The 60,948-nt window shown below is 45.6% G+C and overlaps 1 protein-coding gene across 1 annotated transcript; it reads left to right on the forward strand.

Moving 5' to 3' along the window:
* The first annotated feature begins 24,801 nt into the window (after positions 1–24,801).
* Positions 24,802–58,601, forward strand: TMC3 (transmembrane channel like 3). Its single transcript, XM_077918863.1, has 23 exons — positions 24,802–25,072; positions 27,187–27,728; positions 32,078–32,221; positions 33,617–33,692; positions 37,749–37,830; positions 38,656–38,762; positions 40,070–40,168; positions 40,281–40,423; positions 40,828–40,975; positions 41,977–42,020; positions 42,156–42,303; positions 43,474–43,583; positions 45,648–45,726; positions 46,304–46,567; positions 46,992–47,120; positions 47,833–47,900; positions 48,404–48,532; positions 51,020–51,130; positions 51,841–51,966; positions 52,894–52,972; positions 53,178–53,220; positions 54,268–54,613; positions 56,841–58,601. Exons 2-23 carry the CDS (start codon positions 27,631–27,633, stop codon positions 57,700–57,702), a joined length of 3,435 nt encoding a protein of 1,144 aa, XP_077774989.1. The 5' UTR covers positions 24,802–25,072; positions 27,187–27,630; the 3' UTR covers positions 57,703–58,601.
* Positions 58,602–60,948: the final 2,347 nt, after the last annotated feature.

Consider the following 60,948-nt stretch of genomic DNA (forward strand, 5'->3'; position numbering starts at 1 on the left):
GCTTAGTCATGCTGGCCACATGACCCAGAAGCTGTGTGCTGGCTCCCTCGGCCAGTAAAGTGAGATGAGCGCTGCAACCCCCGAGTCGTCCACAACTGGACCTAACGGTCAGGGATCCCTTTACCTTTACCTTAGTCTCATGCTTAATTTTGCATTTACTTAATCTCCAATGTGTCTCTGACCTTATCTTGAATAGAATAGTATAGAATGCTATTGTTTAGTCATTTTGTTGTTGTTGTTTAGTCGTGTCCGACTCTTCGTGACCCCATGGACCAGAGCACACCAGGCACTCCTGTCTTCCACTGCCTCCTGCAGTTTGGTCAAACTCATGCTGGTAGCTTCGAGAACACTGTCCAACCATCTCGTCCTCTGTCGTCCCCTTCTCCTTGTGCCCTCCATCTTTCCCAACATCAGGGTCTTTTCCAGGGAGTCTTCTCTTCTCATGAGGTGGCCAAAGTATTGGGGCCTCAGCTTCAGGGTCTGTCCTTCCAGTGAGCAGTATAGAATAGTATAGAATAATTAATCAATGGTTGTTTGATTACACAGAAAGCACAGAGCGTACAAACTCAGATTACAAGACATAGGAGTGACGTAGATTAATCGGGACGGAAAGGGGTGTGATCCTTAATTGGGAGCACCACCATTTCTAGGAGATGTGTTCTTTGTTCTCTCGCTGTGATTATTAAAGTTTCTAACTGGTAAGAAGACTCCTTTTCCTTTCTTCTGCTTATCTACTGCCACGGGGAGAGGAAACTGATTCCCTGAAGCTTGACAGCCACGTTGCTGCTCAGTCTCTGCTGCTAACTGCAGACAGGCAACTTTGATGTATCCCCTTGTGGTTCTTTGCTTTTAATCTGAACATGGACCAAGCAGACCATGAACTAGAGAATACAGTGGACGCTCGGGTTGTGAACGTGATCCGTGCAGGAGGCACGTTCACAACCCACAGCATTCACAACCCGCAGCCCCATGTCTGCACACACGCGGGTTGCAATTTGGCGCTTCTGCGCATGCGCAAAGTGCGATTTAGCATTTGTGCGCATGCGCGAGTGCTGAGACCTGGAAGTAACCTGTTCCAGTACTTCCGGGTTTTGGTGCATCCGTAACCCGAAAACGCACAACCTGAAGCGTCTGTAACCCGAGGTATGGCTGTATCTCCAAACAGAGGAGTGTCTTCTGCGACACATGACTCTTGGGAATCCTGCTGTGATGTTCGGATCAGGGTGGCCCATTCATGTTGCCTTCAGTAAGCAAGGAACATACTTGTGTGTCAGCCAACCCCGTTGAGGACTTGCGGGTGGATGTGTGAGCAACTGTGCACGTTGTGTGAAACAGCACAAAATCCAGGAAATTATTTTGGTGGCCTCCTTCTCCAAAAACCTCTTAAGAAATCCATGTCATAACCGTGATCCCGCTAACCCCACCGGACAAAGAAGGGATCTGATTTTCTGTCACCAGGGTTAAATATGTGGACAGCTGAGATGTAAGCCTCCAGGATACGCTGTTTTATCTGATTGGTCTTGGTCTCGATCTGGCACTTGAAAGGGAGATTTTTCAAACAGAGGTCACTGTCTGAGCCCAAAGATTAGGGTGAGGTCAAGTTCACTTATGCTATCACTGTATCTTGTTACAGACGTAAAACAAAGTGGCATCTTATGAGGGTTATTTCAGTGAAGTTGCAGCATTTGGGAGGTTTTCACTGAAAGCATTTTCTCTTTATTTATTTTTGAAACAGGGAAAAGTTCTACCTCCAGGAAGAACCAGTTGCAGGCCAAAAAAAAAATAAAAAAATAAAAACATCTCTGTGTGCTTTCCTGCTGAAGGAACAAAGGAAGACAGGACTTTTGTCCCTAAGCTCCAAGGTGCAATTTTGTGCATATTTTCAAAGCGCACGCTCAATCATAGTTTGTAAAACAATAACTCAGGCTTCTTCACATCAGCAAATTTGTTTGCCGGGGGGGGGGGGGCGGGACACAGCAGAATCCTCTTTTCGCATTGTACCGGTGGAGTGGAAACACCTACAGTATTCTTTGTACGAACTCCATGTTCCTCTTCTGAAGAAAAGGTGCATTTTGGAGCACAAAAAAAGGATTTGTTTCTGTGGGTTTCAGGGGGGCTTTCCCGATTTACTGCTTTGGTTTTAAGGTCTGTGGTTTAAGTAGTGAAGGCCACTTGGCAGCCTTCCCAAATTCTACTTAACTTGTTTAATTTTATTTAAACAGGACATTTATATCTTACTGTTCTAGAGCACGGGGTGGTTAAGAGCAGAGATAAGTACAAAGAGCATAAAGCAAGCATAAAGCGTCCTTTGAAAACACAGAATCATAATCCAGCTACAATACAGTGGTGCCTCGCAAGACGAAATTAATTCGTTCCGCGAGTTTTGTCGTCTTGCGATTTTTTTCGTCTTGCGAAGCACGGTGCCGGGAAAGTTTTGGAAAAGCTTCAAAAACCTCAAAAAGCTTTAAAAACCTCAAAAAAGGCTACCACACCGCGTTCTATGAGTTGCTCCTCGAAGTCAAGTCGCAACTGTATTAACGGTGTTAAGAAAAAGGAAACAAACTTGCAAGACGTTTCCGTCTTGCAAAGCAAGCCCATAGGGGAAATCGTCTTGCGAAGCAACTCAAAAAACAAAAAACCCTTTCGTCTAGCGAGTTTTTTGTCTTGCGAGGCATTCGTCTTGCGAGGTACCACTGTAAAATCAACAGCAATAGCATCTGTAATATAACACCTCAAAAGTAATTCATCTGATGGACCAACACCTTAGCCAAATAAAAAGCTATTTCGTCTCCTCTGAAATATTTATACTGAAGATGGTGACAGAATGTCACTTGGAAGGTGCCACCACTGAGAATCCCCTGTCTGGTCTCACCACCTCTGTTGCCTCTGTTGCGGGTGGGACAATGAGCAAGACCTGCCCTGCTTATCAAAATGCACATAGCACCAGTTACTTGAGTCCAACGTCATTTAAGGCAGTGTTACTCAAAATGGTAGCCGGCAAAGTGATGCCAGCCCACGAGCCACCATCTGCCAGTCCACAGCGAGTTTCTAGGAAAGAAAGAAACAACAGAATAAGTGAAAAATCACAATGGGATTCCAGCTGCAGGAAGGGAAGTGACAGCCAAGAGGGGTGGAGAGACCCAGAGTTTCTGTCACTGCTGCAGAGACTTTGAACTCAGTGGTGGCAAGAATACTCATGTCTTCGACACACTGAGCTGGGGTGAGGGAGAAACATTTTTTTCTGAACAGATGTGCTTATGTGCCTACGTATATGAATACAACAATAATATGGCACAAATATGGTCTTGGCCCCTGGCAGATTAGGGTGGTTGGACTTGCCTGTCCACCACATCAGATAGTTTGAGAAACACTGATTTAGGCCAGAAGTGGGAAATCTGTTTTTGGCTTAAGAGCCCTATTCAGCCCCAGACCTCTGGCATCATGCCACGCAGGCTGATATGCCAGTGGTGGGTGGAGCCAGTGGCAAAAGAAGCAGAGCCCTGACTATGAATTTTGCCTTGTACAATAGACTAGCGTAGAAACTAGGCAAGCAAGAAGTATTATCGGAGTTCGAGGGCACGTTCCAGTCAGGCAAAAACACTCAGAGAGGGTGCAAAGCAGGGATGGTGAGGAGTTTGGCCTGGGGCAAGATCAGGTGTGGCTGGCAAGTAGGTGTGGCTTAGAGAGAGTTTCTAAGGGCCAGACAGAGAGTCTTAGAGGGCCACATTTGCCTATCAGGCCTGAGGAGTGCTGGATTTATGTATAAGCTAAAGAAGCTATAGCTTAGGGACCCACTCTCTTGGGGCCCCCAAAAAAATTTTGAGGGAAAAAACTGGATGTACATTTCCAAAATATAATATAAAAAACAAATAAAATAAAGCCTACATACAGCAAAGATGTAGGGAAAGATAGAGGGCACAAGGAGAAGGGGACGACAGAGGACAAGATGGTTGGATAGTGTTCTCGAAGCTACCAGCATGAGTTTGACCAAACTGCGGGAGGCAGTGGAAGACAGGAGTGCTTGGCGTGCTCAGGTCCATGGGGTCACGAAGAGTCGGACACGACTAAATGACTAAACCACAACAACACATACAGCAAAAGTGTTTTGTGTTGTGTATGGACCTATTAGGTCCACAATTACCACATATCATATATTCAACACAGAAAACAGTGACAATTTGTTGTTGACAAAGGACAGCTGTACATATAAAGGGCCCCATTACCGCCAGTAGCTTAGGACCTCATCAAACCTAAATCTGGCCCTGGTCCTGAGGTTCTCAATCTTTGGTTTAGGGCTCTGTGTTCTAACAGCAAAACTTTGAATTGGGCTTGGTAGCTCACATCCTTATTGTGTAAGGATAATAATCTTCTGCTGAGGCCAATTATCAACAAGATCTTTATTGGAGTTGGGTATCTTCTGCAGCCTATTTGGACCTAACTTCCAACTATCAGTAACAGAAAGAAAAGTGAAAAGAAAGTTAATTGCTTTCTCCCTATAAGAGGTTTATTTATTGCCCCCCCATTCCAAGGAGGATTGCAAACAATCATGCATATGGGAGAAATCCACACAAAAATGCTGGTGAATATTCATGACGGCTTTTAAAAGAATAGTGAACTGATGTGGAAATGTGGAGAACCAAACTTAATATTTGAAAAATGAGAAGCTGCAATTGACAGGTCCTCCCTCCCACCATCTCTCCACACATCAGAATGCCCAAAGAAGATGGCAAATGGGCCAGGGTGATTAGGAAGGGGGTCCGCTGAAGGACATCTTACCCAAGGACCCCTAATATCTGAGGCTACCATTGCTTTCTATACATACTTTACTTCTGTGACTATATGTTGGAATGCATTTGTGGGTTTTTCCCCCATTCTCAGTTATCACTGTTGTTGTGTTAATGTTGTAGGGGGAAAGAACTGCTATATCTGTTGGTAGCAGAGTTCCAGAAGAGTAAGTCTATTATAGTCAAAGCACAGATTCATGTGGTATTTTATAGATAGCTGGGCTTTGGCCCATGGTTTCATTTTCAAGGTACTACAGCTCTCTTCTCTCTCTCTCTCTCTCTCTCTCTCTCGTGTGTGTGTGTGTGTGTGTGTGTGTGTTTGGGTGTGCTGTGTACTATCACTCAGTGATGTGGGGCAGAAAATTTTCTGGGAAACTTTCCAATGCCTTATTTTCCCATGGAAAAAACCTTCCATTTCATAAATTCATTTGTAACAATGAATTGATGCCAACTGCAAATACAATATTACACAAGCTTGGCAGTTTCAAAGTTTTTAGCTTTGTTAGCTAAATAAAAGTCAAATAAATGTGCTAAATGAGATCACTCTCTAGGGCAGGCTTCCTCCAACTCGGCCCTCCAGGTGTTTTTGGCCTACAACTCCCATGACCCCTAGCTAGCAGGACCAGTGGTCAGGGATGATGGGAACTGTAGTCTCAAAACATCTGGAGGGCCAAAGTTGAGGAAGCCTGCTCTAGGGCATCAGAAAATTGTCTGCAGAAAACTGACCTCCCCCAAGCAAAGTAACGTAATTTGCAAGGGAAACATGCCCCCCCCCAAACCCCACCCCATATCATTGCTGTCACTGCTAGTGGTAATAGATAGTTTTACAGAAAAATAGGAAACACCTTGAGAACAGAGAGAGGCCTACCTCATTTTGATAGTAGAGGAGACGACAGAGGGGGAGGATCAATAGCGTTTAATTACTGTATATTGCTATTATTATTCAGCATGAAACCAGTCACCAAAGATTTTCCTATGACATAAGGAAGTGTCCTTGGTTTCTCCCTGTAACATCACTACTTTGGATTTCACGGGTGCAAATGTGTTAGAACAAGGTGTGAGCAAATTTTAACAAGATAATCTCTCCTGATGAATTAACAGGGGTTATTTTTAGGAAGTTTGCCTAGCCTGCCAGGGAGATTTAATTGGCACGGCACACCTCGCCAGTATATTTTCTCAAGTGCTGCTCTTGGGGTGGCGCCCGCGAGCTTATTATGGTTGGCAGACCACTTGTGTTTAATAGGGAGGGTTCTTGTGCTTAAACGAAGGTTTTCTTTCCTCTTCCTGCTTTACGTTCTATGCACTGGAAATGTGACACATGTAGTAATTACATCTGCTGTGGGTTGAGAGGGAGTGGTTTCTTTAAAGCCACCTGCAGCAGTGGTGGGAATTTGAATGAGGGACACTTAACACACTGCAAAGTAGCGGATTGTCCAGCTGTGTGTGGTGCAAGCCACCCACTGATGGCTGGAAGTTGTTGCCTTAAGTTAGGCCTCTGGCACACCCCAGAACTGAATGCATACCCTCCAACATTCGTCAGATGAAAATAGGGACAATTCTCACTCTGCCCTCCAATTGACCCTATTCCTTGCCCCCTAGCAAAGCATTTCCACTCACACTACACCAACAGAATACAGTGGAACCTTCGTTCTCGAACGGCTTAGCTGGCGAACAAATTGGCTCCCGAACGCCGAAAACCTGGAAGTAAGTGTCCCGGTTTTCGAACGTTTTTCAGAAGCCAAACATCTGATGCGGCGTCCAATTGAGTGCAGGAAGCTCCTGCAGCCAATTGGAAACCACACCTTGGTTTTCAAACAGTTTCGGGAATCGAATGGACTTCTGAAACAGATTGTGTTCGAGAACCAAGGTACCACCGTACAGCACAAACACCCTCCACTGTCATAAGAAAACCCCTTAATTCCAATTTTGTTTTATCTTATTCTTTGGTAGATTTACAACAAGAAAAACTCACACCAATAAATAAATTTTAGAAAGGGGCAAGATTAGATGTGGACGGACAAAGCGTTTTTATTTTTAAAGCAGGAGTCCAAGCACTCCCAGTACACTTTTCATGGTTGTGTTCCAAACAGTCCCCAGTCTTGCAGAACCAAGAGTTGTGCAACTGAAAGTAGACCATCTTGACTGGCAAAATTCTTTGTTAACTTTTAGATTGGATTTGCTGGGGGACAGATGGGCAGATGAGCACAGAAGATTCGCCACCGTACTGTGAGATTTCTCACCACATTTAAACCGCAAAGATGAGAGAGAGAGAGAGATGGCTCACTGCTGCCATCACGAGGTTTATTTTCTGCACTGCAGAAACGGTTGGCGGGGATTTGTCAAGAGCAGTACTCAGCTTCCGGAAGAGGCAATGTGAAGAGACAGAGAGCCTATTGTGGTGGCAAGGTTAAGAGAAACAGAATCATGGAGGTTAATCAACATCCTGCGGCAGACAATGAAGGGCTCCAGAAGGGCTTCAGGCTGTATTGCAGAGAAACATGTGAGAGATGAGATTAAATTCATTCATGATGCCTGAGACCAGGATGAAAGGCTGGCAGCTCCTTGTACATGTTAATGAAGCTGGATACAACTTTCCTCGGGCAAAGAACACCCACGTGCCACTGGGAGCAGATCCCATTCCCCCCCCACACACACTGCCACAGGATGAATCCCAAACCATTAAGAAAAGAGAGACGAGAGTCAACTATTCATAAGAACTTGTTGTGTTGCATCTCACTATTGTGTTGCATCTCACTATTGTTCTACTTATGCTACTCCTATTTATTCATTATTTCACAATGTATGTGCCACTAGGGATGAGAGAGAAATTCAATTCAGTTTGCATTTAAAGGCGGATATACCTAATTCACACTTTGCAAAACCATATGCAAACTGAAACGCAGGCATCCTTCAAAATTCACACATCTCTGAATTTTGCAATGCAGTTCTCCAGCCAAGTGATGTGTACAAAAATGTGTGTGTGTGTGTGTGTGTTGACACACACACATAAAATGTACATAAATGCATATATTGGTGAAAAAATGCTTTGCAAAAAATGTATCTGCTAGGCAAAATTGCATGTATACGTGTACATTAGGAGAATTTTGCACTAAAATGCTGATTTATTTATTTTTTTAAAATGGAAGCTGATGTGGCAATGTGGAAAATGAAATTTAAGATTAGATAAATGAGAAACCAAAATGGATAAATTTGCCTATCCCTAATTTAACATGTAACACCGTAGTTTCTAAGCCGTGTACATTGAGGTTACAAAGAGACACCATACAGATAAAATTGGTTGAAATTAGCCATACCACTGGAAACACAGAAATTAGAAAGCCTTCACCAAGTGCCAGACATTCAACAGGGAGAAGACCTGGCTGATCTCAACCAGGAAGGAGTTCCATAGAACTGGACCCACTGTACTGAATGTACAGCTCCCAGAGCAGGGGTCAGCAACCTTTTTCAGCTGTGGGCCGGTCCACCATCCCTCAGACCATGTGGTGAGCCAGACTATATTGGGGGAGGGATGAACGAATTCCTATGCCCCACAAATAAGCCAGGGATGCATTTTAAATAAAAGGACACATTCCACTCATGTAAAAACACATTGATTCCCGGACCGTCTGCAGGCTGGATTTAGAAGGCGATTGGCCCCTGGGTCTTAGTTTGCCTACCCATGGCCTAGAGGATACGAACCCTGCATTTACGCCATGCAGCAACTCCCACAAGACATCAGCGACCAGGCAGGGATATAAAGATTCAGCCAGTCCTTACAATATGATACTCAACTCTTTCAGTCATTGGGTTGTATCCAGCATAGTGCTCAGTTAAAGTCACTTAGTGGTATACTTGCTCTGTGGGTGAAATGTTTGGCACCAGGAGAGCGTTTTTGCACTGGAGAATGCATAAGCAGGTTGGCGGTAACTCTGTTGTGCAGTAGATTGTGCAGTCTGTTGCCTGAGTTGCCACTAGCGCAGCTGTTGCATTGGATTCGTCTGTTGTGCCACATTAAAACCCATTTGCTAGTGCAACCGCCTCTGCAGCTATGGTGGCTGTGTGTTATCTACACTGTCAGAAGCAATATGTCTCTGAATGCCAACTGATGGGAATCACAAGGGTGCTGCGCCCTCAGGTCCCACTGTGGGGCTTCATACAAGCACCTGGTTGGCCACTGCGAGAACAGCATGGTCCTGATTGAGCAGGGCTCTTTTTATGCTATTATGTTAACCCTAAATAAATAAATGAATACAATAACCAGGAACCAGCTCTACTGACCTACCTTACAACAACGAAAAGCTTTGTGTGTGTGTGTGTGTGTAGGGATCAAAAGCACTCATTACTGAAGTACTTATTGCTGGGCCTAATTGCTACCTGCCCATCACCAAAGCAGAGAAGGGCAGGTTTTCATTCTTTGCTCTGGATTTAGGTTTGTACTCCCAGAGCAATCACTTTTTGTTCCTTTCCAAGAATGCACTCAGCAGTTGGGCTAAGGCGAAGGAGGGGTTCGGCGGTGGGGTGGGGGACATGCAGCAGTCCTACGGTATTAATTACGACCGAGGCTATTTGTTTTTCTTGGTTTACATTCCTCCCATAACTCTAAGCAGAAGTCCATATGGATACTATCATCAATCATATGTTTGCCGGGCAGGAGGATTTTGTGTAAATATTCGTTAGCACAGCATATAGCCAAAAGTACCAATATAAAACAGACTTGCTGATTCACCCCATTTTGCCATTAAACACCAACACCTGGGGCAAATTCCAGAGAGAGCGCTCTTGCCCTACAGCCAACTTCTCTCTCTCTCTCTCTCTCTCTCTCTCTCTCTCTCTCTCTCTCTCTCTCCATACAGCTGGCCAAACATCTGGGCGGTGAAGAGTTCACAGGCTCAGAACAGGCCCCACCCAGCCAGGCTGGCCATTGGGCAATCCTGGACAGGAAGAGTTGCAAAGGACTTCCTGTTTTGGTCAGGATGCTGTCCCAGCAATAAGGTATTCCAGGCCTTCTCCCTGATTCCCAGCTCCTTGCTCACTCAGGCAGTTGACTATTACAACTCAGTTTTGAAGTGCCAACCTTGGGTTAAGCCACCAGTGGGGAACCTCTGTCCCATGGGTCTAATTCAGCCCCCTCCATTTGACACAGGAGACTGTTTTGGTGTCATATTCACCCGCCCTATACCCAGGGCTTTTTCCAGTCGGAACTCACCAGAACTCAGGTGGGCACCATTGCCATTATAAGAGAACAAGGGAGTTTCAGCACCTCTTTTTCCAGAAAAATAGCACTGCCTACAGCTGACATCATAGACCAGGATTTCCCAAGCAGTGGGTTGTGCTCCATAAGTGGGTCACAAAGCCTGTGGGTTGTGGGCTTTATAAGTAAACCCCAGATAATTAATTTTTAGCTGGCGTGTGATCAAAACCTTTATAACTTCGTTTTTGCAATACTGCAAAATATTGCAATACTGTGTTGACACTTGTAAGCAAACACTGAAAGGATCAGGTCTTGCATTTTGATGTTAAAGAACCTCTCTTTGGGGTCTGGCAAAAGATTCAATGATGGACCCAACAAGATGCTCATAGGTGGTAAGTTAATTTTGGCTTGGATATCCCAAGAAATGCTTGTAGAATTTGTTAACCTGCAGTTAAAATGCAGAAAGACAATGGCTGCCAAAGACCCGAGGTCTAGCATTCCTGTGATAATATATCAACGGGTCACCATACCAAGTGAATCCGGAATTGTGAGTCACCATGCCAAAAATGTTGGGAACCACTGTAATCTATGATTTCAGCTGCAGCTAGGGTTGCCAAGTCATAAGCATCTCAGACCATGAAATGTATGGGCTGAAAGCTGTGATCTAGAGGCAGCACCCTGATGATGTCACGCTGGGTGACTCCTGCTAGTACCATGGTTCTGATGCTGGAAATGGAGGTTAATTGGGAGAAGGGAGCAGAGGTGGGCAGACCGCTCCCCAATACAGTAGTACCTCGGGTTAAGTACTTAATTCGTTCTGGAGGTCCGTTCTTAACCTGAAACTATTCTTAACATGAAGCACCACTTTAGCTAATGGGGCCTCCCGCTGCTGTGCCGCCAGAGCACAATTTCTGTTCTCATCCTGAAGCAAAGTTCTTAACCTGAGGTACTATTTCTGGATTAGCAGGGTCTGTAACCTGAAGCATATGTAACCTGAGGTACCACTGTATTGTGCTGGAGGGGCAGAAGGGAGGGATCCCCCTTCCCCCAATTTCCATGCCTGTAAAAAAAACCTTGGGCTTAATGCAATGTGTAGCGGGGCTCACATGTGTGCACCACTGTAGTCTATAGTATACTATAATTTGAAAGATATGTGTTAGGCTTCAGGTTAGGGGCGGTTTGTCTCTGCCCTAAGACAAAACAGAAACAGGCCACCATGCCATGCCACTGCCCCACCTTCCCATTGCCACCACCTCCCTTAGCTGGGTTGTGTTGTGGCACCCACAAAGATTGCAAAATCTCATCGGAAGCTGGCACCACTGCCGGTGGCAGGGTGAGCAGGGCAGGGCACCCACGGAGACACTGCCTCTTGGGCTTCCACTGCCCAAGGCAACTGCCTCACCCTACCTCATGGACAGGCCAGCCCTGCTTTGGGTCCCTGTTACCCAAGGAAAGAAGATTCCTTTGGGAAAAGGTCAAATCTTCAAGCAGTTTCCTAGCCCAGCAGGCCGGCTTCTGCATCCTATAATGGTCTCATTTGTTAGCCTGATCAATATGTGCATCTGCATCATTTGGTTGATTGAACACTTGTCATTTGTATCTATTAGCACGTTCTTGAAAGCCTATAATTTTGTTTTGTGCTTGGTGAACAATAATCATTCTTTCAGAGCCACATAGTGGATAGCTCAGTTGGTTAGAGCATGGTGCTGATAAAGCCAAGGTTGCAGGTTCGATCCCTGTATGGGAAGTGTGCATTATTCCTGCATTCCTGGGGGCTGGACCACTGGCGTAGGTGGTGCCTGGTGCAGAAAATTTCTTGTCACCCCTCTCCCCCACATTGAAATTATTAAAAGAAGAAACTTAAGAAAAAAATAAGTTGCAAGTGTTATTTTCTGGTTTATTTATTTAACATTGTGAGCATAAGCACTGAAAACCTTTTTTTCCTGACTTTGTCCTCTGCCCTTGAGCAGGGCTGAATCATGTTCAGCTTGTCATCTACTACAGTCCTGAGATCCTTTGCACATGTAGTAGTGCAAAGCCAAGTAAGGTAAAAGGTAAAGGACCTCTGGACTTTAAGTCCAGTCAAAGGCGACTATGGGGTTGCAGCGCTCATCTGGCTTCAGGCTGAGGGAGCCAGTGTTTGTCCACAGACAGCTTTCCAGGTCATGTGGCCAGCATGACTAAACTGCTTCTGGCACAATGGGACACTGTGACAAGTGCCAGAGCGCACAGAAACACCATTTACCTTCCCGCCACAGCGGTACTTATTTATCTACTTGCACTGGCGTGCTTTCGAACTGCTAGGTTGGCAGGAGCTGGGACAGAGCAATGGGAGCTCACCCCGTCATGGGGATTTGAACCGCCAACCTTTCGATCGGCAAGCCCAAGAGGCTCAGTAGTTTAGACCAGTGTTTTTCAACCTTTTTTGGGCAAAGCACACTTGTTTCATGAAAAAAATCATGAGGCACACCACCATTAGAAAATGTTAAAAAAAATAACTCTGTGCCTATATTGACTATACATAAAGTAATTCTCTTGAATAGGAATCAAATCAACACAAAGAAAGTATTTTATAATTACTTTATTATGAAATAGTAAGTAAACAGAAATATGAAAAATTATAAAATACTTTATTTTTAAATCTTTCGAATTTTTCAATTTTCCCCACGGCACACCAGGCAACATCTCGCGGCACACTAGTGTGCCGCGGAACAGTGGTTGAAAAACACTGGTTTAGACCACAGCGCCAAGTATCTACCATCCCATTTCTTGTGTGTATGTGTGGCTAAATGCAGAACTTTGCCCTTGTCTCTGCCGAATTACATTTGGCTGAGTTTTCCGCTCTGTAAGTAGTTGTACTTTTGCAGAGGAAACAGCTCAGGATATACGTAGATGACATATAGTATTGACACATCAATCAGATTCTGCACACTGAAAGGATCTGTTCAATCATTATTGTTGTCGCTGCACCCAAATGTGGCATTTCACTAAATAAAAGTATCCTGGCAGTTTAAATCCAGCACAGATGGGCAGGCTTCAATATCCTGAAATGAACCCTGTCAGCTGTGTGTCTCTCACAGGCCACCCTTGGCACCCTCTGTGTTAACTTACAGAGGTCCTGTGCCAATTTCCCCCTCCCTTATTGTACATCTGAATTCTAAATACAATCTGCAAGGCCCACACAGCTTTCTTTGTTCCTCACGTCCATCTGCATCAGCGGTCTCCAGTAGGCAATGTGCTCAAGCGCTCTTTGCTTTCAGATTGCGCGATCAAAGCGCACTGAAGTCAGTGGGGCCTTTTAATATGTGCTGTTCATTTCCAAATAAATGCGGTTTACCAGCTCATGACACGAGCCAAAACAACTCCAAGCAAATATTCAACACTAGTATTGCTATCTGCTACTTTGGTGGTTGTTTTTTTGTCCGTTCCCCCACCCTCAATCTTAAAAGTGGCATTTTTGTTTAGAAAGTAACATGTGAACTGTTCATGAGGCAATTTCATCTTTAATCTCAATTGTTTGAAGGCAAGGGTGGAGAACCTCAGGCCTTGGGGGCACATGATTCTCATTCGGGCCCTTGGAACACTCCCCAGGCCACAGACTCTCTCTCCAAGCTACATCACCCAATGGTCCCGCTTTGTATACTGGATGTTTTTTGCCGGGCTGGAATGTATCCTTGAACCTATGAACCTATGAAGCAATGCCTCTTGTTTCCCTGGATGAAGGCTCGCAAGATGTGTGTGAGGGTGTGTGGAACCTCACCTACTGTGCAAAGGTAATGTTTCCATTAAATGTGCTGCCCGCTTTTGATTCCGGCTGCACCCAGGACTCAGCTACATTAGTCAAAAAACAATATTTTGAATGTGTTATAAGCATGGAACACCAGGTGGAGCTGGAGAGCAAAAAAAAATTCCATGCAATTTTTCATAGTGCTTCCCCCACCCCACCCCCCATTTGTTATAGCGATTTAATTTCTGACTGATTTATAGCGTTTTCTTCCTGTGTGTAGATCCACCCCCTGGTGGCATGGGGGGCAGGAACCCTCTCTTGACACCATTCAGAAATCTGAGCTTGTGCACTGGAAACCAGTCTGTGATGGTAGTTGTATGCATGCTGATGCTAGCTGGGCACATCATCTTCCCCAGTTTGGCATCTGACTTCACTTTGCAAATGTCACGCCTGGAGCATTTGCTTTGGCTGGCAAAAATCAGCGTGAGCCAAATCCCTCATATGCTACCGCTGGCTTAAGTTTGCTTCTTTCAATTGTACATTATTTTATGGAGAAAATAAAACAGAAACACAACAAGAAACTCCTTTTAAATTCATGAAGCTACCTTCATGTTTTAGGAAGGAATTAATAGGGCCCCCTGCCATTGGAGAAACAGCAGCAGTGATGAAAGCTTGCACAGAGCTCTGCCAGGGCTTACGAGATCTCACTGGAACCTGCCACTGCTGCTGCCACCACTTCTCCTTGTTTCTCCTGCAGTGGCAGCAGTGGGCGGGAAAGCGTGGCCTCAGGCAGGTACAGTGGTGGTATCTGCCACCTCGGGATCCCAGTGGGATCCCACCGCCTGAGCCAATTACCTCAGTTTGCCTAATGGCGAGGCCGGCCCTATGTGCAGAGCCTAATTATCAGCATTTGCAAAGGCAGGAACAATCTGTGCTTATCAGCGACTTGCCTTCTCAGTTCCCCAAGAGCCAAGTGTCTGAAACAGAATAAACCTAAATCCTCTTCCCTCCTGGGCAAATTTCCGGCTCTAAACTGCAGCATGTGACGAAGTCTAAACGCTGGGGCTCTCCGTGAAGCATGATTATATACATAAGCGATAAAGCCGAAAGGAACTTTTGTAGCGAGCTTGTTTGCAAAGGACAATTTTTGATGAAGAGGGTGGTGAGTTGAAGGCGAGCTCTTGGCGCCTCCGACAGACCCGAGGCCATTCATTATGTGCTGTGCGCTGAGCAAATGAATGCCGGGGAAATCAGAGGCACGCCTTGAGCATAACTGGAAAACTGGTAGCGGCGAGATGCTAAAGAAGTAACTTATGCTGATGAAGTCGTTCCATGCAGCAAAAGGAGTGTTATTTATTTATCTAGAACAGACATTCCCATCATCCCTGACCACTGGTCCTGTTAGCTAGGGATGATGGGAGTTGTAGTCCCAAAACATCTGGAGGGCCGAGTTTGGGGATGCCTGATCTAGAGCATTTGTACACCTTCAGTCAAAAAGGCTCCCAGAGCGGCTTAAGGTAAAGGTAACAGGACCCCTGACCATTAGGTCCAGTCGTGACTGACTTTGGGGTTGCTAGCTCATCTAGCTTTATTGGCCGAGGGAGCCAGCATTTGTCCACAGACAGCTTTCCGGGTCATGTGGCCAGCATGACTGAGCCGCTTCTGGCGAACCAGAGCAGCACACGGAAACGCCGTTTACCTTCCCGCTGGAGTGGTAGCTATTTATCTACTTGCACTTTGACGTGCTTTTGAACTGCTAGGTGGGCAGGAGCAGGGACCGAGCAGCGGGAGCTCACCCCGTCGCGGGGATTCAAACCACCGACCTTCTGATCGGCAAGTCCTAGGTTCTGTGGTTTAACCCACAGCGCCACCCGCGTCCCCCAAAGCGGCTTACTTGCAAGCAAAACAAGACAGTCCCCACTAAACCTAAAAAAATAAAATAAAAAGACACGCAAGGGGAAAGGAACAGGGAGGGAAGAGGAAAATCATCTCCAGCAAAGCCAGAGAAATGAATGAGCCCTGCTTGCTATCTCTCCCACTGAGGCAGTCTGAGGGAATGGCAGCCCCCAGGTGGCAAGCAGATGGCAGAGGAGGTCTAATGAAGCTAGTCTGCCAAGGGGTGCCAACTTGAATAAAATATGGGGGTGGGCAGGTAAGCCCATATTTGATCACATGGCATGCACACACCATTTGAATGGCAATGCCCATCAGCTTTGGGCCCTTGGCTCCCTCAAGTATTTTTTGGGGGGGTGCAAAGAGACCTTGGCCCCTAGGAGTTGGCTCCTATAGGCCTGCCACAGCAGAGCCAATGAATAAGCATTAGGAGGCAAATGGGGGCGGGATGACAGTGGTTGAAGGGAAGGGGCAGGCTGTGGGAATTAGACTCTAGTGCCCATTTACAGAGTATGCGGAAGACAGCCCTGGGTCATTTAACCCTTTAATAAGTTTTCTAGAAAAACTACACAAGACACTCTCTTTTGAAGTTTAAAGAACACATTAACTTTTACTTAGTGTACTTACGGTTGCAGATTGAAGAGACAATGCAGGTAATGATTCTTAAGTTGCTAATACAGTCATACCTCGGGTTAAATATGGTTCAGGTTGAGCGTTTTCAGGTTACGCTCCACAGCAACCCGGAAGTAACGGAATACGTTACTTCCAGGTTTTGCCACTCGCGCATGCGCAGATGCTCAAAATGACGTCACACGCATGCGTGGAAGTGGCGAATCGCAACCTGCGCATGCGCAGATGTGCAGACGTGGCTTGCGTTCTCTTCAGGATGCGAATGGGGTTCCGGAACGGATCCTGTTAGCATCCAGAGTTACCACTGTACATCTTAAATAGGACTCAGCTACACTGGTCAATTATAACGTTAAAAATGTGTTATAAAATGTGACACCAGAGGGCGCTGTAGAGCAGCAATCCATCGCCCATGGTAAATTGTGTTGATATATGTGTGTGTGTGTGTGTGTGTGTGTGTATGTATATAGCGTTTTTTTCATGTCAGTGTCGATCCAGCCATAGATTAAACTGTTACGGACTCACTAGCTCTGAGACAGACAGCACAAAGTGACATACTTGTTGCTCTGACTGTTCAGTTAACTGCCATAACGGAAATAACGGCCATAACGGCCACAGAGCATACGGCATCACAGAGTTCTACAGCTCTTGCAATTAACCCTTTGCATAGGCATTCTGGATACTAACATCCCACCCAGGCTGGCTGAAAGAATCGCTTGAGATAGGAAGCAAGGCTCATTCAATCACCTCTGCTGAAGGATTTCCTCTGGCAGGCAGCGGTGGAGGAAGGGGGGTGCGGGGATGCGGGCCGCCCCAGGTGTCACCACTAAGGGGGGGCGACAAAATGGCGGGTGGCACTCACCACGGGGCCTGGGAGTGACGCGGTCCACCCGCTGCCTCCCCCCCAGCTGTAGGGCAAGTGAGTTATTCTTTAACTTCCGTTATTCTTTAACTTTAAGAACCGGTGCCTGTATTGTTATTTCATTTTTTCCTCCTCCCTCCCTGTTCCCTTTCCCTTTTGTGCCACGACTTTTAGATTGTAAGAACTGCAGACAGGGACTGTCTTGTTTGAATGTTAACCACCCAAGGAGCACTTTTGGATGAAGAGCAGCATACCAGTGCTCTAAAGAAATAAACATTAAAATGACTAGTCTGGTTTTCTTGACTCCAAACAAAAAACACCACTTCCCCAGGCATGGTTGGAGGGCGGGACTCCTGCTCTGTAGTTAATAGTTGCACAGAAGAGGAATTTTAGCAAGGGTGGCTTGTCATGTGCGGCTGCTTTAATGTAAAAGTAATAATATTTGACGTTTTATCATGATTTTTATGTTCTGTTGGGAGCCGCCCAGAGTGGCTGGGGAGACCCAGCCAGGTGAGTGGGGTATAAATAAAAAAATTATTATTATTATTATTATTATTATTATTATTATTATTATTATTATTAGTTTATTTATTATTATATCACTGGGTGATCTAGTCACAGATCTGCTGTGCAAGGTGTAGCTTAGCCTCAATATGAACAAAGGAGGAAGCATTGGGGGGTTTCCCATGATTTTAAAACTTTTTTTTTTAAAGTACGAAATTCTTTCATGTCTAGTGATAAGGTTAACAGTTTGACCCATTATGCTATCTTGCAGTCTCTGCTGCCATCTGGTGAGTGGTACCTATAAAGCTGGAATGTCCTGAAATGTCTTGGCTGTTAACTTGAAAAATAAAAATGGTAACCTCATTCAGCCTTTGGCAGCCTGGCGTTCTCCAGGCATTTTGGACTGCATCGGGATAGGAGAAAATTACATATTCAGTCAATCCTAGCAGGGACATTGGTCCCCATTCCAGAACCCTTGATCAACATTCTGATCTTGGTCTAAGGCCACTTCCTAGGTAATTCATGCAATTTGCAGGAATTCCTTGTTCTCTTTTAACTCCCACAGCAGGATATTTAAAATAGATCACCTTTAAGATGCCATAGGACACTTTGCTTCTTTTTCTGTAGCAAACTAGGCTTTGATTTGATGCTACGTTTATGGTGTAGTTGCTGTGTCCACATTTTTTAGTCCCAAACCTAGGGATGGGCAAAATCTCTCAATTTCAGTTTCCCATTTTTTCCACTCTTTAAGTTCAATTTCTCCACATTTCCACAATAATGTGCCGTTCATTTATTTTTTAAAAAGTACTCTGCTCATGAAAATTCATTAGCATTTTAATACACATTTCTCGCAAGATACATATTTTGGTATGCAATTTTGCCCAATGAACATTTTTGCAAACCAATTTCCTGCAATACAATGCATTTTTGTACATGTTACTTGGCTAGATGGCTGTGTTGCAATCCTCAGAGGAATACGAATTTCAAACCATAGGTGTGTTTGGGTAGAGCTGTGCACTAGATTTGGTTCAGGCCAGAGCCAAATTGGGCATATTGGGAGGACATCAGTTGGGTTGGGCTGGGTTGGGTTGGGAAGGCCCCAGTTCACTTTAGGTCAGGTTGGGTGGTCCCACATTGACCTGGGGCTGTCAGGAGGCACAACACCAAACTGCACCACAACTGCATCTTCACAAGAGAATGTAAGGCAACCCCTACACCCTTTCCTACCAGACCTCTCCTTCTTCCTAGGCCCTGAAGCAACACTATGCAGGATCGAATCCTGTTGATGATAACAACAACAACAACAACAACAACAATTTATTATTTATACCCCACCCATCTGGCTGGGTTTCCCCAGCCACTCTGGGCGGCTTCCAGCAAAATATTAAAATACAACAATTCATCAAATATTAAAAGCTTCCCTAAACAGGGCTGCCTTCAGATGTCTTCTAAAAGTCAGATAGTTGTTTATTTCTTTGACATCTGGTGGGAGGGTGTTCCACAGGGCGGGTGCCACTACTGAGAAGGCCCTCTGCCTGGTTCCCTACAGAACGATGGAGGTGGAGACGCTCCTTCAGGTATACTGGGCCGAGACCGTTGAAGGCTTTAAAGGTCAGCACCAACATTTTAAATTGTGCCCGGAAATGTACTGGGAGCCAATGTAGGTCTTTCAGGACTGATGTTATATGGTCTTGGCAACCACTCCCAGTCACCAGTCTAGCTGCCGCATTCTGGATTAGTTGTAGTTTCCGAGTCACCATCAAAGGTAGCCCCACGTAGAGTGCATTGCAGTAGTCCAAGCTTGCCAGCTTCATGGTGCCGGTTGCTGTTCCTTCACGAGCAAAGGAGCAGCACCCTGCAGGATCAAATCCTGGCTGCTCTTAGCTGGGTGGAGAGGAGGAGATACAGTGTCTCCTCCTCCCTCTCCCCCCTCCCAACCCTATGTAAAAGCCCGACGCCCAAATTACATTGGGGATGGATCTGGGGTGAGGCAGGTGATCCGTGGGTTGACCCAAGGCAACATCACTCTGATTAGGGGCTCCTGGATCAGGGCAATGGGGAAAATCAGTGGGGGGCTGTGCACAGCCCCACATTTCAGTTCACGTTCTGAAAGTGCACATTAGGTCTAAAGGTAAAGGAAAAGGGACCCCTGACCATTAGGTCCAGTCATAACCAACTCTGGGTCCAGTCATAACCAACCAGAGCAGCCCACGGAAACACCGTTTACCTTTCCGCCGGAGCAGTACCTATTTATCTACTTGCACTTTGACATGCTTTCGAACTGCTAGGTTGGCAGGAGCAGGGACCGAGCAACAGGGGCTCACCCCGTTGCGGGGATTCGAACTGCCGACCTTCTGATCGGCAAGTCCTAGGCTCTGTGGTTTAACCCACAGCGCCACCCGCGTCCCTGCAAATTAGGTCTATTCACCTTTAAAGGTGAACCTGATCCGTTTCCCTCCCCTGCCTGCACCGTAACAATGATTCTTGAAATGCAGCAAAATGCACAAGTAGATGATATGGCATCTTCCCATGCCAGTGGCGCAGCTCCCCAAGGATGGCATAGACAGGGCAGATTTCCAGATCTTCTGTTCTGTAATAAAATGATGTCAATTTCAGTCCCCTTTGGAAATGCAGCAGCCGCGGCGTATCTTCGAGGTTTCCTGGATACCAGCTGTTGTGTCTGTTCCGCCGGGCCTGCTGCTTTTTCTGAGAGGTGAATGCTGTTTGTCTTATTGATATGGTGGCTTCACATTAGATCATGTTACAGATACCAAATCTGATTATGCTGGAAATCAGATTAGCCTCTCGTCCTCCCAGCCCCAAAGCTGCTCTCCAGACAAAGTGGTAGAGGTGCTGAATATTTGATACGGGCAGACTTTGGCTTGATATCTGAGCAAAATCAAAAGATTTGCACAATCTGAAAAGAAACCAGTGCCTGGCCTGGCTGACCTCTGCTGACTAAGGCAAAGGTAAAGGACCCCTGGACAGTTAAGTCCAGTCAAAGGTGACTATGGGGTAGTGGCACACATCTCACTTTCAGGCCGAGGAAACCAGCGTTTATCCACAGACAGCTTTCTGGGTCATGTGGCCAGCAGGACTAAACTGCTTCTGGTGCAACAGAACACCGTGACGGAAACCAGAGCGCATGGAGCACTGTGAGGGGAGAGACTTCATCAGGCAAGGCCTCTGTCCACCTGCCTTGCCCCACTCCCCCAGCACTGGGACTCCTCATAAGAGAGCTGTGCCTAGAGGAAGTATTGTGAGGGGAGAGACGCTCTCTTCCACCTGCCTTGCTCCAACCTCTAGTCTCTGCTTCTCAATTTCTATTGTATTATTTCATGTACTGTGGCTTGCCGTTGTTTTATTGATTATAGTTTAGAAATTATTTATTGTAACTGTTAAGGGTGAATTTATGTTTAACTTTTATATGCTGATATTATTTTATACTATTCTAATGATTGTTGAATGTTACTTTTTGATGTAGGTTGCTTAATTTAAAGTTAGGTTTTATTATCACATTTTTGTATTGCTTCAGATTGTTATAAGATGTACATTTTTTGTTTCTTCAGCTTGTAAACCTTCTTGAGTATTGTAAGATAGAAAGACAGTATACAAATTAAAAATGATGGTGATGATGATTTACCTTCCTGCCACAGTGGTACTTATTTATCTACTTGCACTGGTGTGCTTTCGAACTGCTAGGTTGGCAGGAGCTGGGACTGAACAATGAGAGCTCATTCCATCATGGGGATTCAAACCACCAACCTTCCAATCAGCAAGCCCAAGGGGCTCAGTGGTTTAGACCACAGCGCCACCCGTGTCCCTAACTTTGCCATGCTCAAGCATCTGTTATACCCCATGAGCCTGTGATCCTGCATTGGGATCAACTTGTGAAGCAGAACTGGAGGAAGATATGGGCAACCACCCACCCACCTCTGCAGTGTTTTAAGGGCAGCCCAGCAGGTTGTAGGATACCACCCTATGTCAATTAAAATTTGTTTTTCAAAGGGAAAAACAAAAGCAGCATAAATCTGAGGTCTCCCATCAGGATTTCGTTTCCCCTGATGGTCAGAAACAGCCTTTGCCTTCCAAGTATTGAAGTCACATGATTGGCTGATGATATAATCTAGGACTGCTTTGGAAGCAGTGGGGCAGGGTTCACCATTTGTATCCATTTTACCAAGTGGAGTGACACTGATTTAAACCCTGCCCCTTTGCTTGCTCCCTTTTGTCTGGCGCTTTCTCTCTGCCATGGCAGCACTGGGCGCTATGATTACATCTCTGCTCCATTTCCTTTATAATTTATGTGGAGATCCTTCCATGGCAGGGAAATACAAAGTGCATGAAGCATGGAGCAGCATGACAGGGTGTGAGATTTAGGGCAGGCATTAGAAACTGAAGGCGGAAAGTGGTCATGACTCAGGAAATTTCAAGGTCGTCCAACACAAAATGTGCCCGAGTCACAGAACAATTTTACATCCTGGAGATATTACTATATTTCATTGCTTCTGAAAATGCCAGCGATTGCCTGTCGTCGCTTTTTATGTATCTCGGTGTTTTATCTTGGGAGCAAAATGGATCAATAGTATTCATTTTGTAATGTTTATTACCAGAGGCTTAATCACTAGCTTGCTCGATATCGCACAGATATTTGGCTGAACTATAACTCCCCTCACGCCTGGCCATTGGCTGTGCTTGCTGGCGCTGGTGGGAGTTGTAGTTCAGCCATGTCTATACAGCCAAAAGTTCCCTCCACCTGCTTTCAACAGAAGCACAATCCATCTCTCTATAGTGCGAAAGACTTTGACCAGGGAGCCTATTAAGCCTGTTCTGTCTATGATCCAAGTACTGCTAACTGCTGATGGGGAACTTCAAGGCCTCTGCAGTCACTCTTCTGGTTCTTGATGTCTAAACCACACATTTTTACCAAACCACCCTTCAAACAGAGGGTTGTCCTCTGTAAAGTTGGACCCGTGGCCTCGCTAACCACCACAGGCGGCAGTAAAAAAAGAGAAGAGAGAATGAATGGTATTCAACATGAGTCCTACCAAGAAAAGACCCACTGAATTCAAGAGTTTATGAACTAATTATTATGGCCAATGTTGACTATTCCCCAGTGAATGCAGCATAATGAGACTGAGGAGAAAGGCGGGATAGAAATTTGATTAATAAAAGAATGAGTGTCACAGCACTGTCAGGCAAGGAATGTCCAGATCAAGAAATTAACTCGTTATTGTCAAAAGTAGACTTGCATATTAGGGGAACACATGCCCATCAGTCCTGCATCTCTTAGCTACTCTTAGGTGTGGGACTCAGGTGGTGCTGTGTTCCAGAAAAATACACATCGTTGCTTTCTCTTTGATGCCTGGGTTGCTTCTACCGTATTTTTTGCTCTATAAAACCCACTTTTTCCATCCTAAAAAGTAAGGGGAAATGTGTGAGCATCTTATGGGCCGAATGCAGGCTGCGCAGCTATCCCAGAAGCCAGAACGGCAAGAGGGATTGCTGCTTTCGCTGCACAGCAATCCCTCTTGCTCCTCTGACTTCTGAAATTCAGAATATTTTTTTTCTTGTTTTCCTCCTCCAAAAACTAGGTGCGTCTTGTGGTCTGGTGCGTCTTATAGAGCGAAAAATACAGTATGTGATAAGAAGAGATGTGGGTGGCGTTGTGGTCTAAACCACTGTCCCTCTTGGGCTTGCCGATCAGAAAGTTGGCAGTTTGAATCCCCATGGTGGAGTGAGCTCCTGTTGCTCTGTCCCAGCTCCTGTCAACCTAGCAGTTTGAAAGCACACCAGTGCAAGCAGATAAATACAGTAGGTACCTCTGTGGCGGTAAACAGCGTTTCCGTGCACTCTGGTTTCCGTCACGGCATCCCGTTGTGCCAGAAGCGGTGTGGTCATGCTGGCCACGACCCGGAAAGCTGTCTGTGGGCAAACGGCAGCTCCCTTGGCCTGAAAAGCAAAATGAGCGCCGCAACCCCATAGTTGCCTTTGACTGGATGTAACCTCCAGGGGTCCTTTATCTTTTTTACCTAGACCCACTGAATTCAGCAGTTTATGAACTAATTATTATGACCAATGTTGGATATCCCCCAGTGAATGCAGCAAAATGAGACTGGGAGGAAAGGTGAGGTAGAAATTTCATTTAAAAAATAATAGGAATGCCCAGAGCGAGGAATTAAATCATTATTGTCAAAAGTAGACTTACACATTAGGGGAAAGCATGACCATCAGTCCTGTGTCTCTCAGCTGCCCCTAGGTGTGCACTCAATGAGGCAATTGCTGCAACAGAGAGGCCCCAGCCCAAACTTTAGCTTATGTATCTCCTTTATTTGAGGTGTGCGCAAGCAGGCAAAGACTATGCCTGTGTGCAGGGCCATCTTACCCATAGGTGCTAGGGGTGTGGGGCACCTGGGCGCTGGGCTCTCAGGGGCGCCTGGCTGAGAGTCCGGATCCTGAGAGTTGAGTCTGCGGAAGAGCCTGCCCATCAGTCGGAGCGCCGTGACGGGCTCTTCTGCTGCGGGCGGCTCTGTGCCATGAGTTCAGGGGTGACTGAGCCAGCAAGATGCTGAGGCGGCCAGCCAGCTCCAACCTCCTGCATGCCTGGGACTGGGCAACCTGGGGGGAGCCCCCACCGAGTGGATCTTTGCATCCCGGTGCTGCATATGCTTAAGACAGCCCTGCCTGTGTGTAACCTGTTTCTGTTCCTCTCACTGCAATCCTCTTCTGGTTCTGGAAGACAGTGGAATAGGAGGAGAAGGTGTAGAAGCCCTTGACTCTCCACCAGCCAGACCTCTCTCTCTCTGCTCCTGCACCTGTGTGTCACTCTCCAAGCCAGCAGCTTCTCCTGCCTCCACCTCTTGTCTCCTGGCTGTTACAGGTTCTCCCAGATCACTGCTCCCTTCTTCCAACCCTGCTTCTTCCATCGCCCACTCATCATACTGGCAGGGACTCTGCTGGACCACTTGTGTCAGCCACCCCCTTTCCTGTATCTCTGCCAAATGCCTCCAAATTTCTACCTTCTGCATTTAAGCTGCATCCTGTTCCTGGTTTCCAGCGATTCAGGTTCAATGCCAAATAATCCAATTAAGACGCTTTCAGAAAAGTCCCTGGTGGGCTGAATATATTTGTGACATCCAGCCTACGTTCAAAGGGGCCTGAGAAAGACAGTCTGACTGGAGTCGCACATGGAAGGTTGTGCGCACACATCTGATGCTCGTCTGAGATCTTTAGTCTCATAGGGGCAGCCAGCAAAATTAGTTCAGAATCTGAAGTAGGCTGGGAGCTTGGAATCTGGTCCGGTAGACTTGGGCAGCTCCAAGGGACCCTGCTAATGTAGCTGCTGGATATGTTGTCTCTGCAGGGAACTATATCATGTCTAAGTAGTCCTGGAAAATGGTACCCACTTAAGCTGTTATGGCTGTGATGAATCGCAGGATGCTTCAAGGGAACAGTTTAAGGAAATTATTATTTATTGCAGAAAGGTATTCCTTTTAAGTAAAAGCTTCTGAATTCAACGTTTGCTGTTCTTGTTCCATTTTATCCATTTCTGATGCTGTTCACATACTCTTAAATCCACACACAGGAACTTGGGCTTGGTGACAAAGTCCTCAACCAGTGTTTCTCAAACGTGGGCCTCCAGCTGTTGTTGGACTACAACTCCCATCATCCCTTGCTAGTTGGACCAGTGGTCAGGGATGATGGGAATTGTATTCCAAAAAACAGCTGGAGACCCTGGGAAACCCTGTTCTAGACTAAAGAATGGGGTGCTGTCACAGGACTGTACCTCCCATCACCCCTGACCATTGGCCATTCTGACTGGGGCTGATGGAGTCCAATAACATCTGGAGGGCCACAGGTCCCTCACCCCTGTTCTAGACATTTCTGTTGGTTATAACAAAATAATTGGTTCCCCATTAATTAATTTAAAGATTATTTTTTAGATGAAAGCTGCATTTAAATATGATTGTGTGTCAAAATACTCAAATTTAAATATGTATTTAATTTTCAGACTAATGCGGACAGGGAATGGGATGGAATTATGAGTGATAACATGTTAAATTGGCATGGGTCAAAAATAGTCAGATTCACCCATCCCTAAGTAGGTGCTCAAGACTATTAACTGATGCTTGAGACTAGACCAGTCAATCAGCCAATCTAATTGCTCCATTTTATTGTCGTTAAATCATTAGATGAGAGGTTTATCTAGCACCGGCATGAAAAGGGGCGATCCGGCAGCTTGACTCCAGTTTATGAGCAAAACAGAATTTCATGGGCTTCTGTGATGTTCCACACAGTTATCTTAACCCATTCCATCTGGGAACTTGAGATAAGCCTTGCAGCTGAGAGATTGGAGGAGGGTATTTTGGAGTTGATATATCTGTGACGTTTGGCTGCTTATTTGTGCTTGAATTTAATCTGTGGCCTGATTGGCAATTATGCCAGCCAGGCAATTTTGTAGGATTGTGACTCAGGGGAGGTGACAGAGAGAGAAAGAAAAATTAATGAGGAAATTGTCTTACTTAATTTATTATCATTATAGTGCACTTTTTCTAACAATAAGGACAAAACATGTCCAGCACAGGAATGTGCATGTGAGAAAGTGTTCATGAAACTTGTTTGTTATAGGTTTGGGCACCATATATTTTTGCACAATGGCTTCCTGGAATCAAGGAGTAAGTTCTCATTTGTTTGGATGCATTTGAACGCCATTTTGAATCAAGATGGTGGAATGAACTTTCCAAAGCTGCACTGGTTTCAAAACAACACTTTTAAAAGCATTTGATGCTTCTTAATCATGAGAGAGAATATCACTTAAAAACTTAGTATGGCTACAAAAGAGCAACAAAACAGGTTGGGTAAGAGAAGAATACTTCAGCCATTGCATTTTGGTTGCCTGAATGCATACAGGGTTTAACTATGGTCATTTAAAAGGGACATTTTTTCAGCTAACAATGACACAGTAGATTAGCTGGGAGTGTGAAGAAAAGCCAGCTGCCCTCAGTTACAAATCTAGTGGAGAGAACTTAATGTTCCATCTTGAGATAGGAGACGTATAAAGTGTGCAGAGGCCATGGGTGCCTAATATAGGCAGCTGAAGCCTCACATCCTTGCAAAATCTCAACCAGAGGACTCAACAAGAAACGAAGGTGGCCCTCCAGGCATGTTTATCTGGCCCTCAGGACTCTCCCCAGGACGCCTTACTGGCCCTGCCCTGAACTCTCAGGTGCTTTTGCCTGGCTGAAATGTGTCTCTGAGCTGTGATAATGCCTTCGCTGGATGGAAAGACGGTTGTGTGTGTGTTTGTGGAATGTGGCATACTGTGGAACAGTGGTGTAGCATGGGTTGCCGGTGCCCAGGGCAGGGCAAGTGTTTTGCCCCCTGGTGGACTGGGCAGCTGGGGCATGGGTGGGTACTCCAGGGGGTGTATACAGAGCCCACCTCCAACAGGCTCCTCACCTGCCCAGACACGAGGTTCCCCCAGGGCACAGCTTTAGGGAGCTCCAGTGTTACACACTTGAAATGCAAACGCTGCAAAATTACCCTTTTAAAATGGTGGCCACAATCATTCTTGACTCAGGGTTTTATTTATTTCTAGCGTCCAGAGCAGGCTGCATCGTTTGATGATGATTTTTGTGCGCCTAATGCAGTAGGCTTTTCCGTGGGACAGCGATGCCTTGATGAATGTGTGCTACGAGACGTGTCGTCTTTTTCCTTTGCTGCAACAGACCAAGAGCACCGCAGCTGCTCCCTTGGACGTGAAGGAGGAGATCAAGCATCGCTGCTGCTGTGCTACAGGCTTTGGTGCACTGTACCTTTAAGATTATGTCTGTGTTTCCAGCTTTCTGGTCTTTCCCAGACTCAGGATTGCCAGATGCCACCAAGAGGGGAAATAAGGGAGTCCACTTCAAGATCCGTCAGCTTCTGCTTCTGCTTTGAGATACCTGGTGGTACCCAACGCATTCCCCCCATGTTCTCGAGATCTGATTGTTGCTGCTGCCTTTCAAAACCCTGAGTTTTGAAGCACCCAGAAACTCCTAAGATGTCGTCTGGAGGTGCTTCTTCAGCAAAGTCCTGCAAGAGGTCGAAAACGGTGAAGCGCCATGCCAGCATCTACACCTACCAGGAGCCACCCCACAGGTGAGAGATTGCCTTTGGATAGGCTAGGATAGACTAGAAAGGCTATGGGGAACCAGGTACAAAGAGAGACTGCTCCTCTTCAGGGTTGCTTCCACAAAGCTGCTGCTGAGGTTAGATTCTATTCAGTCCTTATTAAGCACTCTTGTTTATAGGGTGAATTTGTCCTGCATTCATCCTGATTTGCTTACAGGGTGTTTATACATCTTCATGTTATTCATTCATCCCACCCTTTTCAGTGCTTTTCCTTGTCACTTTCCAAACTGCAAAAAGTCAGATTCATAATTTTTTTTAAGGGACTTTGCTGCACCTGGGTGACAGCACACTTCAACCCACTTCAGTTGCACAAAGCTAAATTTCTGGTATGCGCCGCAAAATAGTGACAGTCTGGAGGAGCCCTAAGAGAGGGAATTTAATTAGGTGCTGATTCTCTTATCCTTGCCTGACAGGCTTCACTAGCCAAAAAATGCCCCCTTTTATTCAGCTGTTCCAAGTACAAGAGCATAGTTCCTTTGGGGATTTTCTCATTCTCTCTCTCTCTCTCTCTCTCTCTCTCTCTCTCTCTCTCTCTCTCTCTCTCACCCCACATCTACTTCCTTGTTCTTATTAATAGAAAATCATAGATGTCCCTCCTTCTGTCACTCAGACACCCAAGGAGTCTAACACACGGTTTAAAAATGAACACACTCAGAACACTATTCTGGGTATAGCACCCGCACAGTCCAAATTAACAATCTAACCCAAGCACTGCTTTTGCAACTGGCCTTTTGTAATGCCCTGAAATGATGCGTGCAGGAACCTGCATTTTAAAATTTTCAGATGCTGTTTCTCTGCACTTCCAGTGTTGAATTCCAATGCAGCGCATTTCTATTTCTGAAAGATCCCAGCTTTGATTGATTGATTTTGGCAGGGTGGCAAGCGGTTAAATCTCTTTGGTTGTTTATTTGTTCGGAGACTCGTTTTATGAATGTAGGAAAGTGTGGTCTTCTGCATCTCCTTTGCACACACATCTTCACAATCACCATTACAAAGAGGAATACTGTCTATGCCTCTAGATGCTGTCTGAATTCAGTAAATGTATATTATTATTATTATTATTATTATTATTATTATTATTATTACTACTACTACTACTACGACTACTAGTAGTATTGTTATGTGCGTACCCCACCTTTTCTCCAATGAGTTCAAGGCAACTTACATAGGTCTTCTTCTTCCCATTCCACCATCACAACAAGCCTGTGAGGTAGGTTAGGATGAGAGATAATGACTCTGGCTCAAACATCATGGCTGAGTGGGGATTTGAACCCTGGTTTCCCAGGTCCCAACCCAACCCTCTGACCAGTATACCACACTGCTGCCCCCTTATGTGCAACAGGAAATTGTTAGCCATGAGTCTTGGTTAAAAAAAAAATTCAGGCACATGCTACCTACTTCCCTCAGAGTGTAGTCCTGTGTGTATCAATTCTAATGTAAGGGGAACCCAAATAAAGCTCAGTGAGGCTTACTCCCAAGTAAGCATATATAGGTTTGTTTTCCTCCTCCCTTTTCCCTTGTGTGTTGTGGATTTTTTTAGATGGTAAGCCTGTGGATAGGGACTCTCTTGATTGTATGTTTGCCCCCCTGGAATTTTTTTGGATAAAGAGTGGGGTACAAATGCTCTTAAATAGATAAATATATAGGATGGCAGCCTCAGTGGCAGAGGAATAATATTGCTATTTTAAAACTAAGGTTGCTGTCATCATCATATGCATATTTACTTCAGAGCAAATCCAATTGGGGGACCTATATCTGGCTAAATATGCAGAGGATCTGGTTGCAGAACACTTTATTCGCAGTCCTGGGGAATTGATGGCCTTGAGCCATTTATTCTTTTATTATTTACACATACACACATTTCTAGAAAGGAGCACTGTGTTATCAGTGCGGCTCAGACGGAAGACGATGCGGAGCTGCAATTAAATGTGCAGCGAGCGCTTGTAATGGAAAACGCAGACATGCCACTTCAGTCCTACGGAGCCATGTGTTTACAACAGGGCAGTCCAAAATGCAGGTAGTTCTCGAGGCCTTTTTTCCAGCCCTCGGCAACATTTGAACTCCCCCCCCCCCGAAAAACCCCTTGTGCTGCCTTCCCAAAGCCAGGTAAGAGAGTTGCTGGGCTTGAGGAAGGAAGCATGAGGGCTCTGGCAGCTTCCTAGTGTTATGTACTGAAGTTCTCACCCTGGGCCAGCAGGGGGATACTGTAGATAGTTATGCAAATAAGGGATCGAAAGTGACGTTCAGTGATTGGATAGTTTTAGAAAATTGTTACAGTTACGTTGTACTGGAGCTCTATATAAGCAGGCTGGCTGAACCCTTCAGTTCAGTTCTGTTCTGGCCTGTGAATAAACAAGAGCTGTTTGAAGAATCGCTGTGTCGTCTGATATGTTCACCCACAACTTAACACCTAGAGTCCCCCATCCTTCTTCCCAGAGCCTAGAGAGCCCTTTCCCAGCTTTGGGAAGAAGGTAGAAGGGCTCTAGGACCCTGGGAGAGCTTTGTGCCTCCTTCCCAAAGCCTGCCACATCACTTATCTGGCTTTAGGAAGGCAGCATGAGGGCAGGGGGCACTCAGATTTTGGCCTCCCTCCCAACATGACAAGTACAGCCCGTGGGTTCCATGTCTTTTTTCCCCATTTTTTTTTTATTGATTTTCCAAAATTTTTGAACAAACATACATCTTAACTTTACTTGATCCAATCTTGGTAACATTGTTAAGTGACTTCCTCAAATCTCCCTGGCTGAATTTCAGTGTATATCATTGTAACAGTTTTCCAAAACCAATTTTCTCATAAAATTAACTTAATCACTTAACATTGTTCTTTCTTTTCATTTTGACTTTAAACATATTATTCTCTAACGTCACATATTTAAATCCTAGACCTATCTGGTATTTGCAAGTTTTCCCAATTAAGTTATCTTAGCATATTTAACTAAATAGTCTTTGAATTTCATCCATTCCTTCTGGTACTCCTCCTCCTTCTGGTCGCGGACTCTTCCAGTCAGGTCTGCTAGCTCCGAAAAGTCCATCATCTTCATCTACCATTCCACCACTGTTGGGACTTCTGGTGATTTCCAATTCTTAGCTAACAAAATTCTAGCTGCAGTTGTGGCATACAAAAACAAGCTAACATCTTTTTTGGGCAATTCCAAACCTATTATTCCAAGAAGAAAGGCCTCTGGTTTCTTAATAAATGTATATTTCAACATTTTTTTCTAATTCATTATAAATCTTCTCCCAGCAGTCTTTCACCTTGGGGCAGGTCCACCAAATATGATAAAAGGTACCCTCCTTTTCTTTACATTTCCAACATAGATCATCTCTATTATGATATATCTTTGCTAGTTTTACAGGGGTTAAGTACCATCTATACATCATTTTCATAATATTTTCCTTTAACACCATACATGCAGTGAACTTGACCATGGGTTCCATGTCAAAATACTCTTGCGGCCCACTTGGTATAAAAAGTTAACCGCCCTGGTCTACAAATAAAGTGCCTTGGTCAAGCCTTGAAGTCAGAAAGACAGGTAGCCCGGCTTATCTGGGACAATTTCGGGTCTCTCGGTTTCTTACTTTAACTATCTTAAATTCAGTTCTCCACATTTCTGCAGCAATTTGGGATTTTCTTAAGGAAAATAAATCTCCCCAGGAAATTTTTGTATCGTTTTGTTGCAGGTTTCTCCCAGTAGGCACATTTTTAATACAGTTTTGACTAATGTGCACATTTTTGCAAGCAATATAATTCTGCTACAATTTTGTAAGTTTTTTTCACTCATATGTCCATCGTTGTGCACACATTCTCCTAATGTATGGCATTTTTGTCAACACTGGTTGGAAAACTGCATCAAAAAATAAATAAATCCAGGTAACTGTGAATAAAAGATGGCCGGTTCATTTAATTCTCTTATTGTTTTGAATGAGTAAATGTGATAGATTTGTCTTTAAATGTGAACTGAGCTGAATTTCCTCCCTGGGCTAGATTTCCCTACTTGGGAGTAAGCTAAGTAAACTGAGCGATGTCTGATTAGAGATGTGTTGAATTGTGGTGTTGGGGGCTGCATTTGTCAGTCTGCTGTTTAAAGCGCAAAAGCATTCAGAAAAGCTGGACTAAATTAAGTACCAGAGTCACAAGGATTGAAATATCCAACCATCTGTTTGTATGATGGGGGTTTCTAGATTATCTGCACTGATGCAACCTGTATGTTTTACTGATGCAACCTTTTGCTTTTGGCTGAAAAATCACTGTGATGATAACTCACCTTGCGCTGTGTGTGTGTGCACATGCACCATGGGATATCGGCCATACCTAGCAACTCAGATGAAGATAATGGGGATGAGAAGGTTGACAGCAGTGACCCAGAACAGATCTTCCAGAATATACAGTTTCAGAAGGAGATCATGGCCAACATCCGTTGCAGACCCTGGCCCATGAGGCAGAAACTCAGGGCGTTAAGGTAATGGAAATTCTCCAACGACATCAGTCATTTCTGAAACATACACCCTTGTGGGTTTTGTGATCTCAAATCATTTACACTTTCCAAGAAACAAATCAATGGCTGCATCTGCCTAGTGATAAGCAGTGGTCGGCGGTTCGAATCCCCGTGACGGGGTGAGCTCCCGTTGCTCGGTCCCTGCTCCTGCCAACCTAGCAGTTCGAAAGCACGTCAAAGTGCAAGTAGATAAATAGGTACCACTCCGGCGGGAAAGTAAACGGCGTTTCCGTGCGCTGCTCTGGTTCACCAGAAGCTGCTTAGTCATGCTGGCCACATGACCCGGAAGCTGTACGCCGGCTCCCTCAGCCAATAAAGCGAGATGAGCGCCGCAACCCCAGAGTCGGTCACGACTGGACCTAATGGTCATGGGTCCCTTTACCTTTACTTATATTCTGTAAGTCAACAGTAGGACCGTTAATCTGCAGGATTTCAGAGGGTGATCTTCTTAGGTCTACCTGGAAATAATACATACATACATACATACATACATACTTACACCCCGTCCATCTAGCCAGGCCTCCCCAGCCACTCTGGGCAGATTCCAGCAGGATATTAAAAACACAATAAAACATCAAACATTAAAAACTCCCCTAAACAAGGCTGCCTTCAGATGTCTTCTAAAAGTCAGATAGTTGTTTATTTCCTTGACATCTGGTGGGAGGGCGTTCCACAGGGCGGGCGCCACTGCCGAGAAGGCTATGTCAGGTCTCCTTCAGGCACCGTAGTGGTTAAACACCTTCTTCCTTAATTTTTGTTTTCTTAAATTTCTTTGTTTAAGAGAAAACATTACAGACCCTCCAAGTGTCCCAATTTTCCAGGGACAGCCCCAGATTTACAGAAGTCAACCCGGTTTCTGATTTGATCCCAGAATGCCTCGCTTTTCCTTAGGACGTCCCTATTTTCATCGGAGAAATGCTAGAGGTTATAGAGTTATGCGACCCCCGAGCCAAGTAAACCTTTAGAAGACATCTGAAGGCAGCTTCATAGGGAAGGTTTTTTTTTTCTAATGTTGAATGTTTTATTAAGTTTTTATATGTATTGGAAGCCACCTAGCGTGGCTGGGGCAACCCAGTCAGATGGGTGGGGTCTAAATAATAAAATTATTATTATTATTATTATTGAATAGGGCATCCCTATTTTCGTTGGAGGGTATGGCTTTAGCATTGTTGCAATGCTCCAATTTCCTTTAAGTGTGGAGAGGGAGGGGAAGGTCCACAAGGCAGCTTGCATTTTGCAGCAGTATTTCGCGCTCCTTGGCAAGTTCGTTAGGTGTTATTTATGAGAGGGGGACGTCAGGCGCTGGGGATGTAATGAGATTTTGGTCAGGCGGAATGAATCTCTCGTCTTCCTCGGCAGACAAGCCAAAGAGATTGTACTGAAGTACGAAGGTCGGCTGACTCGAACGAGAGGCTACCAGGCAGCCGGAGCTGAGGTTGGTCTGCTTTTCATTACAAGCTCCTGAACTTGCTTTCCATGAAAGTGATTGAGGATTTCCATTGGCAGAGGGAAATGTTTCCAAGTCATCATTATTAGCTAAATGGAAAAAAAAGAGGGCAGCAAGGTAGAGGTTGCCGGCGTATCTGTCTGGCAGAAATTCTGAAGGGGAAGCTTTCACAGCCTTGCAATATATATACAGTGGTACCTCAGGTTACATACGCTTCAGGTTACATACGCTTCAGGTTACAGACTCCACTAACCCAGAAATAGTGCTTCAGGTTAAGAACTTTGCTTCAGGATGAGAACAGAAATCGCGTGGCGGCAGTAGGAGGCCCCATTAGCTAAAGTGGTGCTTCAGGTTAAGAACAGTTTCAGGTTAAATACGGACCTCCGGAACGAATTAAGTACTTAACCCGAGGTACCACTGTATAGGACTAAATATATATAAATATAAAGGACTAGTGGGGTGTGTCTGGGATTTTTAGAAGTGTAATTTCTGAGTTTGGACCCATCGTGCCAGAAATTGCCCCAAGTCATGCCCACGTCACATGCTGGTCTGCCATCTTGATTCAAAATGGCAGACAGCAACATGGGCAAAAACTGGCTCCCCTACCTCAGGAGCCCTCCTGCCAAGTTTAGTGTCAATATTTCAAGAGGCAGCCAAACTTTTCGAGAACCGTTTTCCCAAATATTGTTACAGATTTGGGAGGGATCCCTCAAACCCTATAAATTAATACAGTGGTACCTCGGGTTACATACGCTTCAGGTTACATAAGCTTCAGATCATCCATGAATCTGCCCAACCCTATTTGAAAGCCACCACTGCCTCCTGTGGCAGCGAGTTCCACAGATTTAACTGTGCTCTGGGTGAATTGCTCTCTCTTTATCTTCTAGCATTCAGCTCTGTCTTATGTCCAATACAGTGGTACCTTGGGTTACAGACACTTCAGGTTACAGACTCCGCTAACCCACAAATAGTACCTCAGGTTAAGAACTTTGCTTCAGGATGAGAACAGAAATTGTGCTCCGGCAGCGTGGCGACAGCAGGAGGCCCCCTTAGCTAAAGTGGTACTTCAGGTTAAGAACAGTTTCAGGTTAAGTATGGACCTCCAGAATGAATTAAGTACTTAACCTGAGGTACCACTGTAAATGGTAGTGTTTACCCCTTAGCCATTTCTTCTCCTGAAGATATCCTTCAAGGCAGTGGAGGTTTAGATGGGCTACCTTCCCAGGTTGAAAAGTCCCATCTACCCCACACTTCCCTCTCCAGAATGTGCAGAAACCACCTTCTTGACTGTTGCACCCACTAATGGTCATGTTCGCTTAATCCACCAGAGCTTGTTCTCACATGCAGAGGAAGTCGCTGACTCACCGAGGGTTTGAGACCCATCAGCTACCGTCACCTGGTTTAGCCGACCAATCAAAGCTGTTCCTGGAGTGTGGCTGCTGTCACATGCTGACAGCTTCTAGGAACCATTGATGGGAGCTGAGTGCAGGGTGGGGCCCAAAGGTGGACAAACCACCCTAGAAGGAGCAAGTGTCCCTCACCGGAGGTACTTACTGAAGTGTAGGTGGGTTCCCACGAGGCAAGACACAGCGATAACAGCAAGAAGCTTTATTGAACCACATAACTGGGAAACAGGGGCAAAGCAACTGCTTATATACATTCTTGAAAGCTTGGGCCACTCCCACTCCCAACGTGATTGGCTGTCTAAACTTCCAAGCTGCGAATCATGACTTATGAGTTCAAGGGCCAATGGCAGAGCCCCAAATCCTGAAATGTTCTGTGATTGGACATCATGTATCGAATCAGAACAGAGGAGCTCAGAATCCTTAGTCCAGACTCAAGCTCAGGCAAACACAGACCACTGAATACATAACACTAACCCTCCCCTAACACCCCATACACCCCATGGAAGTTGTAGGCTAGCCACATCTGGAGGCCGGCAGATGCCACTTTGCTGCTTTACAATATATTGCCTGTAAAGCTTTATCTGTGCCATTGGTGTGGTTTTCTGATTGATCGAGAAGGTCTGTGCCATCTGTTAATTTTTTGTTTAATTAAAATAGTTCCACTTACAGCAATAAAGCCTTGGAAGACCCATGGAATTAATTAGCTTTGACCACGGCATTGATTATTCATGAGTTAAGAAAAATCTGGCTCGAAAGAAATGGACTGTGCATGAGCAACTAGCGACCAGAGAAGGCGGCCTCTTGAGATTGACTAATGGGCTGAACCATCATAGGCACGGCAATGTTATTGCTTTCTCAATACCATGGAACGAAAGGGTCAAATGAGAAATTTTGCCCAAAGCGCAGTTCAGCATGAAATGGAGAGTTACTCCATGAGCAAAATGTCTGAGGAATTTTAAAAGAAATACAGTGGTGTCAGAGACTGCCTCCAGGTCCCAGCTCACAGAAGACCAACGCTAGCCAGCAGAACTGTACAAAAGTCTTTATTGAAGTTTAGTTTCCATTTTCAAGCCCTAGCGTGCGTCTCTACGTCTAGACCCTAGACCAGCGAAGCCTCGTCTGAGTCTCCGCCCCCTGTACACCAGTTTAAGACTCTAGCCTTACTCCACCTTCTTCGTTTCTCCTTCCGCCTCTGGGTCCTACTACCCCCCAGGGTGCCTTCCTTCCTGGACGCCTCGGATGCGGACCCCTCGGACTCCTCCCCCTCTCTTCGGCGGGCTTTGGGACCCGGCTCCCTCTCCGGGCTGCTCATTGCGCCACCCTCTTGTACATTTGAACTTGGCGCGCGCGCGCTGCCCCTGACCTTCCTTTTGACCGTTTCCTCACTCTCTGATGCAGGCGTGGCTAACCCTGACTCATGTCCTTCCGCTGACGGAAAGCTGCCTGCTGCCGATGCCTGGGGCTCCTCCCCCCTACTGCTCTCCGGTGGGGAAGCTGGTCCCGATTTCCAGCTGCTGCTCTCTGAGTCCCCTCTGGCCCTTCCTTCCTGAGGTGTTCCCTCTGGCAACCCCCTAGCTCTGACCACGGGAGCCCCTTTCTGTGAATCCTCTGATTCGCTGGAGAGACTTAGAGACCTCGGACGGCTATCATCGCTGACCTCTCCCTCAGATTCCTCTCCCTCGGTCTCTAATTCCTCCCTTTCCTGTCCCTCTGCTCCTGAACCCCTGACAAGTGGTACCTCAGGTTAAGAACTTAATTTGTTCTGGAGGTCTGTTCTTAACCTGAAACTGTTCTTAACCTGAAGTACCACTTTAGCTAATGGGGCCTCCTGTTGCTGCCACGGCGCCGGAGCACGATTTCTGTTCTCATCCTGAAGCAAAGTTCTTAACCCGAGGTACTATTTCTGGGTTAGCGGAGTCTGTAACCTGAAGCGTATGTAACCTGAGGTACCACTGTGCATGTTATCAAATGTCAGAGAACTTTCTCCTCTTGGCCAGGTTTAAGGGGGACACTGGGGATCCTCCGTGTCATTATAGTCATATGTTTGTTTGTATTTTATTTTGCCAAAAAGTGTGCTCAAAGTGGCTTGCAACATATGATATGAACACAAAAGAAGTAGTAGTAGTAGTAGTTAATACCCCGCCCTTCTGTCTGGGTTTCCCCAGCCACTCTGGGCAGCTCCTAGAATAATAATAATAATAATAATAATAATAATAATAATAATAATATGATAAAACATCAAACATTAAAAACTAAGAGAAGATTTGGTTGTGGCTGGGGAAACCCAGCCAGATGGGTGGGGTATAAATACAACAACAACAACAACAACAACAACAACAACAACAACAACAACAACAACAACAAATTTAATAATTATTATTTTTATTAAACCACTCTGGGAATTGTAGTACAATGAGAGGAATTGGGAGGGGGTCTCCTAACAATTCTCCAACCCTTTAACAAACTACACTTCCCAGGATTCCTTGGGGAAAGCCATGACTGTTTAAGGTGGTATGATACTGCTTTGAATGTACAGTGCAGATGCGACCTAAATGTTGAGAACGATCCCTTGTGTGGGCATAGTGTATTCCTTTCATGTGAACTAAAGCTGTTTCTAATATGTCTGTGTTTTTCCTAGCTGTGGCGAAAATTTATTCGGCTTGCATATAACTTTGTGGTCATCTTTATTCCCTGGGAAATGAGAATCAAGAAAATAGAAAGTAAGTATGGAGGGAGGCTAATTAACTAAGATGTTGCCTGTCATGGGAAAGTGCTGGGAATAAGGCTTTCTCTTTGGCTTATTGAAAATATAATATTATATTACAGATAGATAGATGATAGATGATGATGATGATAGATAGATAGATGCTTCCAACATTTGTCAAATTGAGCCAATTTAAAAAAATTAAATCAACATTCCCTTATTCTTGAGCTGAGGTTCTAAAGCACACTTTCCTCAGAGTAACACTGCAATCTTGCCTGTTTCTACTTGGAAGAAGGGATGGAAGAATCTGCCAACTTCAGTCTGTCATTTTCCCTCCCAATGTAAAGTTTAGTTCGTCTCATTTCTGAATCAGTTTGTGATTATCAGTGCTATTTTGTTGGGAAAAGAGGTGCTGGAACTCACCACGAATGCCTTCCATGTTCTTTTAGCATGGCAATTGCACCCATCTGAGAGGTTCTGGGTTCCGGTGAGTTCCGGCAGGGGGAAAAACCATGATGATGATGATGATTTTAATGCGGTGTGAAAATTCACCAGCATTATTCTGTGAATTTCTCCTAATGCCTGGGAGAGGGCAATCTCTGTGGTAGCCTCTTAAGTTGCCAAACTCCCTCCCCACAGGAGGGACCTTTGTTATGCAGCTACCATCAAATGCTGAGGACCCAGGCTTTTGCCACTTCAGATGTATGTTTTTAGGGCAAGTTGTTAGAAACTCTTTTTAATATTGTGTTTTAATTGTTGTAACCCATCCTGGGACCATGGGGGTGAAGGGAATAGAATAGAATAATCATGCTAATACTCCCCTCCCCTTTTGTGGTTGAAGGTCACTTTGGCTCTGGAGTCGCCTCTTACTTTATTTTTTTGAGATGGCTATTTGGAATCAATATTGTTCTCACCATCATGACAGGAACATTTGTTGTTTTACCAGAGGTAAGCAATGCTTGTTTGATGGTATTTCTTGGTGGGATGTGTGGAGAGTTCTTATTTATTTATTTTTTCAGAAGTTTATTATTGCCAGTATTTTTTTTAAAAAATAAGCAGTGGTATGTGCATTTTATTTATTTATTTATAAATTAAAGCATGTATATACAGTCATACTTCGGGATGAATACGCTTCGGGTTAGGCAAATTCGGGCTGCGCTCCGCGGCGACCCAGAAGTAACTGAGCACGTTACCTCCGGGTTTCGCCATGTGCGCATGCGCAGACCGTCAAAATGACGTCATGTGCATGCGCAGAAGCACTGAAATGTGACCCGCGCACGCGCAGACACACGAAACGGATCCCGTTCGCATCCCGAGGTACCACTGTACTGCATTTTGGCCCTCAAAAGGGCCATTCCAGCTGGTTTGCATACAATTTAAAAATTGAAAGCAATAAATATCTAGGTGGTATTGCGGTCCTGAGCTGTTTTCACATACCCTCCAACATTTCTCCGATGAAAATAAGGACATCCTATTCCATAAGAATAAGAATTTTATTATTTATGCCCAGCCCATCAGACTGGGTTGCCCCAACCACTCTGGGCAGCTTCTAACATATATAAAAACATAATAAAACATTAAACATAAAAAACCTTCCCTTTACACAACTGCCTTCCAAAGTCTTCTAAAAGTTATATAGTTACTTATCTCCTTGGCTTCGGGGGGTTGCATAACTGCACACCCTCCAACATTTATCTGATGAAAATAGGGCCGTCCTAAGGAAAAGCAGGACATTCTGGGGTCAAATGTCAAGGTTTCAGGGAATTACAATCCCTGAACACCGTCTCTATTAAGTAATGGTGTTGCTCCAAGCCAAGTCCCACCCCCTCAGTCCCTCCTATTCTACACCACCCCTGCGCTGGCTAATCTGAGCTTTCTGCCTCTGAGCTTTCTGTTCTACTACTCTCAATGCACGCCTGGTTCTGGGCGAGGGGAGTCGGGAATGCTTTCGAGAGACACCGAGTCTGTCAGCTGTCCCTCCCCTGGTGCATCTTCTTCCTGCTGCTCTCTCAATATTTCCCAGCTTTCCCCCTCTGCAGCCTCTGAACTATGCCCTTCTGCAAACCACTCTTCTAAATCTATACTGTTCTCCTCTTCTCGTAAGGTGCAGGGAGGGGGGGGGCGCCCACCATTCCTCCTCAGTCCAGCCCCTGAGATCAAATCAAAAACTGGGACGGCTTCTGTAAATCCGGGACTTTCTCTGGAAAATAGGGACACTTGGAGGGTCTGTTTAAACCTTTGCTTTGTTATTACAGATCCTGGCTGGAGAGCCCTTTGGAAGCACTCCCAGCAAGAGCATCCCTGCTGGACAAGAAGAATCTGCACAAGATCTCGATACGATCTGGTCTTTGGGGGCAAGGCGAAAAATTATATTATCGTATCAGCTATTGATTGGGCCTTTTTACTTTAGATGGACTGGGTGACTACCCTGCTAGATGCTGATTTATTTCCTTGGTGTTTCCACAGGGCTACCTCCAGTACTCGGTTTTATTCTACGGCTACTACGGACAGGCGAGGAAGATTGGGACAGCAGGCTACCGGCTGCCCCTTGCTTACTTCCTCGTCGGAATGGCCGTCTTTGCTTACAGCTTCATCATCCTCTTAAAGAAGTAATGCAGCTCTTTTGCTTAAGGCAGGAGTCGCCAATCTTTGGGGCTCAGGGCAGACATTTTTGAAATTCGAGAAAGCGCTGCGGTCACAAAATGGTTGCTACGGGGCATGTGGGAGAGGACGGGCAAGTAGGGACTGGGCATCAGGTTCAGCGAATGCCTGAATCCCAAATCCAAAGACGGGCCAATTCAGGGTGGGATCCAGGCTTTGTCCAAGTCAGGTCACGGTTGCCCCGAGCTGGGCCACCCGAAGTGAGCCAGAGTTGTAAGGGGGCAGGGAGTTGGGCAGGGAAACAGAGGCAGACAGCCTCTGCAAAAAAAACAAGCATGGGTTTGTTTGCAAGCAGGTTTTTCAGCCTTTGAGCAACTCACATTTATGCAACATCTCCACTGCTCTTATCCAGGATGGCTAAAAATTCAAGAATGAGCCTAGCAAGCGCTTCTGATGAAAATTACACATTTTGTTGGCGTGTCTTCTGTGCCTGGGATTATCTCATTGGCAACCCTGAGGCTGCAGAGAGCAAATCAGCTGCCATAGTTAACAGCATCAGGGTAAGCAACTGGTCTCTGTAGCCGGAAGAGATGCCTGTCTGTGATTGTTGTGCATGAGGCAAATGTGTTACGGAGCGAATGCAAAGAGAAAAGAAAAATGCAAGACATTAATGCTCCAAAGGTGCAATTCTTGTTAGTGTTTGAAAGTAACACTGTTCGGTGGTAATTGTTTGTAGATGCAGCTCTGCAAACAGCAGACAGAACCTCGAAGGGATCTGTGGGAAAAAAACAAAGATTCTATTTTTTGCCAAGGAAATAGATGACTTTAGAAGAATTAAGAGCTCTTCTTTTAATGGATTGCTAGCTACAGGGCATTGAGACCTGCCAAAAAATCATAAAGACTTGCATTTCTAAAGAGAGAATAATAATCATCTAGTAGAATCTAAGTAGACATGGAAATAGCAGCACATGGTCACTCCTAAAACCTATTATTCTAAGAATTCAAATGGTCTGCCTCTCTTTTCTGAGTGGGGGTGGTAAAAACAACAAAAAGGAGTTGTGGACCCTAAAAACCTTGACTTGCACCCTAACAGTTCTCTAACACCTTAGAGCAGGCACAGGCAAACTCGGCCCTCCAGATGTTTTGGGACTACAATTCCCATCATCCCTGACCACTGGTCCTGTCAGCTAGGGATGATGGGAGTTGTAGTCCCAAAACATCTGGAGGGCCGAGTTTGCCTATCCCTGCCTTAGAGAGGGACAGGAGAGTCCAAAAGAGGGCTGACCCAACAATGCAATCCTATGCATGCCTACTCAGAAGCAAGTCCCACGAAGCTCACCACATGCCATAGGAGCCAACTCCTAGGGGCCAAGGTCCCTTTGCCCCCCAATAAAATATTTGAGGGGGCTGCCCCCCAGAGTTGATGGTCATTGCCATTCAAATGATAAGCGTGCACTGCATCATGTGATCGATTATGTGGGGCGGGGTTTATGTGCCCCGCCCCCAATATTTTATTCAGGTTGGCATCCCTGCTACATGCTATTATTTTTGTGTTTCACAGGAAGCCATACTAGAAGAACAGGAAAAGAAGAAAAGCACAAACATGTATGTATATGTATCATTTCCCAGCCTGTGTTCCACGGTTGCAAAAGTGGAATTGTCTTCCTCCTCTCCTTTTGAAACAATATGAAAATGACTTGCTGAAGCAATATCCATACTTTGTCCTACCCTCGTGTAAAGGGCCGTGACCATAAGCTTAAGGATCATCGCCAACATCCTTGTTCTCCTCTCACTCGCCGGAAGCATTTACATCATTTACTTCGTAGTGGATCGATCCCAGAAATTAGAGCGTACGAAAAAGGAGCTAACACTCTGGGAAAAGAATGAGGTAATAAAAGCACACCCTCTTCGTCTCCGTCTGCAGTATGGGGGTGATTAGATTGACAGTTGTTACTGGGCTATCCACACTTAAATACAGGTTTTTAAAACACATTTTCTCTCAAAATACACATTTTAAAACCTTATTTTGAATATGGGTTTTGAGCCAAGAACTGGGAGCCACAGTTTATGTAGAAGTGTGGAATCCAAGAGAGAGCAGCAGTTTGAGCTGAACATTAATCTGAGATGTGTGGATCAAGTTATTCTGCACCCCGTTTAGCAAATGATTGAATCCCACAGGGACCCTTGGCGAAATTGAGGTACAAACTGCGAGACAAGGACAACTGTGACTTTAAAGAAGGATGGGAACTTTTTACAAATTATTTTTAAAAAACAACAAAATGAATTGGACTCCTTGGCAGGTTTTGAATAAACATACACAGATTAAAGCCATGGTTTTCCCAGTAGTGATGTATGGAAGTGAGAGCTGGACCATAAAGAAGGCTGATCGCCGAAGAATTGATGCTTTTGAATTATGGTGCTGGAGAAGACTCTTGAGAGTCCCATGGACTGCAAGAAGATCAAACGCATCCATTCTTAAGGAAATCAGCCCTGAGTGCTCACTGGAAGGACAGATCGTGAAGCTGAGGCTCCAGTACTTTGGCCACCTCATGAGAAGAGAAGACTCCCTGCAGAAGACACTGATGCTGGGAAAGATGGAGGGCACAAGGAGAAGGGGGCGACAGAGGACGAGATGGTTGGATAGTGTTTTCGAGGTTACCAGCATGAGTTTGACCAAACTGCGGGAGGCAGTGGAAGACAGAGGTGCCTGGCGTGCTCTGGTCCATGGGGTCACGAAGAGTCGGACACGACTAAACGACTAAACAACAACAACACACAGATTTATTGATTGTTAACATAATAACAGATAATTTAAAGATTTTTACAATTTTACAATATGCAGAGAACAACATGTGTTGAAAAATCAGAGAGAGGAGCTGAGGGAAGTCTTGGGGGGGAGGGAGCGAAGGTTCTTCTTGGGAAGGGGGGAAGGGCTGGAAAATTGGGGGGGGAGGAAGAGGATATGTTTTGATAATTTGTTATGTTGAAATCCTTAATAAAAACTAATAATTCCACAGGGACCCCTGCTAAAAATCACACGTGTCCCTCTTCTTTCCAGGTAAGTGTTGTTGTCTCCCTCATCACAATGCTCGCTCCTTCTGCCTTCGAATTGGTTGCTGCACTGGAGATGTATCACCCTCGAACAACCCTACGCTTTCAGCTAGCCAGGTATGGGAAGGAAGGCTGGACGAATTGTATACAGTCATACCTCATGTTACATTTGCTTCATGTTACGTTCTTTCAGGTTACGTCCCACGGCAACCCGGAAGTGCTGGAAAGGGTTACTTCCAGGTTTCACCACTCGCGCATGGGCAAAGCGCAAAATCACGCTTCATGCATGCGCACGAGTGCCAAATTGCGCCGCGCACCTACGCAGATACCCCACTTCAGGTTGCGCTCTTTTCATGTTGTGAACGGGCCTCCAGAGTGGATCCCGTTCGCAACCAGAGGTACCACTGTACAGTGGTACCTCAGGTTACGAACGCTTCAGGTTATAGACGCTTCAGGTTACAGACTCTGCTAACCCAGAAATAGTACCTCGGGTTAAGAACTTTGCTTCAGGATGGGAACAGAAATCGCGCGGCGGCAGCGGGAGGCCCCATTAGCTAAAGTGGTACCTCAGCATAGCTGTCAACTTACAGATTTGAAAATAAGGGACCAGCAGCCTTGAAAATAAGGGACCAGCAGCCAAAATAAGGGACCTGCAGCCTCACCTGTTCCAGGCACTCCAGTCTTCCTGTCCTGCTGCAGTCTGGTCAAACTCATGCTGGGTAGCTTCGAGAACACCGTCCAACCAACTTTGTAACCAGAGGTTCAACTGAATAGAATCTGAATCACATGCACCACAAGGCCTATGCAGCCTCAACTTAAGATGGCTCCCCGGCCTGGCTTTGCACTGCAAAGTTTGCAGCAGCACGTGCAACAAAATGGCGTCCAGCATTCAAAAAACCCCTCGGCTTGCATTAACTAGCCACACACAAGGCATGCAAGCTCCACCCCCCAGTCGTTCTTAGACTTCTTATTGGATGAGCAACACAGCCAAGCAACACAGTTGGAGCCTCCCTCCTCCCTGGCCGGCAGGGAGGGAGGGAGAGGAGCTGCTTCCTTTGAAATTTAAGGGACATCATTTAAGGGACATTTAAGGGACATCCATCAATAAGGGACAGCAGCAGGACATGGCGCTGGAATAAGGGACTGTCCCTTCAAATAAGGGACACTTGACAGCTATGTACCTCAGGTTAAGAACAGTTTCAGGTTAAGAACAGACCTGCAGAACGAAAAGTTCTTAACCCGAGGTACCACAATATGATATTTTTGACTGTATGATAGGGCTGGGTGATACCAGGTTTTCAACATGGCGGTGTATCACCAGCTAAACATCGTGATATAGTGACACATCACAATGTTAAAAAGGAAGGAGCATCAAGCCCCTTGGCCCCAAAAGATGCCAGGGTGAAACCGCTGCTGCTCCCTCTGTCGCCAGTGCCCGGCACATGGAGGGAGGAGCAAAGAGCACTGGTGCCGGCCCTGTGAGGCGCCGGGCTGAAATTGCCACCGCTCCCTCCACCACCTGCGCCTGGTACAGGGAGGAAGGAGAAGAAAGGCAAGGCACTGAGCGGCAGGCAAGTCCGACCCATGATATACCACTGGGTAAAGACACCATCACGATCTGGTCCTCAGACTGGTCCTGGTTGATGTACCAATACATTGCCCAGGCTTACTGTATGGTACAATGGGGAGGCAGTGGTTGGGTGGCAGAACATCTATTTTGCACGCAGAAGGTACCAGGTTTAATCCCTGGTATCTCCAGGTAAGGCTGGAAATATCTCATATCTGATATCCTGGGAAGCCACTGCCACTCAGTGTACAGTGGTACCTCGGGTTACATACGCTTCAGGTTACAGACGCTTCAGGTTACAGACTCCGCTAACCCAGAAATAGTACCTCGGGTTAAGAACTTTGCTTCAGGATGAGAACAGAAATCGTGCTCCGGCGGCGCGGCAGCAGCAGGAGGCCCCCATTAGCTAAAGTGGTGCTTCAGGTTAAGAACAGTTTCAGGCTAAGAACAGACATCCAGAACGAATTAAGTACTTAACCTGAGGTACCACTATATGGGCAAGAAGACGCTGGAACGGATCCAAGTGTCTAACTCAATATAATTCAGTTTCCTATATAGCATTGTGAACTGATGGTAGCTTTCTGCACTTGATGTTTCTGTTTTTGTTTTGACAGAGTTCTTGTCTTATATCTGGGAAATCTATACAGTTTGATCATTGCACTTCTGGACAAAGTGGACAGCATGAGCATCGCTGTAAGTTGCAAATCTCGATCATCTTTGGGGTGTAAGCTCTATGCTTTTCATTTATGTTTTTGGCCTTTAATGTTCCACCTGTTTTTCTGAGGAACTCAAGGTGGATAACAAGTCAAAATGCAAAAACAATATTTCAAAGGTATTAAGAGGTTCCAAATGCATAAAGAAGAGACCGATGGACAGGACAGCTTACCCTATGGCATTAACCCCTTCAAGCATTAATTAGACTTAAGCATGCTGGCTATATGAGGCTGGTTATCCCATACTTTGTTGCTCTCCTCTGAACCACTCCCAGTTGGTAAGATGCTGTGCCCACTGATTTACCTTATAGGGCTGTTATAAGGGCTAGACAAGAGCCTGCTTAAGGAACCTGTCACCCTCCAAATGTGGTGTGCTCCATATTCCCATTGTCCCTGACCATTGGCTGTTGGCTGATGAGAGTTGGAGAGTTGGCCACAGGTTCCCTAGCTCTGTCCTAAAAGATCTAGATCTCCAAACTGGCTGGAACCAGGATATTTTAAGCACCACCTTCTTAAAGCTTAAGTTTATGAGTTTGACTTTTGCTCCATGATTTCAGGAATCTGAAGTTCACAACAACGGAAGCACCACCACAGTGGTTGCCACCACCACCACCACCTCAGCTACTAAACTTATTAGAGAAGACAACTTTTCAACAATCATTCCCAGTATGCACATTATGAGGACCAGCACCTTTCTTCTGGTTGACAACCACACTCAAAGCTACGCTCTACCCATCAGCATGGTGACCAACAAGACAGCATCTTATGAATCCAACACTCAAAGCCACCAAGATCAATGCTGGGAGACCTATGTTGGGCAGGTAGGTTTGACCTTTATGTGAGATTAGACAGGCAGGTACCCAAGACAAGGTCTTTGCAGTGATGGCAGCAGGATTGATGAATGGTTCGACTGTGGAGATCTGTTGAGCCCCTTATATGTTAGCTTTTGGATCAGGGATGGGGATGCTGTTTCCCTCAAAATGGTGCTGGGCCAATTGTATTCACTGGAATTTATTTCCATTCCAAACATGGGGCAGACAAACCAACTTTGTTAGGCAATTTCTACTCCCGTGTCTGTATTTGTTGGAATTCTCTGACATTCCTACCCATGACTAAAGCGTGTGCAACATTGACACAGAATAGAAATAGTTTGATCCATCTATCCCTCTTCCTGGCAACAATGGAAGACACAGAGGAGCATCCCTTGCCCTGGAATATGATATTTCTGCATCCTTCCTGTTTCAGGAAATGTTGAAGCTGTCGATTATTGACATGCTCTTCACCGTGGCGAGCATCCTGTTGATTGACTTCTTCCGTGGGCTTTTTGTCCGATACTTAAGTGACTGTTGGTGCTGGGATCTGGAAAGCAAATTTGTGAGTATATCTTTCCTATTAGTAAAGAAGGAGAAGGGGAGGTAAAAACTGGGGACACATTACACAGGCATGGAAGTAGCTGCTGAAAACCACATCCCTATATTGCATCCCCCAGCCCTTTCGCTGTAACACAATGGCGGGGGATCTGTGGACCCTACAGATGTTGTTGGACCATTAGTCACTCTGGTGGAGCTGATGTGAGTTGCAGTCCAACAACATCTGGAGGGCCATAGTTTCCCTACCACTACTGACGATTGTATCTGTGATTATTATAACACCTCCAGTCAATAGGTGGTGCTGTTCCACATCCTTTGTTGTTGTTGTTTAGTCGTTTAGTCCGACTCTTCATGACTCCACCCAGCTAATGTTCTATACCTTGTCCATCTTGTTATTCTTTCTTTGGGGGTTCCTAAATTGGGCAGATCTAAACTGGGGGGGCAAAGCACCGTTGTTTTAACTTGCTAATTGGTTATAAAGTCTGCTCTTCTAAGTGAGTGTTAACAATAATTTCATTTAGCCACCATGCAGCATTCCCCATCTTTGCTTTACAGTAAGCATCACTTGGTATTCCAGCCAGATCTGCTCTCTTTAGGACAAAGAATTATATTGACAACAGGCTGTGGGGTATTATTACATTAAGAGTGCCTTAGATGAATATTTACTCTGAAAAAAAGAGTGGCTTTCTAGTTCTGTACTTTTGTTTACTTTGCAGCCAGAATATGGAGAATTCAAAATAGCAGAAAATGTCCTGCATTTGGTCTACAATCAAGGGATGATTTGGTAAGTGAAAGCACATATGGAATTTTGTAGGAGTTTGTTTGTGGGTTTTTTTAAAAAAAGTTGTAATTGCAATTGATTTTATTTTAATTTTATCCAATATTTGCATTCTGACAATAATACTGAGCTCAAAGGGGCTCAGAATGGCATTAAAAATTAAACAAAGATTGCAGTCACTATTAATCATATCAAAAGCACAGCAGCATATAACGAAGGCAGAAAACAAACAAATTCCACCAAACAGTTAACACATTTCAATACAATCTCATAGTGATTCAAAATAACTTTTTATGCGATAGATCTAGATTTTGTGTGAACTACACAGGAAAAAACAAGTACTCTGTCTCACTGATTCTGGAATAAAATGTCATGTGTACATGGTTGAGAGAGCTCGCAATTACCCCACCTGTTCTGAGATGACCAATGGCAAGCTAGCTTACCTCTTTCTCCCCTCTCCGCTCCGCCTTCCTTTCCCCAAATTCATCACTGCTTGTTTTCTCTCCTAGGATGGGAGCCTTCTTTTCGCCCTGCCTCCCAGCGTTCAACGTTCTCAAGCTGATAGGGCTCATGTACCTGCGGAGCTGGGCTGTGCTAACTTGCAATGTCCCCCATCAGCAAGTCTTCAGAGCCTCTAGGTAGGTTAGTCAATGAGTAAGTAAGATGGTCGTGGGGTTGTATCCAATGCTACTCCTATTCAGTGTAGACCCACTAAACTTGATGTGCACACAATCAACTTAGGTCCACTAATTTTGAATTGTTGTATTTTAATATTTTGCTGGAAGCTGCCCAGAGTGGCTGGGGAAACCCAGCACAAATAAATTATTATTATTATTATTATTATTATTATTATTATTATTATTATTATTACCACCAGCATGGCACAGGGGATCCTGAGTGGGTGCTTCAACCCTCATCCCGGGCTATTCGCCTGCATGTAATTGCTGCCTTAGCAGGATGCCTCAAAGACAAGCATCCATTTAATATATCCTTCAGTTTCCTCTGGAAGTAGAGTTTTGTAGGGCACTGTAGATCCCAAGAACGTTGCAAATGCCTTAAAGGAAGGTGTGTTTTTATTAGAACCGATGGTGCCACGAGGGGTGGGGACCTGTTGCAGCCCCCCAGAGCTTCTGGGACCCCCATCAATGGTTGAAGGAAGCTGGAGCTCACTGACATCTGGAGGCTCACAAGTTTCCCCCCTCCCAGCTCTCATAGATCGCAAAGCAGCTTCTTCGCCTCCAGGTCATTGATTCGAAGCCAGCAAGGGGGAGAGAAAGGCTATAGCTTGATGGCACTTTGTTAATTGAATTGTTTGAAGTTCATTTTCTAAGTGACTGTATTGCACTGGGATCACATGGGACCTTGGCGAGAGATGGAGCCGTGGGCCAAAGATTGGAGCTGGGCAGCTCAGGGTGAATGCCAAAAGCCAAGCTGGACCAAGAAGTATAGAATAGGTCAGAGGGATGACAACTGGTCGGTGAGGGCAGACCAAAGGCACAGATAGCAACTGGGCAGTGAGGGCACAACAGCACAACAACACCAACTGTGTGGTTAACCACCAGAAATGGCAGCCATCCTGCTCCTCTCTCGGCCAGTAGTATTTAATAAAGCAAAACCTGTGATGTCATATGCTGTGAACACGTTCCTTCCTCTCTTCCTTGGATTCTGCCACCATGTGACTTGCTATGCTTTATTAAATATTACGGGGAGGGGTGTAAAGAAGAGATAAAAGGTAAAGGGACCCCTGACCATTAGGTCCAGTCGTGACCGACTCTGGGGTTGCGGTGCTCATCTCGCTTTATTGGCCAAGGGAGCCGGCGTACAGCTTCTGGGTTAGGATTAAGCCGCTTCTGGCAAACCAGAGCAGCACACAGAAACGCTGTTTACCTTCCCACCGGAGCAGTACCTATTTATCTACTTGCACTTTGACATGCTTTTGAACTGCTAGGTTGGCAGGAGCAGGGACCGAGCAATGGGAGCTCACCCCGTCGTGGGGATTCGAAACACCAACCTTCTAATCGGCAAGTCTTAGGCTCTGTGGTTTAACCCACAGCACCACCCATGTCCCTCAAAAGAAGAGATAGCAGGCTGCTGATTTTGGTGACAGCCACGCAATGGCTGTAAGGGCCACCTTGGAATGGCCTTGGTTTATGTGTATAACAGGACAAGAAAAGAACGAAGGAGGAACTGCCCTTCCAACCTTAGTCTGCCCTCAGCCAGCTCCAAACTAACTACCTACCTACCTTCTTACTCTGGGAGGTGGCACTGCCTGCCACCTTCTCCTCCCTTGCGTTTTGATTTTATAGGACCCAGCAACGTTCAGGATAACAAGAGTAGTACAAATCTAATGTAAGCACCCAGCAGCTGTTAAAAATGACAGGCATTGTGGAACTTCAGAAGGAAGGCCGCAGAAATCTAGCTTGCAACCTTCAGTGTGGGCATCACGAGGCATTCTGGTGCAACCCAATAAATGACTTTTTTGCAGGTTAGACCTTGGTTAAGGTAAAGGTAAAGGGACCCCTGACCATTAGGTCCACTCGTGGACCACTCTGGGGTTGTGGTGCTCATCTGGCTTTACTGGCCGAGGGAGCCAGTGTACAGCTTCCAGGTCATGTGGCCAGCATGGCTAAGCCGCTTCTGGCGAACCAGAGCAGTGCACGGAAACGCCGTTTACCTTCCTGCCAGAGTGGTACCTATTTATCTACTTGCACTTTGACGTGCTTTCGAACTGCTAGGTTGGCAGGAGTAGGGACCAAGCAACGGGAGCTCACCCCGTCGCGGGGATCCGAACCGCCAACCTTCTGATCGGCAAGCCCTAGGCTCTGTGATCTAACCCACAGCGCCACCCACATCCCTCTAGACCTTGGTTATATCCCCCCAATAACCAAAACAGGAACTTCCGAGGTGGGGTAATGACATATATCTTCCTTCCTAGCTATGGGATACAGTGGAAGGAAGACTTTGGGGTCAAGGATTCAAGTTTGATGCGTAAGATGCCCAGGGAGGTGGGAAATCCTACTCTAGGAAGGATTCCCCTAGCAAAAGAATTTGCTGTGAATGAGTTAGGGTGTTGCTAGAACCCATTATGCTGTGGAACTGGGTATTAACTATTTCTTTCCTTGTAGATCTAATAACTTCTACCTGGCTATGCTGCTCTTCATGCTGTTTTTGTGTATGCTTCCAACCATATTTGCTATTGCCCGCTATAAGCCATCCCTCACCTGTGGGCCATTTAGGTGAGTTGATGTTAGTGAGGCTTTATTTGGGGTTTGTTGTATTGTGTGAGAATCCTACAGTGAGACAATCATTTAGACGTCATCTAGCCCATGCACCCTTGCTCAGCACAGGAATCTGACGTAGTTCGGAAAGACAAAACTCAGATATGCTCGTCTCCATCCTTTTCTCCCAGTCCTTTCCCCACTTCCCCAACAAACGCAGGCCTAGACGCCCACACAAGATTTCCAGTTATGGCTGTGAAGCTTACTGGGTGACCTTGGGCTAGTCACTGCTTCTCAGCCTACCCTACCTCACAGGGTTGTTGCGGGGATTAAATGTGGAAGGGCAGAACCATGTACAATGGTACCTCGGGTTACAGATGCTTCAGGTTACAGATGCTTCAGGTTACAGACTCCGCTAACCCAGAAGTAGTATCTCAGGTTATGAACTTTGCTTCAGGATGAGAACAGAAATAGTGCAACGGCAGCGGGAGGCCCCATTAGCTAAAGTAGTACCTCAGGTTAAGAACAGTTTCAGGTTAAGAATGGACCTTGGGTTCTTAACCCGAGGTACCACTGTACATCACTTTGAGCTCCTTGGAGAAAAAGGTGGGATAAGAATGCAATCAATAATATGGCTGTTACCAGAAGACAACTATGAAGTGTCTTAAGATGCTGGGGATTATTATTATTTTTCTCCCGAGAGAGCAACTGAATGTTTTTCACCCTAGCGGACAAGAAAAAATATATGACATTGTGTCCGAAACCATTCAAGCTGACTTTCCTGTCTGGTTCCACAAGATGATGATTTATGTGAGCAGCCCTGTAGTTGTCCTCCCGGCTTTATTGCTTCTCTTGTAAGTCTATAAACCTCTTTTATCGATTTCACTGCCAACATTACAGTTGCTGTTGACCTACATGTTCAGAACATCCTTTGACCCTTCTGCAGACTGTATCATTTTAGAATGATGACTGACACCGCGGCGGAATATGCTCTCCCATGACAAAATCTCCCCAGACATAGAAAAAGTAGCATGTAAAGAAACACTTTAGACCTGAAGCTTTCTTCCTGACATGCTGTCTTTCCAGATTTTATTTTTATTTTTAATGTGGAGGAGTTTCCAATCTTCCTATTTATAAACACACACAAGCATGCACACAACATGTCTGGATTTGGGTCTACGTCCCATTGAGCTCAATAGGACAAGTGTGCTGTGACTTATTTTCATTCTGCTAATTTCAATGGGGTTTTTAGCGTGACAAGCTGTCTCTGGTTTGAGGCCATACACCTGTGCATGTATGTTGTCCTCAGGTGTCCGGGAGGTTCATGGGGTAGCACATACAATAAGGCCACCCTGTCCACTTCAACTGAATGCTTCAATTGAAGGTGGCTTGGAAAGGAAAATGTACACAAAGTTCTCCAGTGAAATGAATGGGAAGAATGAATCGTGTGCATCATAGTTCACACAGGGGTCTGGACCAGGAGTTTATTGTGTATTTAAGTCTTATTAATAATGGAAGATTGGTGCATGGTGTGTTTTGGATTGGAGGCTATCTGGTATTCTTCCAACCTGCTCTTATGTAAGTGGTCTCCCATTTCAGTGTATTGATCAGCTTATTGATCAGGTCCACACCTGCTTAGTTTCAGCAACTCTGCAAAGTTAGAAGTTTACACAACATTCACTGATCTTCATGGAAATGAATGGTTTGCAGTTATAATCCAATTCCTGTCCCTGCACCAGAGCAATGTGGTTCAGTGATGACCCTGTGTTTCTCTCTTCCAGCATGCTAATTTATTATCTGCAGAGTATTGCTAGGTCGCTAAAATTCACTAACAATCAACTGAGGATGCAGATCCAGAATGTAAGTACTGATATCTTTCAATTTTTAAAAGCTTTTATTTTACATGTTTAGTGGCATTTCATAAAGGACTTAGCACCAAAATATTGGGTGGGCAAGGACTGGAAGAGGAACTGTAATATTTATTCTGCATTAGCAATTTGCACTGGGTGTTTCTGTTAGTGACAGATCCTATTAAGTCATCCCAAGTATTTTGTGTGCATTCTAGGAAAGAACTGAAGACAAGAAAAAAGTGGTCCAAATGGCAGCAGGTGAGAAGAAATGTTAAATCCACAAACAGGAACCTAAGAAACACTTAGCTGTATTTGACTGAATGCTCTTTGGGAGCACAGACCATCTATTTCAGCAACTACTTCCACCAGAACCATTATGAAATCATGTCACATTTATGTCAGTGGGAGACTTAGCATCAATATTGTTGGGTGCAAAATTTTCCATTGCTTTATTGTTCCGCTGAAAAATTTGTTTCATGAGCTCGTGACTAACAATGAATGGATGGCAACTGCAAATACAATATTAGACGGGCTTGACAGTTTCAAAGTTTTTAGCTTTGTTTGCTAAATTAGAGCACGCTGGGCAGCTTCCGACATATATAGAAGCATAATAAAACATTAAACAGCTTCCCTATACAGGGCTACCTTCAGATGTCTCCTAAAGATTATATAGTTAGTTAGTTAGTTAGTTAGTTAGTTAGTTAGTTAGTTAGTTATCTCCTTGGCTCAGGGCTCCAACATTTTTTCAATAAATATAGGGACGTCCTAAGGAAAAGCAGGGGGACACAGGTGGCGCTGTGGGTTAAACCACTGAGCCTAGGGCTTGCCGATCAAAAGGTTGGCGGTTTGAATCCCCATGATGGGGTGAGCTCCCATTGCTCAGTCCCTGCTCCTGCCAACCTAGCAGTTCGAAAGCACATCAAAGTGCAAGTAGATAAATAGGTACTGCTCTGGCAGAAAAGTTAAACGGTGTTTTCGTACGCTGCTCTGGTTCATCAGAAGCGGCTTAGTCATGCTGGCCACATCACCCGGAAGCTGTACGCCAGCTCCCTCAGCCAGTCAAGCGAGATGAGTGCCACAACCCCAGAGTTGGTCACGACTGGACCTAATGGTCAGGGGTCCCTTTACCTTTAAGGAAAAGCAGGACATTCTGGGACCAAACCAGAAACTGGGACAGCTTCTGTAAATCTGCGACTGTCCCTGGAAAATAGGGACACTTGGAGGGTCTGCAGTTGTGAAAACAAATGTCCTAGTTGATGAATAAAGAGGCTATAACTGTGTTCTTGATTTAATCCACATCTTTAGCCAGAATACAAACTACAGAAGGAAACGACATAAGGCCAGAGCAGGAGAGTGACATCATCAGCCAGGAGTCCTCAGCCCGGTGCTCGACGCCGAGGAAGAACGGCAGTGTGGTGAACTTTGAGTCGCCCAAAGGCAGGAGAATACAAACCATCTCCCAGTCCATAGCACAGCCTGAAGTAGCCAAGCCAGTCAGCCCACCGCCGGCAAATGCTCTTCCTGCAGCCCCAGCGCCTATAGCGGCTCCCTTGCCCATAGCATCCCCAGTGCCCATAGCTCCGACACCCGTCACTCCAACGCCATCTCTCCCCAGTGTACCGAAGCCGAGAGCGGAACCCATCGCCAACAGGTAAAACCCTCCTCTTGAGCTCTGGAAGTAAATGGAGGCCCACAAGAAGCAGCTTCAGTTGTTTCATTCATGTTACGCTATTGCAGACCATAAGAACAGCCCTGCTGGGTGCCCAGGTAGTCCAGCATCCTGTTCTCACAGCGGCCACCAAATGCCTATGGGAGACCAACATGGATGTAACACCATTCTTCCCACTAGTGAATCTCAAAAACTGGAACCCAGAGGCAAGCTGCCTGTGGCAGAGGAGGTGGATCAATAATAAAATAATAATAATAATTTATACCCCGCCCATCTGGCCAGGCCTCCCCAGCCACCCTGGGCGGCTTCCATAAAAAATATTAAAATACCGTAATACATCAAACATTAAAAGCTTCCCTAAACAGGGCTGCCTTCAGATGTCTTCTAAAAGTCTGGTAGTTGTTGTTCTCTTTGCCATTTGGTGGGAGGGTGTTCCACAGGGCGGGTGCCACTACCGAGAAGGCCCTCTGCCCGGTTCCCTGTAGCTTTGCTTCTCACAGTGAGGGAACTGCCAGAAGGCCCTCAGCGCTGGACCTCAGTGTCTGGGTAGAACGATGGGGGTGGAGACACTCCTTCAGATATACTGGACCGAGGCCATTTAGGGCTTTAAAGGTCAGCACCAACACTCTGAATTGTGCTCGGAAACGTACTGGGAGCCAATGTAGGTCTTTCAAGACCGGTGTTATATGGTCTCGGCGGCCGCTCCCAGTCACCAGTCTAGCTGCCGCGTTCTGGATTAGTTGTAGTTTCTGGGTCACCTTCAAAGGTAGCCCCACATAGAGCGCATTGCAGTAGTCCAAGCGGGAGATAACCAATAGAGATAGGAAGAATTATTTGAAGCTCACCTTGGATTGTTTTGGAGACTTAACTTGCAAATTTATTATTATTAAACAAAACAATGAGAAGACCTAAGTCTTTTTCCTCTCTAAACCAATATGAGGTCCTATTCCTCAGAATATGAAGAGCCAGCTAGAACTGGGCTAGTTGCTGAGATTGGAAACCAAACCATGAGATTGCATGCCAAGGCACCCAAGCCCCAAAGTTCCCAGGAGAACATTAAATAACACTGACACAGAATATTTGTTTTATGGGTTCAAATATTGATTGGTTACAGGTGTGAGCGGTTTGACGGTGAAGCTGGGCTATATCTTGACTCCTGCCCGTCTGCAGGGAGTCCACAGAAGGGTATACCACTGATAGAGGGTGACTTATAATTACGTCAGATAGTGGCACCCCGTGGGGTCCCCGTAGGAGCTGTGACATGGCCCTAGCCCATGCCCAGGCTTCAGACAGCATTCACACCCCAGATCCCCTTAGCAGGAGATCCTTACTCAAGAGGGGCAGGCGAAGGCAGCAGCCTCCCCTCCAACCAAAGGCTTACCCAATGCCTAACCTCACAAACGTGACGATTGCTACTAGGTAGGCGAAACCCCTCAAAGTTGGTAGCATTTGGCAATGTCTCTTTCAGGAAGATAGTTGGCCATTACTGATGATCTTGCGGAAGGACACCCATTTGATAACAAACTGGTGTAGACTGAGGACGAGAACTAACATGAGAACGGGCCTTCTCTGCAGAGGCTCCCCGTCTGTGGAATTCTCTCCCCAGGGAAGTTCGCCGGGCGCCTTCATTATACACCTTTAGGCGCCAGGCAAAAACGTTCCTTTTTAACCAGGCCTTTGGTTGATCTGTTTGACACCCTATGCCCTTTAAGAATGTGTTTGGGAGGGGGGCATTATTGGGTTGTTGTTTTTATTTTGATTATATATTTTGTGGTTTTATATTTTGATTTTGTTCTGTGAACCGGGCAGTATATAAATTCAATAAATAATAATAATCCACACTTCCGCTTGTGCCATGCCTAGAAAGCATGGTTCTGAGCAGTTATCGCTCCTTTCCTTTTTTTAATATATATATATTTTATTAGTTTTTTTTAACATATCATTTTCAACTGTAATTAAACATACTTTTACATCTTATTCAAATTTTTGACTTCCATCCATCCTGTCTGACAGGAGTTATCGCTCATTTCCAAGGGAAAATCCGTTTTTTAGATAGACCGGAACAAATGGCAATCCAGGCAAAACCCAAATAGTTGGCCCCAATTGAGCGCTAAAGAGCTGTTTTCCCCAGGGAGAAAAGCAGGAGGAGAAGTGGAAGTGTGGATAAGCCCTAAATTAATCTCTCACACACTTTCTCTCTTTCTTGTAGATACCCAAGTGCTGCCCATGGAAGTGCAAGCGACCTCTGCAAAGCCAAGGCTTACACCCCTGTGAAGTACAAGAAGCGCCTAGAAGATGTTCACTCAGAACCTCTGTTCAGGAAGAGCCTCCGACAAGCCAACCCCGAGGCTCGCGGCGCTGGCGGCACCCCTGCTTTTGTGGGCCGCAGGTCTCACACGGCCAGGTACTTCCTTGTCAACGAGCACGAACCCCGGAAAAAGCTCCTCCGCTCCACCACGCGGCTGCCGAGGAATTTCCGAATGGACGAGTCGGGGGACATCGTGGAGCTGTATCCGAGAAACATCCGGAGGTACATGGTTCGGACGCCACACAGGGCCTACTCCCCTCATTTCAGCGAAGAGGAGGAAGAAGAGGAGCTGAGGAGGGCTCTGGCCAATAGATCTCACCGCCCACGGTCGCTCTCCGATCTCCGAGCAGCCCCCCGCTTCTACATTGGAGAGTGTGCTGACAACCAGATCCTTAGTAGCAAGGCGCTGGCGAAGATGCACTACAAATCTTGGGAAGATGGCTTCGGGCTCACGTTTGGCAGGCCCCCTCACGCCCACCGGAAGATTCACCTGAAGAACATTGAACTGGACCCACGCTACCCGGAGCAGCACCCGAAGGCAAAATCCAAACACAAGCCCGAGCCGTCCCCGACGGAGTCTGACTCCATCTCTGTCGAATCGAGCAGTGACCAGCCAACTAGCGGCAACGACCAATACATCCAAGTCATCCACAGCAAAGACAAGTACCTGAAACCTGGAGCGATGTTAACCAGGAAGAAATCCAAGACTGGTGCCGACTTGAACATGGCCGAGGCTAATGAACTGATATGCTCAAATGTTTAGTGGGGAAGGACGAGGCTGCCTCATTCAAGAGCAGAAGTTCCTAAACTTCTTTGGCCTACAACACCACGCCCCGTTCTGAAAAGAAAATGCAGTGGTACCTCGGTTTTCAAACGTAATCCGTTCCAGAAGACCGTTTGACTTCTGAAACGTTCAAAAACCGAGGCACAAAGGGCAGCCTCCCAATTCAATAGAGAAAATTGTGAAAAACAACAGAGACATGCAGCGGAAGCCGTTCGATTTGTGAGGCGCATTAGAAAACAGAAGCATTTACTTCGGGGTATTTAGCTTTTGAAAACCGAAACTTTTGGCAATGGAGATGTCTGAAAACTGAGGTACCACTGTACTCTGTGTCTCCCCCCCCCCCCCCCCCGCCACAGTAAAGGTTTTTCAAAACTGGACGAAGGGTAGGGTAGGCCACGGGATTAAAAACCCATGGGGTAGACCAGAGTCCAATCTGCCCCAAGGGTGGTGCCCCAGCCCACCTGCCATTGGCCAAATAGGCAGGCAAGCTGAGATCCACTTTCCGGGCTTGGTGAACCACAGCTCCTATCAACCCAACTGGCCATGCTGGTTGGGGCTCATAGCAGCTGGGGTCCAGCCATACCCAGAGTGCCATATGGTACACATCCCTGCTTTTAAAAATGTTTTGAAGCAAAGAGGCAATTGCATTGGACTTAGAGCAGATACCAATCAGTCCTTATACTGAGCAAGATTCTTTATATTCAATCATTTGTGGCCAAACTGTTACTGTGAAATGATATTGCAGCGGTAGAGAAAAGCATTTAAAAGCACTCAAAAGAAACGTACAGAAACCATCGTGTGAAGCTTGTTCCACCCTCTCATGAATCTTGGTGTATCCAATCTAAGTATACTCACAAATAAGCCACAATGCATTCAAAAGGACATATTCCTAGGTTAAGCTTGTATAAGAACACAACAGGAAGTACAGTGGTACCTCGGGTTACATACGCTTCAGGTTACATGCGCTTCAGGTTACAGACTCCGCTAACCCAGAAATAGTGCTTCAGGTTAAGAACTTTGCTTCAGGATGAGAACAGAAATCGTGCTCCGGCGGCACGGCGGCAGCAGGAGGCCCCATTAACTAAAGTAGTGCTTCAGGTTAAGAACAGTTTCAGGTTAAGAACGGACATCCAGAACGAATTAAGTACTTAACCTGAGGTACTACTGTATTGCATTCTGCATCATTGCCAGAAGGTGGCGCTGCTGAGTTGCTCTCTATTATGCTTGGGTACCACCTATGACTGGAGGATAGTACTACATCTTCCAGTTCAGCAGTTGCCATGTGACACAGGTAGCCCAATAGGGTTCCACCTGGCTGTATAAAATCACTCGGATTGGCTCCTCCTTGCTCTGAGTTTGTATGACAACCGCTTTCAGATTGCAAACCTGCTTAGCACCTCATTGCGTGTTCTGCCTACAGATCAACAGTGCACTTTCTAACTCTGTACAATACAGTGCTCATCACTGGCATTAAATAAAATATTAAAAGCAGTAGTTGAACATAGTTGAAAACTCACGTCTGGTCAACTCCCTTCTTAACATCAGTGTTTAGTATCTGCTCTGCTTCAGTTTTGCACGGTGCCCGTTTCCAATATAATTATTAAGGCTGCAATATTATAAATCAGTTTAAAGTTTATTTGTTCTAAGAGGTGAGGACAAATCTCACTGACACAGCAAAATATATTGGGCTGACCCTAACACAGAGGAGGTGAGATGCTGGCCTCATCTGTTTACACACAGTAGCAGCGAAACTGGTTCTTCCACATTTTATGGAAGGTGGAGGCAAAAACGGATTGCAGGGTTGGTCTGTAAACCCTGCCTCCTTATTTTATTAGTGACGTACTCCACAAGGGTAACTTTATAGTGAAGCAAAAAGTCTGATGGCACCTTGGAGACTACAGTGGTACCTTGGTTCTCAAACGTAATCCGTTCCGGAAGTCCATTCCAAAACTAAAGCGTTCCAAAACCAAAGTGTGCTTTTCCATAGAAAGTAATGCCAAACAGATTAATCTGTTCCAGACTTTTAAAAACAACCCATAAAAAAGCAATTTAACATGAATTTTACTATCTAACGAGACCATTGATCCATAAAATGAAAGCAATAAACAATGTACTGCAGTCACACAATCAATCAATCAGTAGCTGAACTGGGTCCCACACAGTCACACACACACACACAAAAAAGAGAGCCGTAAAAACAAAAATGCAAAATAAATAGCAAAAACAAACAGATGGAAGTGTGGCATTAAAAACGGAAGTGTAGCACTCAAAACGGAGTACATTCAGCTTCCAAAAAATGTTACTTCCGGGTTTGCAGTGTTTGGGTTCCAAGTCGTTTGAGTACCAAGGCATTTGAGAACCAAGATACCACTGTGCAAATTATTATAGTCCATCTTTCCTCCCAGGAGCTTAAGAACTCTGACCCTTCCCCATTTTGCATTCGCAATCTGCTTAAACCAAACCAAACCTTCAGCTCATCTGCCTCATTGGTCTTCGGCTGGAGACCAGGAGAATGCAGTACCGGGCCACAACCTCGTCTAAGCTGGGCCACCATGGCAGCACTACCAACATACAGATCTATCATGGAAATGATGGGCCTTGAGTCTGAAAAGGCTGAAGATGATTGATTTGGCTTGATATTGTCAAGAGCAGGGTTTCCCAAACTTGGGTCTCCAGCTGCTTTTGGACTGCAACTCCCATCATCCCTTGCTAGCAGGACCAGTGGTCAGGGATGATGGGAATTGTAGTCCCAAAGCAGCTGGAGACCCAGGTTTGGGAAACCCTGGTCTACAGCAACTGGCAGTGGCTCTTTGGGGTTTCAGACAGACGCCTTCCCCAGCCATATCTGCAGATGCCAGGAAGTGGGGAGGGCGAGGCTTCTTGTTATATGAGAAGACTGGCAATGAAAGAGAGAGGGCATAAGTGAAAACAAGATCCAGTCGAAAGTGTAAAAGGTTCAACCGGAGTGGGCGTAAGCCTCTCCCAGCTGGTAATGAGCTGGCAAAGCAAGATTTGTAGCAGGCACGAACAGAGGGCACATTTACTTTCTACAGTGAGCTAGCCACACCCAGTCTCTGTTGATCCCAAATCTGATAGTGTCAAATTACACATGAATTCCAGCTCAACAGATTGGAAGCGTCCCTTTGCAACAGGCAATATATGCCATTGCGTCCTAGCAATGACCACTCCCCACATCAAATGGGGGGTGCTTTTTGCATGGTCGGG

Source organism: Podarcis muralis, chromosome 14 (assembly GCF_964188315.1).
Source record: "Podarcis muralis chromosome 14, rPodMur119.hap1.1, whole genome shotgun sequence".
Classification (NCBI taxonomy): domain Eukaryota; kingdom Metazoa; phylum Chordata; class Lepidosauria; order Squamata; family Lacertidae; genus Podarcis; species Podarcis muralis.

Excerpts from the sequence above, each read along its gene's own strand:
- TMC3 (XM_077918863.1), top strand. The coding sequence starts at position 27,631 with ATGTCGTCTGGAGGTGCTTCTTCAGCAAAGTCCTGCAAGAGGTCGAAA. Across the intron at positions 45,727-46,303 it reads TGGACAGCATGAGCATCGCT|GAATCTGAAGTTCACAACAA; the intron begins GTAAGTTGCAAA and ends CCATGATTTCAG. Across the intron at positions 52,973-53,177 it reads TGAGGATGCAGATCCAGAAT|GAAAGAACTGAAGACAAGAA; the intron begins GTAAGTACTGAT and ends TGTGCATTCTAG.